The 54093-nt window shown below is 37.2% G+C and overlaps 4 protein-coding genes across 6 annotated transcripts; all 4 read left to right on the top strand.

The window, feature by feature from the left end:
• The first annotated feature begins 796 nt into the window (after positions 1 to 796).
• Positions 797 to 7143, top strand: LOC119799390 (thyrotropin-releasing hormone receptor-like). Of its 2 annotated transcripts, none has more exons than XM_038309243.1 (3): positions 797 to 911; positions 1810 to 2637; positions 4694 to 7143. In XM_038309243.1, exons 2-3 carry the CDS (start codon positions 1831 to 1833, stop codon positions 5084 to 5086), a joined length of 1200 nt encoding a protein of 399 aa, XP_038165171.1. In that variant the 5' UTR covers positions 797 to 911; positions 1810 to 1830; the 3' UTR covers positions 5087 to 7143. The 2 variants fall into 2 exon arrangements, with proteins under 2 accessions (XP_038165171.1, XP_038165172.1); XM_038309244.1 differs by having other exon boundaries at positions 803 to 916.
• Positions 7144 to 19851: 12708 nt separating this feature from the next.
• Positions 19852 to 23363, top strand: LOC119799350 (galactose-specific lectin nattectin-like). Its single transcript, XM_038309192.1, has 4 exons — positions 19852 to 19917; positions 20104 to 20263; positions 20605 to 20699; positions 23199 to 23363. Exons 1-4 carry the CDS (start codon positions 19852 to 19854, stop codon positions 23361 to 23363), a joined length of 486 nt encoding a protein of 161 aa, XP_038165120.1.
• Positions 23364 to 31402: 8039 nt separating this feature from the next.
• On the top strand, positions 31403 to 36100 carry LOC119799349 (galactose-specific lectin nattectin-like). Its single transcript, XM_038309191.1, has 7 exons — positions 31403 to 31492; positions 31642 to 31707; positions 31886 to 32045; positions 32525 to 32616; positions 35443 to 35577; positions 35688 to 35799; positions 36033 to 36100. Exons 2-7 carry the CDS (start codon positions 31642 to 31644, stop codon positions 36098 to 36100), a joined length of 633 nt encoding a protein of 210 aa, XP_038165119.1. The 5' UTR covers positions 31403 to 31492.
• Positions 36101 to 47737: 11637 nt separating this feature from the next.
• LOC119799488 (galactose-specific lectin nattectin-like) lies at positions 47738 to 51321 on the top strand. 2 transcript variants are annotated; one of them, XM_038309405.1, is made up of 7 exons: positions 47738 to 47827; positions 47967 to 48032; positions 48180 to 48213; positions 49259 to 49356; positions 50481 to 50615; positions 50745 to 50853; positions 51008 to 51321. In XM_038309405.1, exons 2-7 carry the CDS (start codon positions 47967 to 47969, stop codon positions 51070 to 51072), a joined length of 507 nt encoding a protein of 168 aa, XP_038165333.1. In that variant the 5' UTR covers positions 47738 to 47827; the 3' UTR covers positions 51073 to 51321. The 2 variants fall into 2 exon arrangements, with proteins under 2 accessions (XP_038165333.1, XP_038165332.1); XM_038309404.1 differs by having other exon boundaries at positions 49253 to 49356.
• Positions 51322 to 54093: the final 2772 nt, after the last annotated feature.

Genomic DNA, 54093 nt, shown 5'->3' with positions numbered 1-54093 from the left:
TATTAGCAAAAAGAAACTGCAACTCTGCTTTAAGAAATCATCTTACTATACAACTTGGCCACATGGCAACAACTAACACCTTTTAAAATTTACTGTAACTGTAAATCATATCTGCCCTGAGTTCCACACATTTGTGGAATGTAATGCAAGTCTCTAAAACTGTGGTGTCTAAATTCAGTCGTACAGGCTGCTATGTGCCATGCTGAAATTGCATTTCAAGAAAATCAGCAACAGTGGATTACAAAGCTAAGCTCAGCCAGGAGGAACAAGCAACCACCAGCTTGAAATGTAGTGGAGAAGCAAGTAAAATATTTGACTTTAAAACAAAGTGGAGTAAAAGTTAGTAAAGTAGTAAAGTACCCCCCTCCCAAAAAAATTACTCAAGATACTCGAAAAAAGTGCTTCAGTACAATAATCAAGTAAATGTACTATTTTACTTGCCACCACTGACCAATATACAATGTCTTCCATATTTTTTTTTGTTTGTTAATCTCACTCAACCAAACGTAGCAATTTTAATCCTACAAAGTCCCTTTTATTTGACCGCATTCATTAAATTAGCTGCTAAAGAAGAGGGCGTGTCAGGTAATTTACATCTCTATGGGACAAAACAACAAACTCCTTAGAATTTACTTTAAATTTTGCCTGTTCAACTAGTAAAACATAAAGCTACGCCCCCCGCTGCGTCAGCATTTAAAGTCTTTAATAGCAAGGTGAAATTGATTATTAGAACAAAGACCGAACAAGTCTTCATACAATGGCAGTGGGTGGGAGAGGGAGGGAGATGTCGAGTGGGAAAATAGAAAAGAGAGAGATGATGAAGAGATGAGCTCTGCTGCAGGAGAACACAGCGGTTCCATACCTGAGTGCTGCTGCCGTGACTGAATAAAACCTGCGACATTCGACCTAAAGTATGGTGAGCTTTCTATTATTATCTACTTGCAAGTGATTAGTTTTATGTTTGGTTTTTATATATGTTTTTGATTTAGTTACAATTATATTCATTTTACATTTGTTCACTTTCTTGCACTCCTACCCTTAAATAATATTGGATTTAGAGGATATGAACCAATGAAAATTTTTTTTTGTGTTGCAGCACTACAGTCATTGTACCATTGGTTCTTCTAACAATATTTCAATGATAACAAAATATTAAAATGTGTACTGTTATAGTTCCCATCTCTGAGTTTAGTTCAGGTTCTGTATTTTATTTTTTCTCTTTAACTTATATTTACATGAGTGTGTATGAAGAAATAAAGGAAATGCTTCAGTTTTCAATTCACAAAGACAATTGAGAAAAGGAGAAAAAAGCTTGTAAGACAGCTTGTAAGGGAAATTCAGGATTAATGACATCTAAAAGTACTATAGACAAACACATCAAAATTAAACAAAGTTATTTCTTTCTTTCTTATCTAACTCCAGTTCAATCCAGATATAGTCAGTTTTCAGGATCAATAGGGGGTTAACCAAATATAATCATTAAGAAATAGTAAAGCTATTTGGATTAAAACTTAAGAAATAGACAATGTTTCATGTTGCAGAATTGCTGTATTGAGTCTAATTTAAAATATCCATTCCTATTGCAAGGATAGTAAATAGCAACTTCAGAGTGGTAAAGTTATACAAAGGTTAAAAGTTGTTATTCGTAATGTGTATTCAAACAAATTGTGTTTGATGTTTTCCTCTTAAAATAAGATAATAATCATTAATTATTATCATGTTCTTTTTTTTGTACTGCTCTATAGACAGTGGATGGACTGTCCTCTCTATTGTATTTCTAACCCTGTTCCCTTCATTTTCTGTGTTGAGGATTCTCACCTTTGAAGACTAATGGAATATTCCTGCTGGACTGGAGTAAAGATGGAGAACAACACCACTACTTTCCAAGATATTGCTCGGGTTTTAAATCTGACGGCAATGCCTCTGAACTCTGTTGAGGAACAAGTCATAACCATTTTTTTAACAGTGCTCATCTGTGGCATTGGGATTGCTGGAAATGCCATGGTTGTGCTTGTTGTTTTGCGCACCAAACACATGGTGACACCAACAAATTGCTACCTCGTTAGCTTAGCTGTGGCAGATCTCATTGTGCTCCTGGCTGCAGGCCTACCGAATATCTCAAATGTAGTAGCTTTTTGGATTTACGGCTACACAGGTTGCTTGTGCATAACGTATCTTCAATATCTGGGCATCAATGTGTCGTCTTGCTCCATCACAGCATTCACAATTGAACGCTACATAGCAATTTGTCACTCAATAAAGGCACAGTTCATATGCACAGTTTCTAGAGCCAAAAGGATTATAGCTGGAATCTGGATCTTTACTTCGCTCTACTGTACAATGTGGTTCTTCTTGGCAGACACTGAAGAAACCATCTACACCAATGGGGTGGTTGTTACATGTGCTTACCGTGTCTCAAGGAGTCTCTACATGCCAATCTACTTTCTTGACTTTACTCTTTTTTATGTGGTTCCTCTTATTGTTGCCACTGTGCTCTATGGGCTTATTGCGAGGATTTTGTTCATGAGTCCTCTCCCATCCAATCTAAATGACCAGGCAGGAGGAGGATCCATTCATCAAGGTCACTCCCAGAGCACCAACAGGGCCAACAAAGGAGCTGTGATTGCACGAAAACAGGTACTAAGCTTGTTTTGTGAAATTCTCTTTTAGTTACCAGCCTGTCAGCATTTAGATGTACCATGGAGGATTTTTGCAAATTTTTTTAAAAGACCCACCCTCTCCATAAAAAAAAAAATGCACATGCACAACCCTGTACCTGCTCTTAGAGAGAACGCCTATTAAATCCATGCAAGAGCATACACAAGCCCATTTCTCCTTGTGCACACTTTTTATTAGTTGCTGTTTGCATCACTCATACAAGCTTACTTTGCAAATGAACATTTGCTATTTTCCAGTATGTCAAACTCACCACCAGTAAGTGAAAATGGGGATGAGCACGTTGGACGGCCTTACGTAATCATATCAGCAGAATGATTGACAATGAGGACAACTTATTTTTGATGATCCACCTGGAAAAAGAACATCCTCCGCTACAATTTTCAGATATGTGTTTTTAGTGTTCCGCTAACTCAATATTCGTATTCTATTTAATATATATTGAGTGAAATGGAACTAAAATCTACATGGGTTTGGATGATCTGTTTTAGGAAAAGATACAATGTTGTCTTTGATCAAACCAGAGGGTTTAAGGATGAAGTATGGTATTGTAATGACTTAAACATCAAACTCAGAATTACAAAGGAGCATTTCCAGCCACCGTCCATATGCATATTCATTTATTATGTTTTATTTGTCAGCATCACAGTGTATGTGTCCAAAAGGAACCAGTATTCAGGCAAGATAGACATTGGGATTAGTCAAAAGCATTCATTTAAAACAAACAGGTTGTGGATCTACAGTAGCAGCGGCGAGGGCATCTGAGGTAGGAAACTCTAGGGAGAGGAAACACAGGTTTGTGACCATGTAAATCTAATGAAGGAAGATTATGAACACGAGTCACTAACCTGGTTTACAAGTTTAGTCCATGCCCAGAGAACAAGGTAGGATCCAGCCAGTGGGCTGCCAACACGATGCAACAGACACAACCCAGAGGGTTGTGTCTGTTGCAGGCTCAGAGGTCCAGGAATCCAAGGACAATTCAGGCAAACCATTCAGATGAGAACAGGCAGGCTCAGTGGTTGAAAGGCAGAACAGGTCAGGATCAGGAACTCAGAAACACCAAGGAATTCTAAAAACACTCTCACCAATGGCTGGAGAGAGCAAGAATATTCTAGCCCTGGTAACTGGATGCAAGTACCTTAAATAGAGGCAGGAAGAGGTGTATCAGATGAGCAATGATTAGAAGCCAGGCAGAGTTGGACAGGGGAATGGAATTAATAATTAAGCTAGTCATCAGCACCAAGATCATGACTGCATTTTAGGTTATTAGCTGAACTAGTAAATGATTAAACCCACCAAACATTGCAGCTTTTTAGAAGCATGAACCAGAACCAGAAGTTTTCATTTCAGCCTAAAAACATTGATTATCAATCATAGAATAAAATGAAAGCTTAAAGGCTAAAAAGAAAATTGTCTTTGTGAATTTTTAAAGAAATAAGTCTCATCATGGCATGCTGCCAACTGCAAACTTTCTTGCACTCCTACCCATAAATAATTTTATTATATTTCTGTAATGCTCTGGTGTCATAAAATCCAGTCATGCCAGTTCTTCTAAGTTTCTCCATTTACTCCAGCTTTCTCCTACAGTCCAACAATGATCTTTTGGGTTATTTGCCCCTTATAAATTATCTTCAGGTATGAGTTTTTTTTTGTGCATGGTTGTTGTCCTGTCTCTCTGTTTGTTACTAAGAGATTGAGTGGTGACTACCTTGCACACTGAAGGTTGAAGTACTAGCCTCCACACTACACTTCAAGGGTCGTAAAATAGGATGGATGGATGGATGGCTTTAAAAGAGGAAAAAACTAAACCCCCGATGGTACATCCAGCATCTATTAACACAAAGTTGTTATCAAAAACTTGCTTTAGAACCATCTTTGCTACCATTATATTGAACAAACTGGCATAACATTTGCACCTACCTTATAGAAAATCTTGAGCTTTCCTTCCCTGTTATGTTGCAAATTTACTTTGCAGAATAAACTTATCTAAGTTGTCTTCCTTTGTTATCCACAGATAACAAAAATGCTCGCTGTGGTGGTGATCCTCTTTGCAATGCTGTGGATGCCTTACCGAACATTGGTGGTGGTTAACTCCTTCATCGACCCTCCTTACCACAACATCTGGTTCCTCCTCTTCTGCCGGATGTGCATCTATACCAACAGCGCCATAAACCCCATTGTTTACAACCTCATGTCACAGAAGTTCCGCATTGCATTCAAAAAGCTCTGTAGGTGCCGCTACCAAGGCAGGGAGGCAGAGTACAACATGCCGGTTTATTACAGCGTGATGAAGAATTCCTTACATGGGAGCAATGAACCAGTGACAGAGCAGGAGGAACTCAGTGGTCAAACATCAAATAGATTCAACATAAATGAAGACGCTGCAAGTGCACTGAGTAGCTCTTAATCAAAGCTGTTAACTCTGTTTACAGATATTCCTTTTTTATGGCTAGGTTTTCTGTTATTTCTAATATGGAAAAAAGATGTATGGATATCGTTGATAAACTGGTTGGTGTTTATGTCTCGCATTATAAGGTGCACTTAAAAGTTTTACATTTTCTCAGAATCGGGAGTACCTTATACATTGATTCATTTTGGTTATGCTTACTGACTTTAAAGTGAGTTTGTATGCTACACAGCACCCTGTCAAAATCTTTTAGTATGACTCTGGTAAACTACAAAGCCACAGCGCTTGTAACATTACATCCACCATAGTCAGAAGTAGGGCATAGTTATACATGCTGTGCTTCACTATAATAAAACAGTGAGTTTGAATAAGGCCCAAAACGTTGCTTCTGTCAAGAGACACAACGCATATTTCAAACTCATTCAGTCACGCAACAGAACATGGGAATACAGCAGCTCCCTTATAATCCAGCACACCCTATAATCAGGTCGATATGGTATATAGGGTTGGTCAAGTGTAATGAGACAGAGACTGGATCCAAATAAACCAAGACAGGTTAGTAACGTTTTGATTGGTTTATTGAAAGGGTTACTCTGATAGCAGGGCTGCATCTGTGTGGGCAAACAGGCTGCAGGTAGACAGGCGGGCAGATTGAGGGAGGTTTAAAAGTTAGATCCAGGATGGAGAGACAGGCAGTTTAGCGGAGCTTTTCTGAGTCAGAGATCCAGAGAGAGGGGAGCAGGCAGGCCGATCAGAACGACACAGGGATCCGGTGATCCAGAGGCAGAGCAGAGAGGGTAATTAGGCAGGCAGAATCAAACAGGGGTCAGGCAGGCTCGGAGTCAGGAGGCAGATCAGGTCAGAAACAGATAGGCGGTCAGGTACTCTTTTTGATGCTACTATTCGTAGCGGGTTGGCTCAAGATAATCTGGCACAGAGGACTGATCTGATGGGGTTTTTAAAGTTCTGAAAACAGGTGACTCCGGTCAGAGCTGATTGCAGACGGGTGGAGCAGAGCAGGTGTATGGACTGAGGGATCAGGCCAGAATCATTGCAGAAACCATTACATCAAGTCAGTATGACCTCTCAAAATCCTTTACATTTGGCGTTCTAACAATCATTATATATCAAAGGACAGGTAACTTGGGGTCAAATGCCCTCCCAAGGGTCAAAGACACCTGGCAAGAGAAAGCTGGAATTGAGCCTACTATGATTACTACTCTGGTAGTTAAGTGTCTTCCATGTGTGTATGTCTAGAATTAGTATTTGTCAGCAGTATGTTCACAGTACATATCTATACTGTAAAAATCTACCAGTACAAAATGTGAATCTTTGGTGTATTCTGTATCTGCTTTACAGAGTTGTATTTCTGTATATTCTTCCTATAGTTGCTCTTTTCGTGGGTCACCACTGTTGATCCCCCACAACCATTTCACCCCTACGATCCTCCTTGTTGATGATAATCTTGTGCAGATAATCTTTCACAAAATCCATAACCTTACCTCTCCAAATTTTTCACTGAATTATATAACCTTGCCTGCACAATTTTTTTTTTCATTTCCATTCAATTCAGGTTAGTTGTAATAACAAGAATAATACAAAGTTAAATAATAATAAACTTTTTTTATTATTATTCACCTTCTTAAATCTCTCTTAATATTGTGTTTTAGGCACCGCTTACTCCTTACCTTTATTGTTCACTAATGTTTTCCTGGTTCTTTAGATATTTTGTTAGTTTCTGTGGGATATCATTGCACAAAGTAATGCACAATTTGAAGTGTGGCAAAAGGCATTATTTTTTGTTCCTAAATGAAGTTCTGAAAAGTATGGTGTACCATTCTATACATTCTCCTATTTCGTATACACATGAGAAATATCTGGTTCACCCAATTATCTGTTTTTGTCACCTTATTCAATGTAAGAGTCACACTATGTCACAACATGTTGAAATATTTAGCAGTTGTTTTGTTGTTTCCTGCTATGTAACTACTAACAAGAAACGAATGTTGACCACATGGTTCCCCATACTGACATGTAATGAGCTCAATGAAATAATAATAAAACAAGAGTTATTTCACTAAGAGTTTAAAACATTTAAATAACTATTATAATTTGTATGTCTTCCCTCATGTGCTTATTACCTTTGATTGCCAAAAACATGACCAAAGACTAATTTTCAAGATAGTTCCCTTGTGTTTGTTAGCTATTAACTTCCATTGTTTTATAAGCCAAGCCTAAAGAAGCTAAAACTGGTTCCAACGATATGAAGCTAATCATGTCATGTCACTTTGCCTCGTAGCAGTGATAGTGACTCAACTCAAGGCTGTCAGTACATCTTTTTACCCACGCTGCTCTATTTCATAGCTGAATTAATTTTATAGCTGACTTCTCGGCGCCTGGCGTCTTTTCGTTAATGTAGAAACACAGAGCATAGAGTTTTCCGCCTCACTGGAATGGAAACACCAATGGTGGGAAATATCACAGCTTTGGGGAGTCGAAAGTGTTGAGTTTAAAGGCTGGATGTTTTTTTTTTTTTTTTTACATTTTGTAAAATGTTTAAAATTTTCTCTCCATAGCAACACTGAACAGCATCCACATCAAAATGTTTAGTTAATGTCCAGTTAGGGCTTTAAAAAAATTCTGAAGCAAGGTGTTCTAAAATAATTTGCATTATAAGAAGAATCACACAGCGATGTTGTACCAGGCTTGGAAACAAGAGAGAGATTGGATATCAGCATACAGTGTTTTATAACTGAATCTCCATTTTGAAAATAGATGACACATTGAGATGCTCCTTGGCCAGAATGAATAATTTATTCACTGCAATTGTCAAGAGCTCTTGTGTTCCTGTCATTAACACAAATATTCAAAGAGTAACTAGAGTTGATTGTTGTACCATAGTAAAAAGGATTGTAATTGTTTTTTTGTTCATTTATTATTTTGCATATAAACCCTCCAGGTTTGAAGGAGCTTCAGATCTAGAGGCTCTTTTAGTAAAAGCACAAAATGCAGATCAGACTTTATTAAAAAATATGGTAATGAGGCAGGACACAGACATCAGAATAATTAAATAAATTATTCCTGGGCTATATTGCAGAAGCAATATATGTTTGTCCTAATTGTGAGCATATCCATTAGCCCAGGGATTCCCAAAATAGGGGATGCACCTCTTTGGGTATTTATCTGGGGACATGGTAGAAGTGAACTTCATAAATTACCAGTGCTTTAAAAAAACAAAAAAAACACTAAGCATGTTGAATTCTCTATTATTGTCCTATATTGTGGAAATTCAGTCGTTACATGCAAATCCAAACATGCAAAAATATATAAAAGATAAAAATTACATGTTTCTATCAGATAACAAGGCCATCACTTGTTTACAGCGCTCTTCAGGTATGATGACTCACTGTGTACTCTATTTATTTATCTTACATGTCTGACCAACAGTTGCTACAGGAAAGGATAAATGAGAACAAACTGAATTTGATTGTATTATAAACAAAGAAGATTCTATTTAAGATAGTGTAAACTTCATATTATGTATAGAGGTTGGAAATTGAGAAAGTGAAAGAGGTAAAGCTCCTTGGAGTAATGGTTGATGAATGGCTGTCATGGAGAAACACATTAATTGTAAAGATAATTGGTTAAAATAAGCCTTTCAACCTGGTCAGGGGTTCTGATCAAAACAGAAAAAGGCAGAACCAGGGTTTCAGGAATCCACAGACAGCTCAGGCAGGCTCAGGGTTCCAACAGAGAGTTCAGGCAGAACTTTCAGATGGGAGCAGGCAAGCACAGTAGTTGAGAGGCAGAACAAGGCATGATATCACAAAAACTATAGTATGTTAAAACTAGCTCCCTCAACTGAGCCAATAACATGAACAGAGCATGCTCAGTGGATAAGAGGCAGGACATGATCAGGAACACTACAACAATACTAGAAACCTCTCACACCACTGGCCTTCGAGAAGGAAAACATGAACTATGGTATCAAAGTCAAACTCAGGAACGAAATCTCCAAGTCAAATTCAAAGACAAACTCAAAAAACAATGATCTCGCCGCGATAGCAGGGACTGAGCCGTATATACAGTAGCAGGAAGAGTAAGACAGGTGAGTGAAATGAGCAATTAGGTCAGCTATCAGAATCGTGATCATGACAAGCTCATCATTTTCGGTTTTTAGAAAATGGCCAAGGGTCGTAAGAGGAAAATTGTCCAGAAGTGTATTAGAAGAAAAGAAAAGCCTAAGAAGAGGCAGATATATCCCAGAATCCTTTGTGTGGAGAGCTCTCCTAGTAAAGCATTATAGGATTCGCTATCAAAGCAGCCTGGAGTATCCATAGGCCATTCACTACCCGACAGCAGCGACTAATAACAAAGAGGCACTGGTGGAGTTGCGTGATCAACTGGGATCAAAAAGTAGTGATCATCTGTCAAAACGGTCAGTTAACCGAGTTCACACTGAAGTCCACTATATAGTCATCGCTCTATATAGTGATGGAGGAATTTAGAGGTTAGGGTGAAAGTTCAGACACACTAAGCTTGTATGAGCTATGAGAACAGCAACTTTTAAACAGAGTGTGCACGAGGAGAAATGGACTTGTGCATGCTCTCACATGCGTGGAGAGGCCGGGTCTTTTAAAGAATTCTCAAAAATCCTCCACAATACCTTTAAAAAAACATTTTGAGAAAATAAAATTGTGTTTCAAGTTCCGGTGTTGACAATTCTTAACTGGTAAAATTAAAAAATCTAAAGTTAGACTAGTTCGACAGTGGGAGTATGATGCAAAATCTCGAGTAAATGTTGCATGGCTAAAATGAAATGAAACATGCTCTCCGTCTTTACTTCAACAAAGGAATTTACTATCTTTCTTTCATCTTCAAATTCAGGAGATGGATTCTTTTTATTAGGCTGATGGAAACATAAAAGGCTTGTGCTTTCTTTAAAACATTTCAGAAGTGAAACCTAATTTAATCAAGCAGCTCAATACCTGAGGCAACCTAAGTGCTGCCAAGTGTCCCTGTCCCTGCGACTTACCCTGCAAACATTTAGTAGAACATAATTCGTCACCATTAATGACCATTTTAAATACGAGTCTTCTGCAGGTATTATTTCATGCTTTGCTTTTCATCTTTTCATTTATTCCGACAGAAGACTTCAACTGTTCATAACACTACAACATGTGTTTGAAAGTGAAATCACTGAGCTGCAGACAAATTAAATCCTCTAACTAAAACCCAGAGTGGGTGCGCCAGTTTCAAAATTGTAATTTTCCCACTGTGAAACCACTTGTTTTAAAAGTGATGTCTTTCTTAGTGAGCACGTATACCTTCAAATGAACAGATATAGCCATGAACTCAATTCAATCTGAAAAGCTCACCTGAAAACAAAAAGACGTCCATCCATTTTCCGTTATGCTTATCCCAAGCGGGGTCGTGAAGGGTGCTGGTGCCTATCTCCAGCCTACGCGCGAGAGGCATGCTACACCCTGGATAGGGCGCAAAAATTAGACAATTAGAATCATTTTATTGATATAGGTACTTTAGTCTTTGGAGCTCACACCTCGGCAGGAAACATTAGCACTGAATCTTGGTTGGCAAGATGGTAAGCTTGAGCTGTATAGGTGAGACCCAGTAGACAGTGTGAGCTGATTAGTGCTTCACTCAGGGATCTGGAAGTCCAGCTTGGAAAAACAGAGGTTGCATAAACCTAACCTATCCACGATGAGCAAGCATGAAGCGAAGTGGGAATGAAAAACTCCCCTTTGGAAAGAAACCTCTGGCAGAACCAGGCTCAACATGCCGGGCTTCTGCCGGACCGGTTGAGAAAGGGAACATAGTAAATGTCTGGGAGGAATTACACTCTGATGAGGACGAAGTAGACGAAGCACCATGGAAAAATCAGATTAATCTTTACCTACGATGGTGCAGAAGGGGATAGAGTTGGGTTGAATCTGGGTCATCTAAATCAATTGTGATATAGCGCAACACAGTATGGTTGGAGGTTGGTTGAGGACCCAAATGCAGAGACCAGGAGGCAGAGGTGAAACGTGTAGATTTAATAAAAACCTAGGCAGACATCCAAAAATACAAAATACTAAACTCATGTGGGAAGCCAGGGATGAGGAATGAACTACAAACACAACAACAACGACAAGGCACCAGCACTGAGTACCTGCAGGGGTGGAGTATATAAGGGGAACAAAACAAAGGAGGGGCTAATGAGCTGAATATGTAGCAGGCGTGAGTGAAACTAACAAGAAGGAAGCCAAGGGAAATGAAAACAACACAAGGGGGCAAAAGAGAGTAACTAAAGAATGCGTGAATATAATGGAAAATAAACCAAAGAACAAAAACAGAACAACTGATAACTGTAAACTAAAAACTCAGATTCCCAAAAGGGGAGAGCCATATCAGGGTGACTAACTAAATCAGTTTCTTCAGTTGCACTTCCGCTTAGGCTTCATTTAAGATAAAACAGAGAAACCCATGCACACCTTGAATACCTCACTATAATTGCTACAACACTTTATAAATACAACATTTAGAAAGCCAAGGATATGAGCCAAAGCTTCTGCTTATCTCAATGCGAAGACTTTTTTATTTTCATTTTTTTTTCTACAGATTATTCATATATTGTATGGCCACAGAATGGATCACTTTTGTTTTTTTTCCCCCACTTCATTTATTGCAGCTCTCCCCACAAATTTAATCTGGCAATGTGGTTGCTCACTGCTGTAGAGCAAAAGAAGTGTGACAAGCAACCCCTTTCTCTAGCTCCCCTTCAGCTGCAACTCCAAACACCCCCTCCCTTCGCTCGTTCCCTATATATACGCATATATACACAGAGGTAAAAACACAGCAATACAGCACCACATATAAAAGGAACAAGTCTGGTAAAGAACTAAATAACTGTACTTTTATAATTCTGTTAGCAAGCGAACTTTATTTAGTTATTTTTCTATATAGTTTTAACAATAACAGTATTTATGCCATTAACAAAGTTTTACACCACAGTGTATAATTGCGGTTATTGGTGTTAGTGCCCTGTTTTTAGGTTATTGCAGTACGACAGGAGTATTTATAGCTCTTCTGCTAAATAAATACTTTAGCTGCACCCACTCTACAATGGCAGTGGCATTTTATGGGCAGGGAGGAGCTAAGTCCTGAGTGTTAGTTTTTCACATGGATGTACATCCCTGGCCGGAGAAATGGTGTGTGTTGTTATACCATGTTCCATTTTAAAAATACATTTAATTCTTCACATTACTACTTGTTTCTGTATAAAAAAATACTTATTAATTCTTATTTAACTGAGGTTTGCTTCTTTGATCCACCCCAGACTAATTTTACACTCATACCTCACAAATTAAACTCCACTTTCTGAGCAAATGAGCCAGAGTGTTTGCCAGTTTTTGGTACTCTAGCCAAGCTGAATTTTCTCAGAGTAAAACTGTGTTCTTGTCTCCCTGAGTTTTAACTTTGTTTTTGTCTTTGCCTCTCGGCAGGAAGTCATCCTGCAAACTGGACCTTTTCGGGAGGTCATCCCAGGGAAGTCATCCCAGGAGGGATCAACTGAGTACTAAACTGAGTCAGGGATTCAAACAGGAGGTTTGGATCCAGTCTCCTTTTTGACGACGTTGAAATTACCCTCTGAGCAAGGGAATCATCTTCACCACGACCCGTTCAAGAACAGCAGGAAATCTGAGTGGCAATCAGCGTCTCCGTTCTCCTACACCGTCCGAGTTCTGGGTAAACCCTGTTCCGCCCTCCGCCGAATCAGACATACACTGGAAAACCAACACACAGATTGGAGTCAAGGATCCTTCACTTCTCTGGAAACGTGAGTCTACAATCAGATCCTCTCCTTCAAGATAAACGAATCAAATTTTCCACTGAGCCTGAACTAACAGTCTGTCTTCACCTTGTCTTCCAGTTCCGGCTGAGCAGAGTTCAGGGAAACTCTGCACCGAGCTTAACATCTTCAATAAAACCTGTCAAACTTTTCATCCGTGTCTCTCTGTTTGGTTTCACTGCATGTGGGTCCGAGCATAGATAAAATCATGACAATAGGATCGTACCATTAACAGAGACATAAGTAATCTGAATAAAACTGCTGATCAGACAAAAAAAATGCACTTGAACATGCTAATCACTGTATAAAAGTTAGCCAGCTGTTGGTTACAAGCATGCCAATCAGCTTATCAATCAGCATAAACTGTCATAAATCGGAAACAGATGGACCCAGTATTCAAGTAGGAAAGTTCAAAACATTGATGACAAGAAAAACAGACAGAACAGAACTTAAATGGGCTCCTGAGGATCTGTGGACCTGTAGCGACTGCAGGAGGGGGGCGAGGCAGTTACAGTACTTACCCTGTTTAACAGTTCAGCCCATCCTCTCAGTCTTAGGCAGGATAAGATGATGCACTGCCAATAAGAGGCGGCCCTGAGCCGCCCAGAGCGTCCCAGATGCAGCAACCCCAGTGAGCAGGCTGGACAGGGGTTCCGATCCACTCAGGAACGGACAGATCTGGGTTTCAGGAATTCATCATAGTGTAAAGTCAGGTTCAGAGTCCCGAGTATCAAGCATACAGCTCAAACAGAACCACAACTGGGAGGCAAAATCCAGCAGGAGTCTAACAGAGGTTCAGGCAAGCAGACCAGACAGGGCCAGTGGGTGAGAGGGAACAGAATCAGGAAAACAGAATCACCCCCGGGAAATAATGAAATGCTCTCATCACTGGTTAGGGATTAAACTAGCCTGAAGACACGGGTTCAAAAATAAACTCCTCACTTGAACATGAACCTTGGAAATAAACCTAAAACTTCCAAAGCTGACTGACAGGACTCTAACAGAAATCAAACGGGGAGCAAACAGAAAGCAAACAATAATCTGGTCATGATAGCTGAAAATGAACCCAATATAAAGGAAACCGGCAGGTTGATGAGATCAGAGATGATTAGGAACTGGGCAGACTAGGCAGGTGAGTGAAATCAGCAATTAAGGCCAGTTATCAGAGCAGATCATGACATGAACAGCCCCTCTCAGTTCGATTATAAGTAAATTCTAATCGAATCAGAATATTCTGACTGACATGTTTACATGACTTGCTGATGATCTTCCAAAGCCTAAGCTCCAAGAAGAAAATTTAAATTGGAGCCTTTTAAGTATGTTGTATCCTGATTCCAGCTGAGGGAAGAAATCAGTTCCACTAAATAGTTAAAGTCACTAAGTTTATGACATTCCTCCTAATGACCAGATGAAAAATTCTGATTAAAACTGTTAGATGATATGGGAAAGCACTTTTCATGAATCATTTAAAACAATGTTAAAGGGTATAAATTAGCCTTACAAACAGATAATTTTGCCTCAAGCTCTGTCTGTGTTGGCTGTACTGGCATTCCATTGCTGGAAGCTTTAGATTTGTGAAGGCTGAAAAACCTGATTGCAGGAGCCAGATTTGACGTTATGGTAAAAATCTCTGTAGGGCTGTTTCTAGTAAATACTTAGCAGATGTTGATTCTGTCATGGCTAATTGTTTTGGTAGCAGTTCCAACATGTCTGCAGCACTAAAGAGCTGTTGTTAAGCTGCACAATCTGAAACAATATATCATAAACATGAATATGTACCTGCTGGGTTAAGATGCTAGGTGGACTCTTTTATGAGACTAAAAAAGTCCCTCCTATGTTGCTGCTAAGCAGTCAGTGTTTTAGGTAGAATAAAGGACAAAATAAAAATCCATGTAGCGACATTTTGTTAGTTTGATTTCTACAACATTGCTGGTATTTTCAGTGAAGATGCCAACGTTGTCTTACAGTCAACATTTTTGTTACCAACCGGATATCTGAGATCCTGTTTTCCAGCTCTTGATAAATGTGTTGTCCTCATCAGCAGTGAGATTGCTTACTGAGCCATTTAGATATGCTGCTCAGATCATCTTCTGCCAAGCTTGGACTGATAACCTGTGATAACAGGAATTTTCCCGGTAGGCCAGTCCTAATTTCAACTCTTTAAATCATACCAGCCCCAACACTTACTCTCCAGCCGAAGCACCTATCTGTGACAGTAAATAACTCAAGAAGCTCAAGAAGTAAAAAAATGTTAACTACCTAAATTATGCATAATATACATGATGCATCAGTCCACAACCATGAATTCCCCTTAATAAAAATCTTCAAATATATAAAACGCAAAATAATATAAAATGTAAAGCTATACAACAGTGTACAACCTGCACTAAACATTGTGTGTTTGCAGGACTTGTATTTAGCATCCAGTCCAGGGGTCTGGAAAAAACTGCCTCTTTTAACTATCTCCCTGAGAAAAGTGTTTTCTTCTAAGCTGTGGATTGAGGCTAGATTTCCTCCAGTAGAAAAGCAGAATTTCTAAAAGAAAGGAACAGAAAGGACACTCTAAGTTAAAGAAATAATATAGAAATCAAGACAGGAAACGTCCCTGACAATATCTCTAGCCTGGATTCCTCCACTTGTTCCTGGGACAGGCTGTACTAGATACAATCGAAAGATTATTTTTGTTGCTCTTCATTCAAAATATATTTTGACAAAGCATCAGATTTTCCCTCCAAACTCTCTGCTAGTTTCAAGTTTTCTTTGAATTTATAAATGTTTTCCATTTTTATCTGTTCTCTACTGCTACAGTTTTATAGCCTTTTGGTGCATACATTTCAAATCCAGACGTTTTAAAATCTCATCAGTTGGAAGAATGTCAGTGAAGGTTTGGGACTTTTTATAGATATGAAGCAGCAATGGCAAAGGTTTAGTTAGATGGTGTAGTGACTATTTGAAAAAAAAAAAAAGACTTAAGACTTAAAAGTGATCAAAGCAAAAGGTGAATTTAACTCAAATAGCCACCTGATGCACCATGGATTCTGGCTTGTTCAGTCCAAAAGATCAAAAAGAGTCAATATGTAGTTCTTTGTTTTATTCCTCTGTTCAGACAAAATAGGTTGCAGGCTTCACAGGATTATGCTGCTGCTCTTACTCTAATTTCTGCACCTGTTCTTTGACTGATTGACTGTCAGACTTACAACTGATGACAAACAGGCTGACTGAGACTGAGACTGGTAAAAAAAAAACTATATGACCACCCACGGGCATAATAAACTACTTTAAACCTACCTATTTATGCTATGAAACACCCACCTCCCAAGGTAGGATTAATGATCTAATTAAATGCAAAGGATTATCCCAAAGAATTTCCCCCACAAAAATAAGCGATTCACTCATTCATTCACAACCTTCAATGGATATTCCGAAAGCTGAAAAAACCAAACCATGAAACGTCGCAGGTTTATTTTGACCTGTTCTGCTTGAGACTTTAATCAGATTATGCACTTTTCATACGTCCCACACATTCTCTGCTCAGTAGAGATCAGGACAGGAGGTGGGGCACTGCAGAACCCGTATAAAGAGTTAATGTATTAACACCGAAATTCACCCAAACAAGTGAAATGGAGACTCAGACCAGTACCTCTGCATCAGTCAATCAGGCTTGAAGAATAAAATAAAAAGGCAGGATTTAGAAAGAGGAAAATTAAGGAAATAAAAATCAGTTAACACATCCTGCAATAATCAGTTATGACAGTACTAGTTTTGTTACTCATAGGAGAGGCATGAGGAAACATTTTACTTTGTTCTTAGTGCTAAATTTAGGCTCTGAATGGCAAAAAGTTTATTGCCAAGTAGTCTTACACGTACCAGGAATCTCCTTTGGTAATCAAGTGCTACATGCAGACAAACACACAGCTGATTTAAATAGACTGAGGAAAAATATAGTCTTTGAAATAAAAGTTGTGTTATGAGAAAAGAGAAAAATTGTGCAACTTTTGGTAGAGGAAGAGCAACAGCACAGATTAGAGACATACAATATCCTTCTAAATTAAACAGCTGCTGAGACATTTGTATTATATTCAACAGAAAAGTGTTTTCTTCTTACTTTAGAGTCAAGGACACTAGCAGAAAATTAGCCTCTTTGCAAGTAAGAAAAGAGAGAATAATGTGCTAAAGTTCTTCTTTACGCTCCTGTTTAGATCTCTTAAAGTTATCCTACTTAAACTCCAGCTTTATTTTGGAAACTCCTGTCCTGGACATTTTTCTATGCCTCTTATATCTTATTTATAAATATATTACTAAACAGGTTTAAAATCTTCCCGCACTGAAAAATTTTCCTCGATTTATCTTTTGTTAAGTTTTTTTTTTTTACTAGAGCAAGATTAACCTGAAATACAAAGTTAACAAATTTACAGATGAATATTATACTTGATCTCTTTTCTTATGGCTATACAGACTGTTTTAAGTCTATGTTAAAAGAACATCTCTGGCTTTGAGTTCTTTAATTCCTCTCCGGTAAAATGATCTGACCATTATCGTTTATTGACACATCAGTTAATTAGATTCTATGGTTCTTTTTACCCCTGAGTCATTGCCTGGATTTAATGCTGTGTTTTTAACATCAGGTCTGAGGAGGAAAATTACTTTTGAAACAACATCAACTCAAATTTACCATTGGAGCAATGAACTTGTCTTTCCTGTTAGGAGGGAATTTTTAACAGGAAGCAGTGTTAAGCAGCCTGATCATAACTCTACTAGGAGCTGCTTCACATTCATTCTGCCTCTGGGGAGAAGGAAGTCTGAATTTTCTGTCGGTAAAATATAAAAAAAAAAATTATTGGATAGTTTTATTACACCCAGTGCAAAAGAATAGATTCTTTTGGATGTAAACCAAAATATATATAAGAGCTACATTACATTTTTGTATTCAATATTTTTAGCGTTTAGAAGAAGAAAGTAAGTTATAGAAATTTAGCAGTTGTTTTAATTCTTGATTAACAAAAACTAGACTTATAGTTTTAATAGATTATACACAGGAACCTCTAAGGCTGCCTTGTGCTGAAATGCCATGACAATCCAAAACTTAATATGTCAATTAAAAAATTTGAATTTTAAAAGAAAACAGAGAAACCATATTATCCCACTTCAAGGAAACATATACATCTTATTTGAATAGACAGAAACAGAGGAACTTTGAGAGTGAAATGTCCTTTGTACGTTTGTTTAAATTTTTGTCTGTGTCTTTATCCAAAGATAAACAACAAGATAATGAATTTTTTTTGGATATAAGAACAGGAATTGTTGTATCAGTGTTACTGCATTCATCTGAAGTCATGGTGCTCCTCATATCAACAGGATGCCTGCTTTTAATCTCTGCTTCACTGACAACCTCAAAATAGTGATCAGACATTATTTTAAAAGCAAATCTATAGATAATGAATTAATCTTTCAGTCCCTGAAGTGTCATACTCAGCTTTTGTCAGCTGTTTCCTATGGGTTTCCATTTGTACACTGGAAAAAAATCCAAACCTAGATAAGTCTTTTTTTTTTAAATACCGTAAGTGCATTTGTTCTTGGATTGAGGAGGTAAAAGAGACATTTTGCCAATGGAACAAGACAATTTACATTTAAAATAAGAAAACACAATTGCATTGTCTTATTTCAAGTGCATATTATCTAATTATCTTATTTTAAGAGTAAAAATACTCATTCCATTGGCAAACTATCTTATTTACCTACTCAAATTAAGGGTAAATACACCTAATTAAATAAATGTTTACTTATTTCTAGATCAGTTTTGCAGCATATGATATCTAGCTATGCAAAACTACATATGCAGCATAGACGTTCAGCAACCAAATAAACCAACAGCATCTACATATTTTACATCTACTTATTTTTGACACAAATGGAGCCACATAGGTTTCCTGCTGCTGCTTCATTCATAGTAAAAGAAAATGTGTGCTTACAACATTACAACCATACAAGTATATTTAATTAAACAGGCTCTCTGTGGGCATCTTTGTTGCATAACTTCTGCAATTTTTTTTTTTTTTTCATAATTTAGGCAATCTAACATTTTGGATGCATCATAAAACACATAGACACTGGATATATATGCTGGCTAGATAGATATAGAGACCCCAGAATCTTTTTTAGGGCACATGAAAATCTAAACTATGTGTGGATAAACCAAACCATTCATCACCCGAGGCCGGAAGTAACAAGATACATTCATTCAGGTACATTATTTTATTTTTTTGTGTCTAAATCTTTTAAACAAAAACAAAAAAAAATACTTTTAAAAGCATTTTCTTTTTTCAGAACACTTTCAGTGTATCAGCACATTTCTTCCCACTTCCTACTCTGATACATGCCCCCTGAAGATGGAAAAGGTTTAAAACACTTCTCTAGTTATGTTTAATCAGATCATACGTTCAGCTGATATGGGCAAGAAGATTCACAATATATGGCATTCTTGTTGCTCTGATGACTATTATCTGAGTCTCAGAGAAAATCACAACTAAGAATCAGGTCACACACAGGGTGAGAGGGAGAGGTTGTCCTGCAACCTTCCAGAATGTCCTTTAACTGTTTCTTATCTTCAGCTGATGAGCTGTCAGCATTGATAGGCAGACTCATCCAGAAATCAGTGCTATATAAACCAAGTGCTGCATCATGAGGCAGAAGAGCATCCAGTAACGGCTGAAGCTGATTTGTTTCATCGTCAGATCAAGGTAAAATCGTAACATCGTTCTTCATCAGAGTAAAACAAATTTGGTATTACTTTAGATTAGGGAAAGCATTTAAATCTATGTCCCTCAAAAATGAACATACATCTAAAACATTCCTGATTTTTTTTATCAGTGCTGCAGGTTTAAGTGTTTTGATTGATTTTAATTTCTGTGTACAGATGACTTCAGTTCTTCTTCTCACTCTGTTTATGTGTGGGTTTGGAATAGGAGCCACTGTAATCCAAGTAAGTAAAACAGAATATATATAATTTTTCCCCTTATTTAAAATCACTATAAAGCAAAACTAGACTTTTTCTGGGATGCATTTATCTTCAGGACCAGAGGTAAAGGAGAACATGAACTCCAAGCTAAGCTTTTATTGGTGTTGCATTCATGACAATGTCAGTAACTAATATTTATTTTACCAACAGTTAAACAATGATCCACAACAATTAGGATCAGAACAAGAGAATAGCCCACAGGAGGACCCAGATGAGGGCTTTGGAGGCCCAGATGGCTTTCTCAGACCAAGAACATCAAATGCACAAAACATAGAACCAGTTAATCCAGGATATGACCCAGATGTATCAGGTTTGTGATCTGAAATCTGTGAGCTCCACTTTTCAGACAAGATGACTTCTTATGTCTAGTAAAATAAAGTGATAGACTTTCTACCTTGATCTGATCATTTTACACAATTTTAAATGTCCTCATGTCATTAATCATAAAATACATCTCAGATACATATTAGTTTATCCCTGAGCATATATATATATATATATATATATATATATATATATATATATATATATATATATATATATATATATATATATATATATATATATATATATATACATATATATATATATATATGCTGTGGATGTGTTTTATTGCCACATTTCTTTTTACACCTTTATCATGTGTTTCAGACATTCTTTGTGAAAAGTGCCCTGCCGGTTGGACGTATTTTGAAGAACGCTGTTACATATATATTGATACCACAAAGGATTGGATTGGAGCTGAGGTATGACACACTTTATTCTGATTTACCTTTCCTGAACTCATGCTATTGCAGTCTGTGGTTCACAATGCAGTAGCAATCTTTAAAACTCAGCTGTAACCAAAGCACAGTTGTTTCCCAGATATTAACAACAAACATTGAAAAACAGCTCAGCATTTATTTTTTTCTAAATCTTGAATTAAATACCAGGCCTGTTACAAAATGTTCTTTGTTTCATTTGATTATTGTAGAACCTGGTTAGAGGCTTTGATAATAAGAAATGGAAGTTTCTTCTTTCAGTTTTAGACTGTATAAGATTCTAATGCTGTATATGTCAGATTCCTCAAAATGGAAGAGATTCTTTACCAATTTCTGACAAAGTCTGACACTTCAGTTTTTTTCAATATGCTGTCCAAACAGAATCACACTTGGCTTATTGAGACAAATTAAGCTGATGGTCACAGACGATAGGACATTTCTGAGGAATACAACACAAAAATAAAAATATCAATGAGATTAAATTCATAATAACAGCTTCATAGTATTTTTTATGTTTGTATCTATAAATATTTTATTTATTAACCCGGTCTAATTTTACCAAGATTCCAGTAGATGTCAACCAAGAAACTTGGTTGTTGTGAATGTTTGTATTTTTGTATATAGAACAAATTCAGGTTTTTCCTATTATTATTACAAATGTTAACTCAGCCAGTCTATCCTACATCTCTGCCAATTTTGTTATATTTTTTTTTTTTTTATATGTGAATCATGTTGCATATTTTTAAACCTACTCAGCTGTAAACCTCTTGCATTTTTGGGGAAGGCTATTTTTAATAACTATATGTTACATTTTTCATTTGTTTTAAATTTTCCTTCACTTCTGAGCCTCTTATGTTTTTTGTTTTTGTTTTTTTACTTTTTCTGTGTATCAGCTATATTCAATTGGCTTTTCAGTTTACTGCTTGGATGGCTGCGATTTTTCTCACCAGGGTGACAATAAAGGATATTTAATATTATTGTTTAGGTTATTCTTGTTAGAACTGAATGTGTGATCCTTCATTGTTTTAATACCACGTGATTGTGGAAGGGCTATTGCTTCCAACTTAACTGAAACCTGGAATTAAATATTTACTCTTTGACATTCTTAGCCTTTTTTTAAGTCTGTGCTAACCCTACCTCAAGCAAAGCTTTTTCATGGTTTTTGCCCTCAAAAGACTTCTTCACACTCTGGTATTTTACAGGAGATTTCTACTGCAGATCCTTAAGCAGATAACTAACTCATGTGAAAAAATACATGCAGTGAAATATCTCAAATACATCAAGCATCACTAACCTGTGATTACTCTATTACACTCTGGAGCCATTCCAAGAAAAAAACAATAAAAAAATAATCCACTGGACTTTGTTTCCAAGTTTGAAGACGTTTTGCTTCCCATCCAGGAAGCTTTTTCAATTAAAAATGTCAGGAATTGTGCTGAGTTCAAGGTTTTATACAGCAGCCCAACAATGCCTTGTTAAAACATGCAAATTGAAAGGGATGAACAGATCCACCCCTTTGCAATGGGCGTCTTTTGGCTTCTTTTGTTAGCCTGCAATGCCCCATGCCCATCTAAGTGTCTGAAAGGGGTGTCGTTAAAGGGAATTGTTGGCCTGGCTGAATAGGCGAGGATGCAGATGCGATGATAGCTGAAAGGGATCAACTCAAATGCCGCAGGGTATGTTTTTGAAAGCTGAAATCTGAGACCACCACTTCTGTTTAAGGTTGTTTTGTTTTCCAAAATGTGAACATTCTGGTCCTCAAAATAATGTCCTTTGTCCATAAGGTGTAGATGTACTGCTCAGTCTTGTCCCGAGGAGGTCGCTCTTTTGTGTTGGGCCATGCGTCTGTGGAGAGATTGTTTTTAAGGGTCTTGTTTGGTTTGAAAAGTACTGGGATTTTGTGTTTGAAAAACGTCGTACTCAGCGCTATTCCTGACATTTTAAATTGAGAAAGTTTCCTGGACGGTAGGCAAAATGTCTTTAAAATTGGAAACAAAGTCCAGTGGATTGTTTTTTTTATTATTATTATTATTATTTTACTTTTTTGGGATAACAATAACCTGCATGACAATCTTCACTAGCACTCTGGACCTAGTTTTGGACAGTTATACCTTAGCAATGCAATCTGATTTGATCGCCACTCCATTGTTGTTGTTTTTTTTTATATACATTTGTATTACTTTGAGTCAATCAAAGGTGAAAATGCTGGCAGACTCCAAATCAGTCCCCTGCTTTATGACCACAGTGGGCCTAAGCATATCTTAAATTATCTTTTTTCTTTGACAGGTTACAGTTTCTTGTCACAGCTTCTAATACTTTTGATTCTAAATGTCAAGGAATTTATAAAACCTAATCAAAAAGTCCCTGAAAAGATCTGGACCAGAAAAGGTTAAAAATTTGATTTTGAGGTTGCAGATTGGACTGAGTGTGCATTCATGTTAATGTGATGGTTTTTGCAAATCTTCATCTGCTCTTCCTTCTTAGAAACATTGTCTTGACATTGGTGGAAATCTGGCTTCCGCTGAAACTTCAACAGAATTTCTATTCATCAGATATTTCATCTACCTTGAAGCAGGATCTAACACAAAAACTTGGCTTGGAGCCCATGATACAGTGGCGGTGAGGTCAACTTCTATTAAAAAAAGTTGATATTTTCATTCATAGTTAATTACACAAGGTTTGGATCAACTAAGAGTGTCTAAGAGGGGTGGAGAAATTACCACAAATTGGCTTTATTTTCTCAGGAAACCCACTGGCTGTGGAGTGATGGTAATCAATTTAACTTTGATGACTGGGAGAATGGGAGACCACAAACTACCGCAGGAAACGATAAAGACTGCATGCAAATTAACACTCAAGGTAAGCAGATATAAATCCTCCTTATTCAACTGTTTATGATAAAATTGGAATGAGATGTTACTTTTTGGCACTTATTGTTATAAATATGCTGTTGCAGATTCTCGGTCATCAAGGTCATAGCCATTCATTAAAAAGTAAAAACAAAAACAATCCACTGAATTTTGTTTCCAGGTTTGAAGATGTTCTGTTTCCCATCCAGGAAGCGTTTTTTTAATTCAAAGTGCCAGTAATAGTGTTGAGTTTGAGGTTTTATGTTATGGGCTACTATATAAAACTTGAACTCAACGCTATTCCTGACACTTTTTTTTTTGTTTTGTTTTTACGTTTTTGGAATTGTGGTTAAAAACATCATTTCCAGATTTTTTTTATCAGCTTATTAACAGTAAATGAATTAATCATCTGGCTCAGTTTCTCACAATACTTCTTGGACTCTGATGTTTAATTTTTTCTTTTTTTTTTATGAACCTCCAGGAGATAAAGTAAGAGATGCGCCATGCTCAAACAATAATGCCTTTATCTGCGAGAAACATGCATAACTGTGTTCCATCAGTCCGACGCTCCAGATACGTCTCTTCCAGCAAAATTCCAAGCCCCGATGTCATCACATCTGGAAGATGTTTCCTCCAATCTGATTCTACTACCACTAAATTAGTAGAACAAATAAATGCATTAACTTTCCAACAGTTTGTGCCCCATGTGTAACTTTTATTGTCTGGTTTAAAATAATTCAGTTTACACATTGTTACACACAAACACCACAACCGTCTTTGTATAACTTTATTTCATTAGTTTAATGGTGCTCCAAAAATGATGTATTTCTAGACAGACTTCTTCTGTATTTGCTTTATCATCTGACTTTAAAGAAAAGCACTTGGAGAGTGCAGACCTCCATCAAGTAGCTAATTTTCCCCACTGTATTGTGACTTCCACCTCAAATTAATACCAGTATTGCCAGAATCATTCAAAGAATGAGTGATCTGGATTGTCACCAAAATGTAATGGATTGTTCCTTGGACTGAGGAGCACCATTGCTAAAAATTTCATTGAAATACGTAAACAACTTTTCAAGTTATCCCGTACACAACAGAAAAAAACACACGCACAAACTCTCCTTAAAACATCACCTCCTTGTCTGAGGTAATAATGATCCAAAGCCCACTGGCAGGTCCAATTCTGAATTAATAAATTGTGTTAAGATTGTGAGCTATTATTTTAAACAGGAAGTCTATACTGTAAAACACTCCAATGTGTCTGAATCCAACCAAATCTACAAAGAAGAGGCGGCCAAAACCTTTCACAATGATGTAAAAAACTAGGTAACAATCCACAAAAGACACGTGATAGGCCAGGGGTGATGTGTGTAACGAGGCAAATAGTTTTATTGCAGCCCTGTATTAATTTTAACTAAGCAATGTTTAAGAAAGTAACCCTTAGGGCTGGACTTTGAAAAGTTTGAGGTATTTAAAAAGAAATTTGTGTTTGTCCATATGTAAAACATGTACTGAACAGTATAGGAAGTGCAAACGGTCAGAGGAAGATATTTTTGAGAGAGCAGCATCAAATTATAGCTCCTTTTGTGTATATAAGTTGTAGAACCATAAAAAAATATGTAGTGTTCTTATTCCCATAATCTTACTGTTCAACAACATCCTGTAGTCTGATATAAATGATTTCCCATGGTAGAGCTATTCCATAGTCCCCTTGTCTATGGAATTCATCAGAGCTTCCTCCAGTGCTCATCCTCTCCACCAGGTGCCCCTGATGCTGGAATATGACTATGGTGTAAATGCAGAGAATTATCCCTCTTGAATCATTAACAATATAATTTAGACCCTGATTTATTCATACACTGACAGTGTTCTCATTTCTAATGAATCTCCATGTTATATGAGACACATATAAAGATTTATATCAAGGGAAAAATCTATAAATGCAAAGTAAAGCTATATTATTTTAAATATTAGAATCAAAGTGATTGATAACTTAGTGCATATCATTAGTTATAAGGGGTTACATAGATATGAATGCTCATTGCACTGCGATTTGCAATGTGTAAGCATCAGGATTTGAAAAAAATCAGCCCATTTATTAAGCCCACCTTCAGGAAAGGGTAGGGAAGGGTCTCAACAACAATAACAGCCAGTAAAACTGGTAGTTTCTTCTAACTGAGTAATAGTGGGGGAGCTGAGACGGTGAAGGCAGGCCCATCTTGTTTGTGTAATCAGACAGAACGTCATGACGTAAAGTAGAAATAGAAGGCAGAAAAAAGTAAACAAAAGGCATTTAATTAAAAAAACCTTTGGAAGAAAACTAGGCAAAAAAAAAATAAAAGGGGGAAATTGAAGGAAAATAAAATAATCTATAAGTGAAAGAAAAACATGAAAAGTGAAAAGAAAAAATCAAAAGTAAATCTTATTAACTCTTTTAATAGTATAATTATTTTTAATAATTTGTTAGTTTCCCAGTGTATTCTTAATTTTTATTTGGGAAATGTAAATATTTCTTCATTAATTCTTAATTATCTCAGGAAAGTCTTTCACAGCAGACAGTATAGTCGATGATGGAGGGACTTCAGTTTGGATCCTTTCTAAGCCTCAGGCAGCATCCAGTCCGTAACGTCTCCTCCTGCAGCTCTGTCACTGTGGAAAATGAAAATATTTATATGAAGGCCTTACGCTCCAATGAATTTGATTTACATGATTAAATAAAAAGCAAGTCTAATGGAAATGTATCTTTTTTGTTTCTAAAAAAAAGTCAAAGTGCTCTATCAGATCATTAAAATATTTTTCTTCAAACTGTGGCAAAACAGTTTAAAGTCAATAATTACATTAATCTAAAATGTCAAAACTTTTTAGTGAAAAGGATTTTACATATTTTAAAATGTGCAGCCACAATTATGGAGGATAAAAATTGCCAAAATTAAATAAATAAATACAGCATTAAATAAATAATTAAATGTGTCAATAATTAATTAAATGTGAAATTAAATAAATAAATGTGTCATTCATTAATTAAAACCACGTCACTAATATAAAGTGCCACAATTAAATAAATAAATACAGCGATAAACAATTAATTAAATGTGTAATTCATTTAATAAATAAGGAATTAAATATATAAATGTGTCATTAATTTAATAAAATACGTCTTCATTTTATTAAAAATATATATATAATTATTTCAGTGTGCATTTAATTATTTCATGGTCCTGTGTCGCAGTGCATCGAAACCATTAAAAGAATCTGTCAAACTCACCCATCAAAGTTAGGGGGCGGGGTTAACCCGAATCGAGTCTCGAGTCTGTAATCGATTTGCTTCACCTTAATGTGCAGGGTGACCAATCAGGTGTTAGATAACCGCCCCCTAACTTTGATGGGTGAGTTTGACAGATTCTTTTAATAGTTTCGATGCACTGCGACTGCGACACAGGACCATGAAATAATTAAATGCACACTGAAATAATTATATATTTATTTTTTTATAAAATGAAGACGTATTTTATTAAATTAATGACACATTTATATATTTAATTCCATATTTATTTAATGAATTACACATTTAATTAATTGTTTATCACTGTATTTATTTATTTAATTGTGGCACTTTATATTAGTGACGTGGTTTTAATTAATGAATGACATATTTATTTATTTAATTCCACTTTTAATTAATTATCGACACATTTAATTATTTATTTAATGCTGTATTTATTTATTTAATTTTGGCACTTTTTATCCTCCATGAGACTCTGCCACTCTATAAAGAAATATTTAAAAGTAAGACTATTATCTTGATGAACTGACTCAACTGCCCCTAAAAATATCTTAACATGACTTTTCTTGTACAACCAATTAACTAACAATGACGGACTGATGATTTTGGTTAGCTGGAGATTTTAATCCATTAAAGTCCCAGGGCCCTGCCGTTTCGACACAATTTCTTGAAAAACTACCTATACAGATGAATCTTTGAGGTGTTCTTTCTCATTAAAAAACTAAAATATATTGTGACAAACTTATGGTATCCAAACAACATTCCTTTATTAGTTACTGGCACCCCTGGTGAAAAAAAAACAATGCAGCTCTACGCAACCCCACCCCTCAACAAGTTCCAGGAATTTGAAATAAAAGTAAATAAAGGCTCTGGAAAATGAAAGCTTCTGGAAATTATCCTGCCAGGTGTGATATAAACCCTATATGAGATTTCAAAAGCCCCTGGACTTTGATGGACTGCCTCTACAGAGACAAATAACTTCCTCACCATTAGTGGCCATTAAAAAAAAAGTGATTTAAAAACATATTTTTATTTGCTCTCCCCGATATAAAAAATACAATCAATACAATAAATCAATCAATACAATAAAAGGAAGAACACAATTGAAGGGTAAAGATTTAAACTTCCTCTCAAAATTGAGGATTAAATGTCTTTAAGCAGCAGTTTGTTCTATAATTTGTAATAAACATCCCATTGATATGAGGAACACTATGACTCCAGATAACTGCAGTACCACAGATAAAACAAAGTCAAAGATAAAAAAAATTCAAAAGCAGCTCCAACACTGACCAATCATTTTAACAAAGCAGACCTGTTCCAAGTCTGCAGCAGACAACAGCTGATTTCCTGCAAAAATTCAGCCTTGAAACTAGATTCTCAGCGTTCATTTTTTGTTTTAACATATGGGCCCAACAGGATTCAATCCCAACACTCCCAGGCGGAAGTCATGCATGCTGACCAGTCACCGGAATTGATATCACCCTAGCCAGATAACCAAGGTGCATGATCATCGTCATTACCAGGAGCCCCACACTGTCATGCATTTGAGAAAAGGTATTAAATCCTTTGGGAGGCAGTCCTTCTTTACGGCAGCATGAACATGAAGCAGCTGGCAGCAGGCTACATTAATGCTGTTTCCTGTTGGATCAGAAAATTCTCATCAACAGAAAAGACAAGTTCACTGCATTTATCAGGGATAGTACTTTTTTAGCAATACTCAGGCTTCTTGCTGGATTCCATGGAGTCTGAAAACATACTTAACAAAGAGCTGGGCTGTCTGTAAAGCAGAGGTTGGTTTACTGAGGGGAACGAGATGATAGGCTTTAGAGAATCAATCAACTACAGTAAGTATAAGGGTCATACAATTGGATGACTGAAGGCCAGTAACAAATCCGACAGCGATGTGTGACCATGGTTGCTTGGTCCGGATGGTTTGATTTTGTTGAATGAAACCAGTGGATGAGGTGGAATAGCCTCGTGAGACCATCCTGATCTCGCAAGCTTTCAAGATTTCACTCGCTAATCAGTCTGGAGACTCTCCGTTGAAGAAAATTTGAAGCCGTTCAACAAACGAACGTCCAATCAGCGTTGGCTTTGAGGCGGGTTGAGGTGCGACGCAACGAGAAGCGCGACAGTTCAGTCTAAAGAACATGGTGGCTTCAGCCGATGAAACTAGCGTTAGCGTGGCTATCGAACAAGTTTTATCGGAATTACACTGTATTTCTTCACTTAAAGAAGAGCAAAACACTGCTCTGGAGGCTTTTCTCAGAGGAAAAGATGTTTTTGCTCTTCTCCCGACTGGTTTCGACAAGAGTTTGTTCTATCAATTGGCTCCTCTTCGTCGTCGCTCTGTTACGTCATATGCTTCGTTGATCTGATTGGTTTATTTGGCCCATTTATCACCAACATAGGCCAATCAGCTAACCAGTATTTTTGCCCCTTCCCAAAATTACTTCACCGGAAGGTTTCCAGATGGATATGCGGAGCAAATCCATCTGCCGGAGTCAGGTTAGAGGTGGAATGGAACCATAGTGGAAACATAGGTTTGATTTGTGGGACCTGAACCAGGGTCTGGTTCACTCTGCAGAGCATGGTTCACCAGGCCCTCCATCTCCCAGGTGAGCGTAGGCTCGCTCACCTGGGAGATGACACAGATCGGAGGTAGTATGGGAGTAGGTTCATGGTCGGTGCAGTGGGATAGGACTTTGGGGTTAACATTTTTGGAACCTAGGCGATATGAGCTGGATAAACTGAACCATGATTAAAACAAAGACCAACAGGATGAATGCATGGTCAATTCTTATGATCTGTCCAGATTAGTACAGGTTTCTCAGCACCCTACAGCCAGTGATACCATTCTTTTAAGGCTAGCTTGGTAAGCAGCAATTCTCTGTCACCAATTTCATAAGAGAAAATGAGTTTTCCATCTGAATCCGAGCATTAGGGGGGAACTCTGCCTACACCCATGTCTGAAATTTTGACCTGTAAAATGTATTGTCTCAGGTGGTCTGTGACCACTAGGAGGGTTGCCTTGGAGAACCTGTCCTTAAGGATAGAAAATGATTCTCCTCTGTCCTCAGCTTAGAAAAAGGGTTGAATCTTTTTACAGGTTCAAAGGCTGATTAGATCAGAGATGGTGGATATTTATTTTGTAATGTAATCTGATTTAGGCCTTGATATTCTATACATTGGCACAGGCATCCATCTTTCTTCTCTATAAAGAAACTGCAGTTAAGCCTTCAGGTAATCTATAATGCTTCAGCCAGAGTTAAGGAATGGGAGACATATCTTTCCGTTATCAGGCTCCTCTCCTGTGGAACCATCTTCCAGTTTTAGTCGTTGAGGCAGGCATCCTCTCTGGCTTAAAACTTCCCTTTTTGAGAAAGCTTATAGTTAAATTGGCTCAGGTTGTCCTATTTCCACAGTTATGCTGCTTTAGTCTTTGACTGATTGAGGACATAAAGACCCATTTTCATCATATCTCTATTCTTCCATTCTGCAGTATTTGTTAGTTCAACTTCTCTCTGTCAGAATTCTGACTTTAATCTCAGAATTCTGACTTTTTTCCTATATTAAACTGTAATATATTTCAAAATCAGTTAACTTTATGTTTTTTCAGTGGCCCTGATCCGCTTCGGCATGTATCAGTATAGGATGTGACAACTACAAAAAAAATACTCTGCCATATTTTTCCCATATGCATAAGCTCTGTGAGTTTCCCCTGAATGAGGTTGACTATGAAGCTGAAAAATGTGATTTCATTAATCGATTATTGAAATAATCATCAAATAAATTCTGACTTAATCTCAGAATTCTGGCTTTAATCTCAGAATTTTGGATCTTAATGTAGATGAGCACCATGTAGGAAGAGATGTGGGAGCACTCAGCTTCACTGACAAAGATGTGAGTTGTTTGAGAGGGCCAGTAACACATTGATGGAAAATGACGTTTTACGTGGCCAAGGGGTCCCCGGTGATGCTATTTCATTAATGGAGGAACAGAAGGTGATTAAAACAAGAGATCTAGTTTAGTCTCTAAAACATACATGGCTACTGCTTGATGCTAACATGTTTGTTAGCTGTGAGAATTCAGTCAGAATTCTGATTTTTTTTTCTCATATAATACTGAAATAAAATGTAAAAATCAGTTAACTTTTTTAATCTTTTCAGTGGCCCTAATCCTCTTCCGCAGATACATGCCCCCTTAAGATGGAAAAGGTTCAAAGCATTTTTCTAGTTATGGATCGGATCATGTTTTCTGAACATTTTTTGCTTTCATTTGCTTTAGTGTTTTCTTTTAAAATAATACCAAAAATAAGTCTAGAGCTTTTTTCTCAATACGTTCAGCTGATAGGAGCGAGAAGATTCACAATCTGTGGCATTCATGTTGCTCTGATGACTATTATCTCATAGAGAGTCTCAGAGAAAATCACAACTAAGAGTCAGGTCACACACAGGGTGAGAGGGAGGTTGTCCTGCAACCTTCCAGAATGTCCTTTAACTGTTTCTTATCTTCAGCTGATGAGCTGTCAGCATTGATTGGCAGACTCATCCAGAAATCAGTGCTATATAAACCAAGTGCTGCATCATGAGGCAGAAGAGCATCCAGTAACGGCTGAAGCTGATTTGTTTCATCGTCAGAGCAAGGTAAAATCTTGACAACATTCTTCATCAGAGTAAAACAACTTTGGTTTTAGATTGGGGAAAACATTTAAATCCATCTCTCTCTCAAAGATTAACATACATTTCCCTAATTTTTGAGTATTTTGATTTTTACTTGTTTTATCTGTGTACAGATGACCTCAGTTCTTCTTCTCACTCTGTTTATGTGTGGGTTTGGAATAGGAGCCACTTTAATCCAAGTAAGTAAAACAGAATATATATAATTTCCCCTTATTTAAAAACTCTTAAAACTATAAAGCAAAACCTGACATTTTATCTTCAGGACAAGAGGTAAAGGAGAACATGAACTCCAAGCTAAGCTTTTATTAGTGTTGAATTCATGAAAATGTCAGTAACGAATTTTTATTTCACCAACAGTTAAACAATGATCCACAACAATTGGGATCAGAACGAGAGAATAGCCCACAGGAGGACCCAGATGAGGGCTTTGGAGGCCCAGATGGCTTACTGAGACCAAGAACATCAAACGCAGAAAACATAGAACCAGAAAATCCAGGATATGACCCAGAAGTATCAGGTTTGTGATCTGAAATATGGGAGCTCTACTTTTCAGACAAGATAATTTTTATGTCTAGTCAATCAATTTTTAGATTTTCTGCCTTGATCTGCAGATTCTACATAATTATAACTGTCCTCATGTCATCAATCATGAAAAGAATCTCTCTCTTTCTCATTCTCTCTCAGCAAATAATTGTTTTCCGTAATTTCAAAAAATGCTAAAATATGTATATACTTTACACTTGTTATTAATTCCTGAATGACTGCTACAACTGCTAGTATCTTGTTTTATTTCCCAGGTGATTTTCTCAGAAAGTGTGATGTTGGTTTACACACACATTTGCTATTAACACACATTTGTTCCTACATTTTAAACATCTTAGCTGTAACTGCAGTTTTTATTGTTTTATAGTTTTTACTTTATTTCCTGAGGTAATTTGATGCTGTTGCTTTGTTGCATTGCCACACTTGTTCTGACATCTGTATCATGTCTTTCAGCACTTTCTTGTAAGTGCCCTGCCGGTTGGGCATTTTTTCAAGGCAAGTGTTACAAGTTTTTTGAAGACAAAAAGGATTGGATTAAAGCTGAGGTATGATACACTTTATTCTGGTTTATCTTTCCTGCACTCATATGGTTGCAGTCTGCAATTTAAAATACTGTTGCAAGCTTTCGAGGTCAGCTGTAACGAAATCACAGTTGTTTCTTAGATATGAACAACAAACACTGTCAAACTGTTTAGGGCTCAATACATTTTTCCTTAATCTCAAATTCAAACACTAATACATATGAACTCTCCTTGTTTTATCTGATGAGTATGTAGTCTGCTAGTTGCTGCCGGGCCATATGCAGGACTCAAAAAATACTGAGATCAAGAGGGAATCCTCTAGGCGAGTTCAGCGGCGTGCTCCCCAGAAAATGTTTTTAATTACATTATCTGGCCGTCTTAAGGAGCAAAAGCAACATCATCATGACTTTTGAATAGGCTAGGTGGTGCATTTCCCTTTTCTTCTTTCCCTGCCAGACATTACTGGCATTATAAATTGTAAACTTGATTTTTCATCTTGTCATCTTTCTTTTGAAGCTTCTATCTACATGTGCTTACAGTAGGAATGAGTCACAAAAGACATTCCAATATAATTAAAATGAGTTGCTTCATATTTACCTCAGTATCTAAAATAAACACCAAAGCCCCAATACACTATGATGTTGATGATAGTGCCTAATCTGGTGACTGTAAGGGCAAGTTACCACAGAAAATTATTTATTTTGCAAATAAATTGGATGTTTTATTTTGTTTCAGCACAGGACTTCCTGTCCTGCATGATCTGCTCTGTGCCGTCTTGCTGCGTTGAGCTCTAGCATCCCTCTAAATATAAAACAGTCCAACATCAAACACTGAGAAATCAACTCTGAGTAAACATTTCGTTTTCAGCCAAACACGTCGCTAACATATTCATCGCCTAATGAATGTGTTGATCCAACCAGTGGAAATTGTCTGACAACCGGTTCTGACGTAGTTAAACAATCTTTGTCCGTTGTGTTCTCATGCGCTCGTGTACTCGTGAAACATGATCAGGCTCAGCCCTAGTATTGTTCCAATTCAAAAGAACACAAGTCCTAGACGGACAAAGTCCCTGGATGTTGTTCTCACCCTTCCCTCTTTACTGTGTATGCATCAGAGCAGACTTATCCGTTCTTGAGATTGACAGCTGTCCCAGCATGCACTGCAGCACCTTCCAATGGAGCGCTCACAGAGCTCACAGTATTAAGTTAAAAGTTCTCTTTCCTGTTGCCATTGTTCTATAAAAGTACATTTTAAGATCATTTGAGGCGAGAACATTATACTTTTAAGAATCACTATATGGCCCATTTAATGCTGTTGAGAGGACCGCAGCAACCAGCAACCTCAGAGAGTAAACACAGCAAGGGCTACTTTAGCCCGTCTGCAGCAGCCCTTTCTAAGCATATCTGTGTGTATAGAACCGCTGGCTCTGATAGCAAGTTTTTTGTTTTATATGACAAAATGTTGATTCAATTTGTGTTTATCTGACTGTGTGGATCATTATTCCCCGACTAAATGAAAAAAGTAAGAATTTATTATTATCTAGAGGCTATTAATAACAGGAGGTGAAATGCAGCTCTAGACGAGCTGAGCGTGTGGTGATGTCACATGTACGCTTCTATTCCAATTGATCCATATTTATGCTGTGTGATCCCGTTCTTCCCAAGTCCATATTTTCCTGTGTTCTTCTCAAGAACATACTTGGCTAGGACACGAGTCACAAGAACCTGTTTTCTTGTGAATTAACAAACAGCCTTTGGTTTGATGTCGCCTTGCAGAGTGAGTACCCCGCTGGGCTGAAATATTTTGTCTGAAAAGGCATATTTTTTCTCATAGTCATCTACAACATAAATTGCTCTCCACCTGCATATGTAGCTTGATGCTGTCCTCTTCCACTGACTGATGTGACTGACGGACTTAAAAGCCCGCGTCTGTAGCCTATCCCTGAGGGCTGGCACTGCTTCTGCTTTATTAAACAGTTGTACTATTCTTGGCTATTCAAAAATCAAACACATCACAGTTTTCAAAGACAGAGTTCTTTTTATATATATACATTGTGTGCGTGTTAATATTGGAGAAAAACAGGTTTAACAGGAAGGTTATTGTACTATAAGTAAATTTAAATGCAATTAGGGAGAGGGGGTATGAAAAATAAGTTTTACTTCTTCATACCCCTTTACAGATAATTTACATTAATCTATGTCACTTCTCTGGCTTTATATACTGACAGGTTTATCTGGTGGAGAGTTTTGTTTCTATTTATGTTCAGGTGAATTTAGTTAGTAATTGGTGTTTGGTTTAGTTGATGTTAACTAGTCCTTTTGTCTGTATTTGGTTGATTTATTTATTGTCGTTTGTCAAATTCTCTGTCTGAAATTCCTACTCTTTCGTTCACAGCTCATTGCCTTATGTCCAGTTTCAGTGTCATTTATTTTCAGTTTATATATCACAATTTAGACAAAATATAAATAAAACAATACAGAAGACATTACCTCAGTGTTTTCAAATGTAGTTAAGGCCCAATAGAAAATTGTGGTTGGAGAACTTTCCCTCAGTTCTCCAGACTGTTTGATTATAATGCTGAGATTTTGCAGATGGTCACTTCAGTGAGATAAAATGTGTAATTTCAAGTTACATTTATTGGTCAGACTGCAGTCTGCATTGACATGAACAATTTTTAATCTAATCAGAAAAGTCCCTGAAATGTTTTGTTTTCATGATCTGGCTCAGAGAAGGTCAAATGTTAGACTTTGTGGTTGCAGATAGGACAAATTGTTGTGGATTTAGTGTTTGCTGATGTATTCGTGTTGATCTGACTGCTATTGCTAACCTGCTTTTGATATTCTTCCATAGAAACATTGTATTGAACTTGGTGGAAATCTGGCATCCATCCGAAACTCCTTGGAGTTGGCATTCATAAGATATTACATCTTCCTTGAAGCAGGAACTAACGAAAGAACATGGGTTGGAGGTCATGATGCCGTGGAGGTGAGGTCACTGTTCTCAGAAGAAACAATTGATAATTTCAGTCATACTGGATTACACATAGTGTTTCAGAGGGAAGTAGGAATTAACGTAGATGAGATTTATTTCCTCAGGAAAACCACTGGCTTTTTAGCGATGGTACGAAATTTGAAGTCGAAGACTTATGGGGCGATGGAGAACCAAATGACCTTCAAGGTGAAGACTGCATGGATATCAACTTCAGAGGTACACAGATACAACTCACCTGTATTCAACTGTATATGATGAAAAAAAAAATACCTTTGCACTATTATATATTTTATAAATGATTTTCATATTTTTTTTTTTATTTTAAGCTCATTACCGTTATATCAATAGAACATCTGGCTGTGTTTCCACTAATCATAATACTACTCTATGTTTCTGGTTGCTTAAGAAAAATGCTTGATGTTAATTTTTTTCTTTTTATGAACCACCAGGTTTTATTGTAAATGATGAAGGTTGTGAAAGACACTCAGCCTACATCTGCAAGAAAAACCTTCACTAACTATGGCCAATCAGTCCACCGCTCCAGATGCATCTCTTTCAGCAGAACATCGAGCCTCGAAGTCATCACATCTGGAAGAGAATTCCACTACCATTTAATTAGTAGCACAAATAAATGCATTATCTTTCCAACAGTTTGTGCCCTGTCATTAACTCTTAGTTTCTGGTTTAAAATAAATCACTTTACTTATTGTTCACACACTACAACCATCTTTGTATATCTTTATTCCATGAGTTTAACTGCGCTCTTAAAGTGATGAATCCTGAAACAGACTTCTTCTGAATTTGCTTTTTCATCAGACTTTTATGACAAAGCACATATAGCTTTGGGGCCTGACTTCAGATTGCTTTTTATCCTTAAAAAAACCTTATCCTCTATGCTGATAAACATTTAACTATTATAATGAGGAAAAAAAGCAGAAACAAATACTTTTATCACAGCCCTGTATTTTTATATTATATTTTATTTTGTTGGAAATTTGAATCTGTTTTAGTGTGATGTGTATGTCACCATGAACTTAGAAGCAACGTTTAAGACGGTAACCCTTAGGGATGGACCTTGAAAAGTTTTGGGTCTTATAAAACAAATGCAAACTTAATAGCAAACACAGAGCTTTAGCCGTGACACCAACAAAGTAGCATTTGTAGTTCGTTCAGCATGTTTGTGAATGATTAGAGCATATACTAAACTGCATAGAAAGTGTTAAATACCGGAGCAGGATATGTTTGGGAGAGTACAGCGTAAAACTATAGCTATTTCTTGCATTAAGAAATGAAAAAAACTAGCCCACTTATTACAGTAAGAAACCCATCACAGTATGAAGCAAGAGATTTTTCTCACTTTTACACAGGTCCTACTAGCAGCACTAGTTGGTAATCTTGGCAGGCAATTTATTCTTATATTTGTATTATATATAAAATACATTATAATATACATTGCATTTTTTGATAAATGAATGCTTAATTTTTACACTGTATGGAGCTTTTAGTTAAACTAATAATTCTAAGTATTTTAATGGCTCAAATGTTGAGGCACAACAGGGGGGCTAGCCTCAACTGCAGGGGGGCAGTTGTCCTCACTTTCCCTTCTCCGGAGCCACCCCTGCTTTGCAGAATCACTACATCTGATCTATTAAATTTACTTTTTTTTACTTCTTAATTTCAACTTCCTGTGGTTCTTAGTAAAATCTGCAAGCCCCATCTGTATAAACCTTCTGGCCCACCCTCAGAACAGAGAACAACATTAACAGCCAGTAAAGCTGTAAGCTTGACCAATAGTGGTGAACCGAGCTAGCGAAGGCCAGCGCACCTTATTTGTATAATCAGACAGAAGTTGATGAGGTAAAGTAGAGGTAGGGGGCAGAAAAAGGTAAACAGAACGCATTTCTATATTAAAAAAAAAAAAGCCTAGGAAAAAAACAAGGCAAAATAAAATAAAAGCTAGAAATGGAAGGAACATAAATGAATCTATAAGTAAAAAAGAAGAAAACAAACAATTTTATTATTTTCTGTAAAAAAGAGGCAGAAAATTTTTTTTTATTCTAATTTATATTAAATAATCAGTGTTAAATTAAATTTAATTAACTCAACAATATAGTCTTTTAATAATTTGTTAGTTTCCCCAATTATGTTTTAGTTTGTATTTGGGACATTTATATTTTTCTCCTTTTATTCTTTATTATGTCATGGTTAATCCTTCATAGCAATCAGTCGATGATGGAAGGACTTCAGTTTGGATGCTTTCTAGCTCACAGGCAACATGCAATTCCTAACGTCTCCTCTTGCAGCTCTAACACTGTGGAAAATGAAAAAAATATTTAAAACTGCGTTTACATGTATGGTTAATACAACTATTCCTTATTTGTGCACATCAGTTATGTTTTTGATAAAAATCCTTATGCTAAAATGCCATCAGAACACTTATAGTATTGTTTCTCAAATTATACAAAGAGCAGTGTTGCCAACTTAGCGCTTTTGTCGCTATATTTAGAGACTTTTCAGACCCCTCTAGAGCTTTTATCTCAAAAAAGGTCCTAGCACCAAATCTAACAACTCTTTTCTGCCACTGGAGACTTTGGCTCTCCTCTCTCATATCTGCCGTCATGATTCATGCAGCTATTATTTCATACAAATGAAAAATAGAGGACAGAGAAGCAGATCATGCACTGCATGAAAAGTGAGATTTTCGTCCCCGTAAACCCCCGTAAACTCCCGCAGATCTCCCTGATTTTCGTCAGTTTCCGACAATTTGCAACCCGTGCTTGTCCGCGTTTGTCGTGCCACAAATTGTCGGAAACGTACCATGACGTATGTGGAGAGCGATCAGCTGTACTAATGGCCCTAATTAGCATATGAATGCAGCAAACCCGCGCGGCTGGCCAGGTCTGGCTTGAATAACCTACTCAGTATTGGCTGAAACCACTATTCTCAAACAAGTAAAATCGCTCGTGATTGGCAGCAAAACCACACGTGGCCACGCCAGGCTTTAATTTTCTTACTGAGTATTGGACGGAACCACTTCTTTTTAAACAAGTAAAGTCGCTCGTGATTGGTTGGCATATATATATATTTACATATATATATTTATTCATATATATATATATTTATTCATTCATATATTTATTCATTCATATGGTGTGTATTTATGTTATCCTACACTACTACACAATTATTATGCTACCATCAAGGACATGAATGAATTTATACAGGAAATGAAGATTTGCCAGGAAGCTGTTTATGCAAAGAAAGAGCTTTATTAAAACACACACAACTATATACAACGCATATCCAAACACATGCGTTTCTAAAAATTAAAAGTCCGTGAACGGTCCGTTTGCTTCCTCGGGGTTGGAGGTAACTGGCAGCATTCCCTCCGAGGCAGGTCCGATGTGCAGACGCCTACTGTGCGTGGCCCTGTACTTCGACATCGCTTCTAACCGGGACTGCAGCTTAACACAGAGTTCAGTGAGATCCGGCCTACGAAATGGCGGCGACCGTACAATCCATCCAGAGACACCGCCGAGGAAGGCGGACTTCCAGAGTTCCACTTCCTCATCTGCTAGCACACTATGCCTCGCTTTCAGCAGCTGAAAAAAAAAAAAATTTGAATCAGCGCACTGCGTATGGACACAACACATCTATCAACGCACCTGAAAAATAGTCACCAAATAAAGTCTTACCCTCTTTCTTCTGGCCCGACTCCGAGCAGATAGCCTCCGCACGCAGCGTGTGGCTGGCTGCGTATATCTGAAGCTCCTGCGTACCGTCTAATAATACGTCTTACAGGCAGCTGGAAAACAATTAAATGAGAGTGGTATAAATAAAAAATCAAACGCAAGTCACAGTAACAAGGAAGGAGAAAACATTAAAACAAGTCACTTACACACAATGTCGTCTCCATCAACATCGTGAAAATCTGGACTTGCTGATGTGACTCCGAGCAAATAGGAGGCCTGTGAAAACAAAATGTACAGCTATGATCGGTATCTATCCGTATCCATTGCCTTTTACCGCAGAATGAAAGCATATTCTTTAAATCATACCCTTGCTCCGGTTCATAGCGCCTGCAATTAGTCTCCGAGTTGTTAAGACGTCGTACTGCTTCCTGTGAATCACAAAAAATACACTTTAATAAAGCTTGTTCTTGCAAGGATAGGCTAATAGCTAGGCTGCTATTAGCCGTAGCTCAGGCTAGGCCGCTTTTAGCTTAGCAGGCAGTAATCGAACATATATTTACCGCTAGCATCTCTTCTTTGAGTTCGTCTTGTTCGATGCAGAGTCGCCATCGCGTCCAAGAGGAGTTTTACCCCGAAATCCCACATACTTCGCTCCAGACCGCCTGCACAAAGCAAAGCATCCATCCTCCATTGTGGATCCAGCCGCTCCGCTCTGAGTTTCTTTGGAGATCGTACAGAGCGTGCGCGAGATGAACCAGGGTGTCCGCGGATCAATAAAAATAATTAAAAAATCATTCTTTTTTTTTTTTTTATCAAGGCCTTAATTGGCACTAAAATTATTTAAATATGTTTATCAAAGTATTTATAATTCTTTAATAAAAAATGCTTATAAAAACAATTTCGTCAGATATATTATATCGCTCCAGGCGGAGAAAAAGCTAGAGGATATATATATACGTATATATGTGTGTGTGTGTGTGTGTGTGTGTATGTGTGTGTGTTTACATACATACAGGAGTCATGGAACTCTGCTTGCAGCTCCTTCATATTTCATGTACACTAATAACTTGTGTACATGGTTCTTGTTGATGGCATTAAAATCATTTCAAATAGCATTAAAATAGCATTAAATTAGAGTCACTCATTCCTGTATGAACCCTGTGAGCGCTTAATTTAATATGACATATTAAAAAAATCCCACCATCATCCAGCATATGTTCAGTTTCTGCCCAAATTTATATATATATTTTTGTAGATTTTTGTAACGGGGATAAGGATAATTCAAAACTGCTTTTTTTTAATGAACTTGTTCACTACTTCCAAACTCAGCATCTCTTTTCATTCCTGTAATAAGAAGTTTCTTTTGAATGGATTTGATTAAAGTTTAAGTCCCTCGGTATAAAATAAATATTTTGATGGAGATGAGCAATCTGCTTCCTCGTTGGTGAATAACCAATAGTTTGGATCCAATCATTTAAATAAACGGTGTTAGTTTTTTTTATATATATATATATATATATATATATATATATATATATATATATATATATATATATATATATATATATATATATATATATATATATATATATATATATATATATATATATATATATATATATATATATATATATATATATATATATATATATATATAGGAATTGTGCTATAATTTCTAGTCACAGATCTGTTGCTGCTATATTTTAATTTGACGAACCGGAATTTGTCGATGTTCTTTTTCCTGTTTGGTGCGATTGCAATTGCGGATCTTGACCTGGCCGGACCTTATGACCACAGTTTACCAATCTTCTCATGGCTACTTCCAACAGGATAATGCGCCATGTTATAAAGTAAATCATCTCAGACTCATTTCTTGAAACTTTTCCACTTAAGTAATTGTGAATTGAGCATATTGACAGACAACATTTTATTTTTTATCTTAAATGCAATTTTTTTTTTTATAATTACTGCTCTAAATGTATTGCTCTGTCAGCTAAAGATCTGTTTTGGTCTCTATACTTTAATTAAATAAATCAATTCAAGCTAAAATGTAAGAGGCTATACTAAGCCTGATCTCTTTGTATCAGAGATGTTCTTACCCAGAAAGATGTCACTTGGGGTAAAACCCCCCCTGCAACCCTGGTTTGCATTTGTATAGCTCACAGCATGTTCATTTACATGTTAAAGCCTCCCCTAGAATTCCATGGGGGGGAGGCATGGGGGGAACACTGCCTAAGAGAGTCCACGTCAATTTCTGACAATTTACGGGAGTTTTCGGCGAAGCCGGCAAATTGTCGTAAACTGCCGCTAACCTGAAGTTCCACGACAATCTACAGTGCCGCATATTGACGAAAATCCCACTTTTCATGCAGTGATGGCTTGTCTACAGAAGGACTGGGTTATTTACTTTCGCCATTGCTTTTTTGGAAACACAGGAAGGAGTAATCAGCTAAGTGATCTTAGTGCTTGGAAAAAATCTTTCATTCCTTTAGAGACAGGATGAAAAATCAGCTGAGTACAAAACATAGAGAGGAAAACAAGAAGAAAAGGGACAAGAAGAGAGGGACAAAACCTAGAACAAATAATAAATATCTATTCCATTAAAATTTCTGTATCTGTATAATGGGTCTGTTTTATGCATTGTTATAGTAACGTAGTAAAAATACTTCACTACTGTACTTAACCCCTTGAACCCTACGGACCCACCGGCGGGTCCAGCTGCTACATGACCTCGTAATTTCACCAAACCCCCAGTATTGATGTAAAAAACATATTTGGCACAGTTTGGTGACATTTATGGATAAATGTGCCAAAATGGCCCCTCCGACTAAGAAATTTCTCACTAATACCATTCTAAAATAAATATGATTCATCTGATTGAGTCCAAATTTTGTATATTTTTACACAACATTTAGATTTGAAAGTCTGTACTACTTTTTTGTGCTATAAATAATATTTTGGTAGTGTTTTGCAATGTTTATTTCAAAGAAAATTTTGGCGAGGTTCAAAAAATGCAAAATATTTTGTATTTTGTCCCTAATATTTCAGGCAGGGTCAAAGCTACAATGGTGCTGACACCAAAAAACCATTCTATGACATCTTACCTTTACAGACGTACCAAAAGTTTCTTCTTAAATCAAATAGCTTTGAGGCTATAAGTTATTTACTTTTGTGTGTTTTTGTCAGGCAGAAATTTATTTATACCCCCTTAGGGTGTAAGAGGTTAAGTATATTTTGGAGTACTTTATACTTTCCAAGAGTATACATTTTTTTGAGAACTTTCACTTTTACTTCACTACATTTATGAACTTAATTGCATACTTTTACTCCGATACATTTTCAATGTTTGGTTTAGTTACTAAGTAAAAACAATAAAAATAAAAATGAGGAGAGAGTGAGAGAAACGCAAGTGTTTTGACCCCAACTACTGACTACAAAGTCTGGTCTTGCCTGGGCTTGTTCATCAACACCAGTGGGAAATGGATTGGTCACTAGGCACTATTGTGAAATCTTGAGCATAATGTTATCTGTATAAATAAACTTTGTTTGGCATTTTTTTCAGTTCCACATGTGGTGTGTTTAACTTAAGCTAAATATTGACTGTAGCAGGCTTTTGAAGATGAACAGAAGATTTTACAGTTTAAGTGATAATGGGGTTATGTGTGAGGATGACCACAAGGGGTGGTTAAGATTTGGAGGGGAAGAAAAAAGTCAAGGGCAAAAGTGTGGAGGGGATGAGGGGCTTGTGTTTACAAAGTGTTTAAGATTTAGTTAAATGGCCTGAAGTGCATCTTTTTTTCTCTGGTGTGATGTACTGCCTTTTTTTTATGTTTTACGGTAGTTTTACAAAAAGTGTCTTCATCTTCAGATGCCAAGTAAGCTGCAGTTCCCTCCCATTTTTTTTTTCTTTTGTAAAATGACCTGTTATGTTTGCGCCTTTTGTTTGTGAAGTACAGTAATTTACAGCTTTTTTTATTCTTCATGTTGGCCGCTTTTACAAAAGGGGCTTCAAACTGGACTCCCTCTTCAGATGCCAGATAAGCTTCCGTTTTTTCTTTTTTTGTAATGACAGTAGCAGTAATAAAACTTGGTCTAAATTTATCCTAAACTTTGTTGTGTATATTATTTTAAATGAATTTAACCTTCAAAGTTTACCAAAATGTAAAAAAAGTCAATCAAACTGCACCTACTTTTTACTTATACTTTTCACTACATTTCTTGAGTACATCTATTTTTACAGTAATTCTTATACTTAAGTACAAGCCATTTCAGATACTTTAAGACTTTTAATCAAGTAGCATTTCAGTCAGTGACTTGGACTTTTACCAAACTCCTATTTTGGAGAGGTACTTATACTTTTACTTGACTCCTAGATTTCAGTACTTTATACAACACTGGTTTTATGTGTTGTCTTCTCCATTTAGAGGGCCCCCTGCCTGTCTTTGCCTAGAGCCCCAAATTTCCTAAATCCACCCCTGTCTCCATCTTGTTTTTCCTTTCCATCAGCTAGTTTTTTCACCACATCTTAAGCCACTTAATAATATGGATACACAGAAATAAACCCTGGAGATGTCGCAGGATCATTGATTTGAAACACAGACTGCTATTTTGGAACCCAAAGAGAGAGGTCCTAAAATCCCCAAAGCATTGCCCGGGTTTATCCATCAGTCATGCACCATAATTGACAGACCTTTAAAAAAGTTTCAGAGAGAGTTTCTTCCTCATAACACAAAACTCTCACGAGTTCTTGATGTAAACATGTTTTAAAGGCAGGGAAATTCTTTCACTCAGAAAGTTTCCCTTACTGAGGATCTGTCAGCATCCAGAAACTGCAGACAAAGCTTGAGGATGATTCTTCAGCAGTGTTGGGCACGTTACTTTGAAAAAGTAATTAGTTATAGTTACTAGTTACTTCTCCCAAAAAGTAACTGAGTTACTAACTGAGTTACTCCACAATAAAAGTAACTAGTTACTAGTAAAAGTAACTATTGCGTTACTTTTGCGTTTCTCGCCCCCGTAACCCTCACCACCCAGCCCCCACCTTCTCGCGGTGTGTTTCCAAAGCCAGCTGAATAGAGCGAACGACAAAGACAAGAACCTGCAGAGAGTTTTGCATTTATTACAACTCAACGTAAATGACATCGGGGGGAACGCGCTATGAAGTTTTTTAACAGGGCATTCAGATCTGGTGAGTATATGAAATTAATAACTGGGGATGTCTAATTCTGAAATCCTGTGTACTGCAACATACACTATATTGCCAAAAGTATTTGCGCACCTGCCTTGACTCACATATGAGCTTAAGTGACATCCCGTTCCTAATCCATAGGGTTTAATATGACGTCGGTCCACCCTTTGCAGCTAGAACAGCTTCAACTCTTCTGGGAAGGCTGTCCACAAGGTTTAGGAGTGTGTTTATGGGAATTTTTGACCATTCTTCCAGAAGCGCATTTGTGAGGTCGCACACTGATGTTGGACGAGAAGGCCTGGCTCTCAGTCTCCGCTCTAATTCATCCCAAAGGTGTTCTATCGGGTTGAGGTCAGGACTCTGTGCAGGCCAGTCAAGTTCATCCACACCAGACTCTGTCATCCATGTCTTTATGGACCTTGCTTTGTGCACTGGTGCACAGTCATGTTGGAAGAGGAAGGGGCCAGCTCCAAACTGTTCCCACAAAGTTGGGAGCATGGAATTGTCCAAAATGTCTTGGTATGCTGAAGCATTCAGAGTTCCTTTCACTGGAACTAAGGGGCCAAGCCCAGCTCCTGAAAAACAACCCCACACCATAATCCCCCCTCCAACAAACTTTACACTTGGCACAATGCAGTCAGACAAGTACCGTTCTCCTGGCAACCGCCAAACCCAGACCCGTCCATCAGATTGCCAGATGGAGAAGCGCGATTCGTCACTCCAGAGAACGCGTCTCCACTGCTCTAGAGTCCAGTGGCGGCGTGCTTTACACCACCGCATCCGACGCTTTGCATTGCACTTGGTGATGTATGGCTTGGATGCAGCTGCTCGACCATGGAAACCCATTCCATGAAGCTCTCTGCGCACTGTTCTTGAGCTAATCTGAAGGCCACATGAAGTTTGGAGGTCTGTAGTGATTGACTCTGCAGAAAGTTGGCGACCTCTTCGCACTATGCGCGTCAGCATCCGCTGACCCCGCTCCGTCAGTTTACGTGGCCTACCACTTCGTGGCTGAGTTGCTGTCGTTCCCAAACACTTCCATTTTCTTATAATACAGCTGACAGTTGACTGTGGAATATTTAGGAGCGAGGAAATTTCACGACTGGATTTGTTGCACAGGTGGCATCCTATCACAGTTCCACGCTGGAATTCACTGAGCTCCTGAGAGCGACCCATTCTTTCACAAATGTTTGTAAAAACAGTCTGCATGCCTAGGTGCTTGAATTTATACACCTGTGGCCATGGAAGTGATTGGAACACCTGATTCCAATAATTTGGATGGGTGAGCAAATACTTTTGGCAATATAGTGTATATCTATCTATCTATCTATCTATCTATCTATCTATCTATCTATCTATCTATCTATCTATCTATCTATCTATCTATCTATCTATCTATCTATCTAAATCTATACTCTGTGTGTGACATAAAATATGGATCTCCATCCCTGCCACAAAGGCCATCAAATAATGTTTAAAATAAAAAATACAGTAGGTTGAAAAGGCAGAGTATCCATCCATCCATCCATCCATCCAGATTTCTCCCTTTCTCCATATAGGCTATCATTTGATCGTTCACGCTCTCCATAGTTCTCCTGTGGCGCGAGCACAGGGCGACTGTTGCGCGCCTTTAGCGAGCATGCGCGTTTCCTGTCGCGTGCGCGGTGAATCGTGCCGCCTGCGCTGTGCGGAGATGCAGGGGAAACCGTATCTGATGGGGAAACGGAGCTCGACGTAACACCGGTATTTCCATCTGGAAAACGCTGTTTTGCTGCTGAAGTCATCCTCACTCTCCATCTCTCTGTGTATCTGTACGTTAACAACCACCAGCGGAGACACCCGCCTACCCAACTGACAGACGGAATCTCACTATACATCAGCCATTCTCATCCTCCCCTCTCTCATGACAAGGCGCGCACCTCTGGATGACCTAAAAAAATAATCTTTAATATCTCTTAAACAAAAGTAGCACAAACAATATTTTTTTCTGCGCAAATCTGCACTAACTTTGCACTAACCATTCAGTCTATTTGCAGAGTTTTTTTTTTTGACGTGGGTGGGGTGTCAGCTTCACGCAGCTGCGCATGAGTCCTATCATGAAAAAAGGTTAATTGTGCGACCTGAGTAACGCGCAGTAACGGGGTGTCTGCAATGGTAACTGCGTTATAGTTACAGTCAAAGTAATTAGTTAGATTACTCGTTACTAAAACAAGGTAACGGCGTTAGTAACGCCGTTACTTTCAACGCCGTTAGTCCCATCCATGTTCTTCAGACGCTGATATATATGACTTTATGGTGTGTTTTTTTTATTCCCCTTTACATATTTATAACACTGCATTATTCTGATTTCGGTTTTGAGGATAACCTCTCCTGGGAAGCTGATATTCTCTGGAGCAGCAGTTCATTCGGAGATTAAAAACAAACAGATATGAGGAACACTATGACTCCAGATGAATGCAATAACACTGATTAAACAAGGTCAGCGACTAAACACGCAAACCAGCTCTAAAGCTGACCTTATTTATTCTAACAAAATGGGCCTGTTCATTGATCTGCACTGATGACACCTAATTTCTTGCAGAAATTTAGATTCTCTGCCTTAATTTTATATTTTTACATGTTTAAGACATGTATTAAATCCATTTGGAGACGATAATTTTTAACTGCAGCATGAACATGAAGCAGCTGACAGCAGGATTAACAACTGGCTGCATAAATGCTGTTTCCTGTTGGATCAGAAAACTCTCATCTAACAGGAAAGACAAGCTCACTACATCTAAGCTCTTTTAGAGAGTTTCAAGTGTCATATTCCTCCTCAGACTTGATTTTTATTTTTTTAAACAACAATAAGTTTAAATGACAAAGGTTTAAATATATGAATGTTCTCCCATAAGCTGATGCATCATGTATAGTAGCGGTTCAGAAACAGATTAATATCACTCAGCATGTCAGTATTTGGTCTGACATGCTGAGATTGCAATCAAAGCAGTTATAGCTATTAATAAAGTTTTTGTTTAATGCATTAGAAAACTTTGTCACATTTCAAGGCAAGGCAAGTCTATTCGTAAAGCACAATTCAGTACAAAGACAATCCAAAGTGCTTTATATGAATTCAACAGTAAAATAGAGGAAAATGAAAAGTAGAACAAAAGAAATAAAGATAAAAACATAATAAAAGCAGGTAGATCAAGAAAAACATTCTCTGTATTAAAGAACAAGTTCCTGTAAAAGCAACACGTTTCCTCATTACTGAAAGATGGATGTCATCATACATGTTCAGCATTCCAAATAAAGACACCAACAAGTTATATAAAGTCCTTCCTCCTGACTATGATCATTTGTTTTAGGATTCAACGCAGCAAAGGTAACATCTAACAGCTTCTCATCTTGTTCTACAGCTTCTTATTTCTTGTCACGTTAAACTGAGACTTTTTAGCAAAGAGTCTTAGTTAGTTAGTCTGGAAGGATTCAGATTTTTACTGAACTTCAGTGTCTTTTTTCAGATGGCGTCTGCTTTTCGGTTGGTGCTCCTCCTCAGCTCCATCATCCGCATCTTGACCATTAAAGCTGTGAGTGAAATTAAAAATAATTGTTTCAATTTTATCAAAACTGACAGGTTAGAAGCTGTTTTTATTGATGTGGTAGAAGATGGAAGAAATATGTTTAACTTTGGATGGGAGAAGACAAAAATATCAAAACTGTTTGTTTCTGCGCAGGCGTCTGCTCAAAGTGAAAACTTTGGAGAGGCAGGTGGGTTCTTCTCTTTCTTTCTCTCAGGCTGGACTGGACTTTTAATAACATGTCATATAAAACTACTTTACTGGAGACAATCTGAAGAATTCAAAGTACATAATCATTTAATTATGTATTTAAAATGGATACAAAATGAAAGTCTGGATGGCCGTAAGAAAAGGGTTAAATATACGGGGGCCCTGAAGCACAAATCACCAAATCTTTAAACGCAACTGCATTTTCAAAAACAGAACGTTTTCAAAAGCACAGCATACTCAAAAAATTAACATTTTCAAAAATGCACTTTCAAAAACATATTTAAAAAAGCTAAATTTTCACAAATGCAACATTTTTTTTATAACAGAAAAATGTTCATAAACACAAAATTTTCACAAATGCAGCAATAGTTTGAGAAACACATTTTCAAAAACGCAACAACTAATTCAGAAACACAAAAACGTTTTTTAAAAATGACTTGAAACATGAAACCTCTATAATTAGATGACTGCACCGTTTGGCTTGTCAACAAGAATTGATTCTGCTTCTGCTGGCCCATTGAACATTTTCACAGAAAAGCCACAATGACTTCTGGTTTAAAACCCAAAAACTGTTTTCCAATCAGCAACGTCATTTTGATTCTAAAAATTTTGTTTTTAAAATTGTTGTTTTTTTATTATACTTTTGTATTTTTGAATACTTTTTGCATTTTTTAATCTGTAGTGGTGTTTTAGGGTTTGTCGATGTGGACTTCAGGGCCACCGTATAAATATTTTATCTGTAAATGTATTAAATCGTACTTAAACTTTTTTATAAAGTTCTAAAATATATATTCCTAATGTAAGATTTAATACAGAATGGAAAGAATGAGGAAAACAACAGAGAACTTGAGCTTCTGATTAAAGTTCTGAATAGCAAACCCTTTCCCTGCAGACAAAAAAAGAAAATATTTCCTCATGTTTCTGTAATGAGTGATACAACTATTCCCACTGAGTTAATTGGCTATTGCAGGATGTTATTGAGTGATTTATGTTTGTTTTTGTCTAACCTCCTTGTTCGGTTGCAGCTTCTGTCTGTCCTGCTCCTTGTCCTCCTGGTTGGACCCAGTTTGGCTCTCGATGCTTTATTTTCTACTACCAGTCCAGGACATGGAGTGATGCAGAGGTACAGGAGATACATTTTTTGTTAGAGTACTGCAAGCAACTTGTTCAATGCAACAGCTGAATATAGAATAGAATAGAATAGAATAGAATAGAATAGAATAGAATAGAATAGAATAGAATAGAATAGAATAGGAGTATACTGAATTGTCCTGTAGAAGAAGAATTCAGGATTATCTCTGGCAAAGCAACTAAGCGATGAAAAATTTTAAATTCATACCATTTTTCTTATTTAAAAGAGCAAACCCTTGCTTGACTCCTCATATCTGGATCGTTCTTATGGATACTGAACCCGGCTGATGTTGCACTATAATTTCATATTTTTCCAAATCCTCAGACATGTTTTCTGGAAGAACAAAACAATCCTGAAAACGGAGTCATAACAGAGAATCTGAGCAGGAAAACAATGATCTCTGGGACCCGATGACACCAAAAGAAGGATGGAGAGATATTTTCTAATACCATAATAAAATGTATTTTTCACTCTTTTAGCTGAGAATTAATTTAAGTAATTACACTCAAAAAATTGTTAAACATCTTAATTCTGACATGCTCTATTTTTTGCTGTAATATAAAAAGCAAAAAAGGCATTTGAAGGAATAATCATCAAAACAAAATTAATTCTAGAAGAAATCTATAGTGAAAGAACCCCACAAAGGAAGGTACATGGAAATTAGGTAATAAAATGTGATAAAGACACATCAAACTGCCACCGTGAGAGAGAAGTAAATTAGTCTAAAGTACGAAATGGTGGGGAACAATAAAGTAAAACGACAAGAAACAAGGACTAAAATACAAAGCCATTAGAAAAAAATATTCAAAATATGAAAAATCATTTCAGTTATTTATCATTTTTAAAGTGGCCCAACATCATGAAAATGTTATAATTTTGACCCTGACCTTTTAAAGCTTTTCTTATACTAAAACATGTGCACACTTCCTAGCACACATAGATAAAGAGATAGCACATGCAGACAGAAGCCACAATAGCTGAATAATATTACTGCAGTGCAGGCCAGCAGAAATGAATGCACTGCTTAGATCTGTTTCAATTAAATGGAACTTTATCTCTGATTTCTATTTGATTTTCTCTTTCAAATCATCATCAACTAAATTTTGCTCTTTAAGAAATTCTGCATTTCTATTGGAGGAAATCTGGCCTCGATCCACAGCTTAGATGAAAACAACTTTATCAGTGAGATGGTGGAAAGACAGACCGGTTCCTCTCGAGACACCTGGATTGGAGGCTACGATGCAGTCAGTGTAAGTCCTATAAACACATAGAGGTTTTTATGTCGTTTCAGCAAATATTGATGAACAAATTCATCATTAAAGTTTTGCTGTCAATATATTTTATTTAGTATTAATATAACTTTTGATATTGATATTCAGGAGAACACATGGTTGTGGAGTGATGGGTCAGCATTTGAGTTTACGCACTGGTATACCAACCAGCCGGACAATAGTGGAAGTCAACACTGTTTGGAAATAAACTATGGAGGTAAATCAATATTCATTGGACTTCCAACATATGTGAAATAATTAAATCTCTTGTTTGAAGTTTAAACTGTTTCATTAGTTCATCAATAGAACATTCAGACACTAAATGTATTTTCAGTCAATTGACTACTGTTTTTCCTCTAAATTTCCAACAGGAAGCCATTGGAATGACATTCAGTGCTCCATGGGCATGCCTTTTGTTTGTGCCAGAGACATCTGATGCATATCTGCAGCTTCTTTCCAGGCTACAGCTCCTTCAGATCCAAACACAGAAACTCCACTCTTTTAATCCCCTGCTTCTGTCCATGAAATCAACCTAAATAAATAATTTTTCTTTGGTCATTTTACAGTCTTGCAATAAAGAATTATATTGTTTAGATATTGTTGTTATGTTGGGTTGATTATTTCTTTATCATGTATTTGAAAAATACGTGATGAATTTTGATTAAAACCTAACCGTCTGATATGATTTTTCTGGGCTTGTGTATTTTTATTTAGGGACAGGTGAAAGCAGGAGATTTCCATTTTCATCAGCGGCTGTTTATATGTAAACCAGCTTACTGTGGCAGAAGTATTTTAATCTAAATAAGAGGCTAATAAGGAATTTCTAAATGCTTTTAAACAGAAAAATGACAAGTTTCTGTGTTACGATGCCGCCCCCTAGTGGTTGCGTTGCATAACTGCTGCTTTCCTGTCTCCTGGTCTAACTGGTTGAACTAAATTGACCTGTCTTAGGCTGAAGTTTTAACCAGATAGGTGAACCTTACTAAAAAAAACTATGACTTGATGCAGATATTTGCAGCCCCTAGATTTGCAGCAAGAGGCTGTGCTTGAAGGTTAATGATATTCTGAAGTTTACAAAATAAGTAAATGAAAATTGCCATCTTTTCATCATATTTATAGTTTAATTGGCTTTCATCCAATCTATTTGTCCCCTGATCTATTTCTTTTATATTTCGATTTAAAATTCACATATAATACCTTTTCTACTGTGTACATAGGCCAGCATATGCTGGTGAAAATCAGACATCCAGGTGATAGTCATTCCAATCCACTGGACTTTGTTTCCAAGTTTGAAGACATTTAGCTTCTAATCCAAGAAGCTTTTTTAATTCAAAATGTCAGGAATAGCGTTGATTAGAGGTTTTATACAGTAGCCCATCAATTAACCAACCTTAAACAGAGGGGGTGGACTCAGATTTAAGCTTTCAAAAACCTACAATGCAGCAATTGAGCTGATCCCTTACCGCTACCATGGCAATCCCAACCTCTGTAGAGGAGAGCAGAAGACCCTTTAACAACACTCCTTTAAGGGGTCTAAGTTTAACGACTTAGATGGGTATGGGCATTGCAGCCCAACCAAAGAAGCCAAACGACCACCATTACAAAGGGGGCGTTCATGTGTTTAAATTTGCATGTTTTCAAAACCAAAAAAATATGGAGGATAAAAAGTGTCAAAATTAAATAAATAAATACAGCATTACATAAATAATTAAATGTGTCAATAATTACAGTGGGGCAAAAAAGTATTTAGTCAGCCACCAATAGTGCAAGTTCTCCCACTCAAAAAGATGAGAGAGGCCGGTAATTTTCATCATAGATATACCCCAACTATGAGAGACAAAATGAGAAAAAAAAAATCCAGAAAATCACATTGTCTGATTTTTAAAGAATTTATTTGCAAAATATGGTGGAAAATAAGTATTTGGTCAGTTACAAACAAGCAAGATTTCTGGCTCTCACAGACCTGTAACTTCTTCTGTAAGAGGCTTCTCTGTCCTCCACTCGTTACCGTCATTAATGGCACCTGTTTGAACCTGTTATCAGTATAAAAGACACCTGTCCACAACCTCAAAGAGTCACACTCTAAACTCCACCATGGCCAAAACTAGAGAGCTGTCAAAGGACACCCGAAACAAAATTATAGACCTGCACCAGGCTGGGAAGTCTGAATCTGCAATAGGTAAACAGCTTGGTGTGAAGAAATCAACTGTGGGATCAATTATTAGAAAATGGAAAACATACAAGACCACTGATAATCTTCCTCGATCTGGGGCTCCACGCAAGATCTCACCCCGTGGGGTCAAAATGATCACAAGAACGGTGAGTAAAAATCCCAGAACCACACGGGGGGACCTAGTGAATGACCTGCAGAGAGCTGGGACCAAAGTAACAAAGGCTACCATCAGTAACACACTACGCCGCCAGGGACTCAAATCCTGCAGTGCCAGACGTGTCCCCCTGCTTAAGCCAGTACATGTCAAGGCCCGTCTCAAGTTTGCTAGAGAGCATTTGGATGATCCAGACGATGACTGGGAGAATATCATATGGTCAGATGAAACCAAAATAGAACTTTTTGGTAAAAACTCTACTCGTCGTGTTTGGAGGAGAGAGAATGCTGAGTTGCATCCAAAAAACACCATACCTACAGTGAAGCATGGTGGTGGAAACATCATGCGTTGGGGCTGTTTTTCTACTAAGGGACCAGGACGACTGATCCGTGTGAAGGAAAGAATGAATGGGACCATGTATCGTCAAATTTTGAGTAAAAACCTCCTTCCATCAGCAAGGGCATTGAAGATGAAACGTGGCTGGGTCTTTCAGCATGACAATGATCCCAAACACATCGCCCGGGTAACGAAGGAGTGGCTTCGTAAGAAGCATTTCAAGGTCCTGGAGTGGCCTAGCCAGTCTCCAGATATCAACCCCATAGAAAATCTTGGGAGGCAGTTGAAAGTCTGTGTTGCCCAGCGACAGCCCCAGAACATCACTGCTCTAGAGGAGATCTGCATGGAGGAATGGGCCAAAATACCAGCAACAGTGTGTGAAAACCTTACAAAAGACTTACAGAAAACGTTTGATCTCCGTCATTGCCAACAAAGGGTATATAACAAAGTATTGAGATGAACTTTTGTTATTGACCAAATACTTATTTTCCACCATATTTTGCAAATAAATTCTTTAAAAATCAGACAATGTGATTTTCTGGATTTTTTTTTCTCATTTTGTCTCTCATAGTTGAGGTATATCTATGATGAAAATTACTGGCCTCTCTCATCTTTTTGAGTGGGAGAACTTGCACTATTGGTGGCTGACTAAATACTTTTTTGCCCCACTGTAATTAAATGTGGAATTAAATAAATAAATGTGTCATTCATTAATTAAAACCACGTCACTAATATAAAGTGCCACAATTAAATAAATACAGCGATAAACAATTAATTAAATGTGTAATTCATTA

Source organism: Cyprinodon tularosa, unplaced genomic scaffold, assembly GCF_016077235.1.
Source record: "Cyprinodon tularosa strain WSP-4 unplaced genomic scaffold, ASM1607723v1 ctg66, whole genome shotgun sequence".
NCBI classification, from domain to species: Eukaryota; Metazoa; Chordata; class Actinopteri; order Cyprinodontiformes; family Cyprinodontidae; genus Cyprinodon; species Cyprinodon tularosa.
This window is presented reverse-complemented; position numbering and strand designations above follow the sequence as displayed.

Excerpts from the sequence above, each read along its gene's own strand:
- LOC119799349 (XM_038309191.1), top strand. The coding sequence starts at position 31,642 with ATGACCTCAGTTCTTCTTCTCACTCTGTTTATGTGTGGGTTTGGAATA. Across the intron at positions 31,708-31,885 it reads TAGGAGCCACTTTAATCCAA|TTAAACAATGATCCACAACA; the intron begins GTAAGTAAAACA and ends TTTCACCAACAG. Across the intron at positions 32,046-32,524 it reads ATATGACCCAGAAGTATCAG|CACTTTCTTGTAAGTGCCCT; the intron begins GTTTGTGATCTG and ends CATGTCTTTCAG.
- LOC119799390 (XM_038309243.1), top strand. The coding sequence starts at position 1,831 with ATGGAATATTCCTGCTGGACTGGAGTAAAGATGGAGAACAACACCACT. Across the intron at positions 2,638-4,693 it reads CTGTGATTGCACGAAAACAG|ATAACAAAAATGCTCGCTGT; the intron begins GTACTAAGCTTG and ends TGTTATCCACAG.
- LOC119799488 (XM_038309404.1), top strand. The coding sequence starts at position 47,967 with ATGGCGTCTGCTTTTCGGTTGGTGCTCCTCCTCAGCTCCATCATCCGC. Across the intron at positions 48,033-48,179 it reads GCATCTTGACCATTAAAGCT|GCGTCTGCTCAAAGTGAAAA; the intron begins GTGAGTGAAATT and ends GTTTCTGCGCAG. Across the intron at positions 49,357-50,480 it reads GGACATGGAGTGATGCAGAG|AAATTCTGCATTTCTATTGG; the intron begins GTACAGGAGATA and ends TTGCTCTTTAAG.
- LOC119799350 (XM_038309192.1), top strand. The coding sequence starts at position 19,852 with ATGACTTCAGTTCTTCTTCTCACTCTGTTTATGTGTGGGTTTGGAATA. Across the intron at positions 20,264-20,604 it reads ATATGACCCAGATGTATCAG|ACATTCTTTGTGAAAAGTGC; the intron begins GTTTGTGATCTG and ends CATGTGTTTCAG. Across the intron at positions 20,700-23,198 it reads AGGATTGGATTGGAGCTGAG|AAACATTGTCTTGACATTGG; the intron begins GTATGACACACT and ends CTTCCTTCTTAG.